The sequence below is a fragment of the Octopus sinensis genome, linkage group LG25 (genome assembly GCF_006345805.1).
Source record: "Octopus sinensis linkage group LG25, ASM634580v1, whole genome shotgun sequence".
NCBI lineage: Eukaryota > Metazoa > Mollusca > Cephalopoda > Octopoda > Octopodidae > Octopus > Octopus sinensis.
Genome location: NC_043021.1, coordinates 12,965,978 through 13,037,897, shown reverse-complemented (window position 1 = coordinate 13,037,897; position 71,920 = coordinate 12,965,978). Strand labels below are relative to the sequence as shown.

General features: G+C 38.9%; 6 protein-coding genes and 1 non-coding gene across 15 annotated transcripts in view; 3 read left to right on the top strand and 4 right to left on the bottom strand.

Annotated features, from left to right (window-relative positions):
• LOC118767863 overlaps positions 1-7,438 on the top strand; it is a 13,469-nt gene extending 6,031 nt beyond the window's left edge. Inside the window, exons 4-5 of the mRNA XM_036513194.1 lie at positions 3,546-3,642; positions 6,184-7,438. Coding sequence (XP_036369087.1) covers positions 3,546-3,642; positions 6,184-7,367 — 1,281 coding nt within the window. The 3' untranslated portion in view covers positions 7,368-7,438. The remainder of the gene's footprint in view (positions 1-3,545; positions 3,643-6,183) is intronic.
• Positions 7,439-10,362: 2,924 nt separating this feature from the next.
• LOC115224335 (60S ribosomal protein L6) lies at positions 10,363-17,140 on the bottom strand. Its single transcript, XM_029795205.2, has 5 exons — positions 16,739-17,140; positions 15,206-15,346; positions 13,284-13,332; positions 11,915-12,099; positions 10,363-10,569 (listed from the first exon to the last, which is right to left on the bottom strand). Exons 1-5 carry the CDS (start codon positions 17,123-17,125, stop codon positions 10,408-10,410), a joined length of 924 nt encoding a protein of 307 aa, XP_029651065.2. The 5' UTR covers positions 17,126-17,140; the 3' UTR covers positions 10,363-10,407.
• A 3,276-nt stretch (positions 17,141-20,416) lies between these two features.
• LOC115224580 lies at positions 20,417-20,499 on the bottom strand. Its single transcript, XR_003882866.1, has one exon. It is a non-coding gene; the product is annotated as a small nucleolar RNA snoR14 (small nucleolar RNA).
• Positions 20,500-23,393: 2,894 nt separating this feature from the next.
• Positions 23,394-41,908, top strand: LOC115224334 (INO80 complex subunit E). The gene is made up of 8 exons (XM_029795204.2): positions 23,394-23,550; positions 26,360-26,436; positions 27,610-27,680; positions 28,462-28,581; positions 31,939-32,095; positions 36,878-36,950; positions 37,744-37,909; positions 41,767-41,908. The coding sequence occupies exons 1-8, from the start codon at positions 23,505-23,507 to the stop codon at positions 41,843-41,845; spliced, it is 789 nt and encodes a 262-aa protein (XP_029651064.1). The 5' UTR covers positions 23,394-23,504; the 3' UTR covers positions 41,846-41,908.
• A 1,494-nt stretch (positions 41,909-43,402) lies between these two features.
• On the bottom strand, positions 43,403-60,122 carry LOC115224435. Of its 4 annotated transcripts, none has more exons than XM_036513195.1 (9): positions 59,799-60,094; positions 55,885-55,969; positions 53,512-53,568; positions 51,728-51,920; positions 49,598-49,788; positions 48,354-48,489; positions 47,445-47,626; positions 46,311-46,445; positions 43,403-44,949 (listed from the first exon to the last, which is right to left on the bottom strand). In XM_036513195.1, the coding sequence occupies exons 2-9, from the start codon at positions 55,951-55,953 to the stop codon at positions 44,131-44,133; spliced, it is 1,782 nt and encodes a 593-aa protein (XP_036369088.1). In that variant the 5' UTR covers positions 55,954-55,969; positions 59,799-60,094; the 3' UTR covers positions 43,403-44,130. The 4 variants fall into 4 exon arrangements, with proteins under 4 accessions (XP_036369088.1, XP_029651197.1, XP_029651198.1 ...); XM_029795337.2 differs by having other exon boundaries at positions 59,932-60,090; XM_029795338.2 differs by lacking the exon at positions 55,885-55,969 and having other exon boundaries at positions 59,932-60,122.
• Positions 60,123-65,731: 5,609 nt separating this feature from the next.
• Positions 65,732-70,518, bottom strand: LOC115224566 (tRNA-specific adenosine deaminase 2-like). 4 transcript variants are annotated; one of them, XM_036513363.1, is made up of 2 exons: positions 70,459-70,518; positions 65,732-66,263 (listed from the first exon to the last, which is right to left on the bottom strand). In XM_036513363.1, exon 2 carries the CDS (start codon positions 66,260-66,262, stop codon positions 65,738-65,740), a length of 525 nt encoding a protein of 174 aa, XP_036369256.1. In that variant the 5' UTR covers position 66,263; positions 70,459-70,518; the 3' UTR covers positions 65,732-65,737. The 4 variants fall into 4 exon arrangements, with proteins under 4 accessions (XP_036369256.1, XP_036369254.1, XP_029651350.1 ...); XM_036513361.1 differs by having other exon boundaries at positions 70,385-70,517; XM_029795490.2 differs by lacking the exon at positions 70,459-70,518 and adding an exon at positions 67,675-68,467.
• Positions 68,640-71,920, top strand: part of LOC115224517 (cilia- and flagella-associated protein 251-like) — a 42,898-nt gene continuing 39,617 nt past the window's right edge. The window contains exon 1 of one of the 3 annotated variants that reach the window (XM_036513359.1): positions 68,640-68,727. The gene's annotated coding sequence lies outside the window, so the exon portion shown is untranslated. Of the gene's footprint in view, positions 68,728-71,892 lie in introns of those variants that run through there. The other 2 variants (XM_036513358.1, XM_036513357.1) reach the window with 2 other exon arrangements.

Sequence of the window (71,920 nt, the reverse complement as noted above, 5' to 3'; positions counted from 1 at the left end):
CACAACAGAAACAGGAAGTAAGAGTGAGAGAAAGTTGTGGTGAAAGAGTACAGCAGGGATCACCACCATCCCTGCCGGAGCCTCGTGGAGCTTTAGGTGTTTTCGCTCAATAAACACTCACAACACCCGGTCTGGGAATCGAAACCGCGATCCTACGACCGCGAGTCCGCTGCCCTAACCACTGGGCCATTGTGTTCAATATTAGGGAACTGAAAAGCAACAACAAGCTGGTAGAACCATTAGAACACTGGACCAAATTCATAGTGGCATTTTGTCTATCTTGTGTTCTGAGTTCAGATTCTGTTATGGTCAACTTTGCCTGTGATCCTTTCAAGATCATTAAAATAAGTACCAGCTGAGCACTGGGGTCAATGTAATCAACTTACCCCCTCCTCTGGAATTGCTGGCTTTGTGCCAAATTTGAAACTAATACTAGAAAACCAATGTAAAAAGAACTCAGAAAGTTGAGCCCCCAACCAGGCCTTTTGTGATCCCTTAAAGTCAGGAACTTTTCAGCACCCTCTCATATAGTATATATGCTATTTCCAGGGCACTAAATATGCATAAAGGCTGCTGTAGAGTAAATCTATTGGTTTCGGGGCATTAAATATTTTTAAAGGGTAAAAGAAAATACAGGAGGATCAGTTAATTATGATTTTATTAAACATATTCCCCTCTCAGATTCACACTTATTGCAGAAGTCCTTCAGTTTTTCTAAGCCCTGCAAAAGAACTTAGAATGTTGGGCCTCCAACCAGGCCTTTTATGATACCCTTAAAGACAAACTTTTTAGCACCCTCTTGTAAATACATACACAAGAGATTTTCACTGGGCTTCTGCCTACAAAATTCACTTACAAAGCATTGGTTGGTGAAGGGCTCTAGTAAAAGACACTTGCCCTAGGTACCATGCAGTGGGGTCTTAGTTTAGTGAGATAACAGGTAACCCCAATAGTACTGATGTCGCAATAAAATTTATTCAGTACACTGTGTAAAATGGTCACTATTAACTCTTTTGCATTTAAACTGGCCCGTATAGCAGGAGGTGCAGGAGTGGCTGTGTGGTAAGTAGCTTGCTAACCAACCACATGGTTGCGGGTTCAGTCCCACTGCGTGGCATCTTGGGCAAGTGTCTTCTGCTATAGCCCCGGGCCGACCAATGCCTTGTGAGTGGATTTGGTAGACGGAAACTGAAAGAAGCCTGTCGTATATATGTATGTATATATATGTGTGTTTGTGTGTCTGTGTTTGTCCCCCTAGCATTGCTTGACAACCGATGCTGGTGTGTCTACGTCCCCGCCACTTAGCGGTTCGGCAAAAGAGACCGATAGAATAAGTACTGGGCTTACAAAGAATAAGTTCCGGGGTCGATTTGATCGACTAAAGGCGGTGCTCCAGCATGGCCGCAGTCAAATGACTGAAACAAGTAAAAGAGTAAAGAGTATATTCTACCTGCTTTATGTTCTAACCAGCAAGATCTTGGCTCTCATACTTAACCTGATTCATAGTGATATATTAAGTCCTTGAACGAAACACTTTATGTCATGTTGCTTGAGTCCACTTAGATGAGTTGTACCTGTAATTCAAAAGGCCAGCCTTGTCACAGTCTGTGTCACTCTGAATCTCTTGTATAACTACATTAAGGGTACATGTGTTTGTGGAGTGCTCAACCATTCACAAGTTAATTTCATGAGCAGGCTGTTCTGTTGATCAGATCAACTGCAATACTCACCATTGTAACTGATGGAATACCATCATCATCATCATCGTTTAACGTCTGTTTTCCATGCTGGCATGGGTTGGATGGTTCGACTGGGGTCTGGAAAGCCAGGAGGTTGCACCAGGCTCCAGTCTGATCTGGCAGTCTTTCTACAGCTTTCTGCCCTTCCTAACGCCAACCACTCTGAGAGGGTAGTGGGTGCCCTTTTACGTGCCATTGGCACAGGGGCCTGGCATTGACCACGATCGGATGGTACTTTTTACATGTCACCGGCATTGGAGCCAGTCAATGCAGCACTAGCATCGATCACGTTCAGATGGTGCTTTCAATGTACCACCAGCATGGGGACCACAACAACAAGTGTGTGGACCCCTCAGCTTATCAAAAGTATCAGAGAAAAGATACGGTGAAACCCTCATTGTTCTGTTAGAAAACTGACTGCCACAGCAAAAATAAGCTGAACATCAATGTATCGAGCGCTGAAAGAGGATCTCAGGACCCACCCCTACAAGGGGATTTGCTGTCATGGGCTCAAGTTTATAAGGCCATGAGACTGGAGAGCAGTCGTCTTGTCCTGCTTCAGATTGCCAAAGGCATGCTGCCCAACCTGGTGTTCACTGGTGAAAAGAAATTTGACATTGAACATGAGGTAAACCACCAGAATGACTGACTTTGGAATGTATCCGGCTCCATTGAGGATTTGACACCAAAAACCAGTCATTTATGGTTTGGGTGGCTGTAACAGTCACAGAAAGGTTTCCACACATTTTTGTGCCCTCAGGTATTAAAATTATCCCTCAATTGGAAGCTGAACTACTTCTATGAGCAAATGAGCACTTTCAAAGTGTACTTTGGAGTCTCCAACAGGACTCGACACCATCCTACAGCCCCAAATGAATACAACACTAGATTCAGAAAAACATTCCGTCATTCATAGGCAATGATGTATGGCCCTCAAAAAGCCCCAATCTCAACCTTTTGGATTTTTCTGTTTGGTCCATTTTGGAGATGGGGTTCTTGAGTACTCCTCATGCTTCATTCTCTAATGGCAAAACTGCACCAGGAATGGGTTTCGATTCAGCATGAAAAGCAGTGTGCCATATGTGAAGCATTCGCACTTAGATTTAAGGCTGTGATTTGAAACAGATGATCATATCCAGTAAATGTGGTAATGTCATAATTGTGTTTCCTTTACCATCACGTTGCAATGCTTGAACCTGAAATATAACAATATTTTGCTTTGGCAAAATTGAGTTCAACCAGTACTTATTTTATTGACCCCAAAAGGATGAAAGGCAAATTCGACCCTGGCGGCCTTTGAACTCAGAACATAAAGATGGAGAAATGACACTTAGTAGTTTGTCCGGCACAGTAACAATTCTTCCAGCTTGCTGCCTTATGTAGCGAAACCGATAACTTGTATCAATGACTGTAGTATAATTGTTAATGTATCACTATGCCAACTAAGAGAATTAATGGTTCAATTCCTACCAGTTGCATACCATATATGCCAGTATATAACAAAAACTTGTCTTACATCAAACGCAACTGTATTACAGATGGAAAACCAAGTATATGTTTGTACGATGAAGCATAAGTTTTTTTTCTCACAAGAAAGTAGAGGTTTGCCTTAATCAAGAGTGCATCTTATGCACTGTCAAATATTTCTAATCTTATATATATGTTCCTTTGTGTGTAAGATGTATATTTAATTGAAAACAAACAAAAGAAAAAATTCTGTCAGTTAATCGTTAATTAGTTACTACATTAATTCTTTCCTCTCATCAACTTTTTTTCATATAATTTTGCTAATAAATTTCTTTCAAGAAACCAAAGACAGCGAGAGCCAGTATGACGGGGGTTAAAAAACTTCACAAGACTATACAGCAGCAACTGTCAACTAAATTCTATTCTAACCTGACAAGTAAGTGAAAGACCAATTCTTTTAAAAGGGGAAGTATTTCCAGCCAATTTAATTATTACAAATCGAATTGAACCAGCCAGGATCCCTGGTCTGGTGGTACGTAAAAAGCACTATCCGACTCGTGGCCAATGCCAGCGCCGCCTCCACTGGCTTCCATGCCGGTGGCACGTAAAATACACCAATCCGACCGTACGACAGGCACCCATGCCAACCCCCTTTGCTTGCGAAGACATGTTGGGGCTAGCGAAATCGAAATTGAATTGAACCAGCCAGGATCCCTGGTCCGGTGGTACGTAAAAAGCACTATCCGACTCGTGGCCGATGCCAGCGCCGCCTCGACTGGCTTCCGTGCCGGTGGCAGCCTCGCCTGGCACCTGTGCAGGTAGCACATAAAAAGCACCCACTACACTCACGGAGTGGTTGGCGTTAGGAAGGGCATCCAGCTGTAGAAACATTGCCAGATAAGACTGGAGCCTGGTGCAGCCTTCTGGCTTCCCAGATCCCCGGTGGAACCGTCCAACCCATGCTAGCATGGAGAACGGTCGTTAAACGATGATGATGATGTTGATTATTAGATATGGTGTTATCGAGGAAACTTCTGTAGATTAACCCACCTGAGACTGTCGTTGGTCCTGTGATCTAAGTTAAAGCCTTCTATCAAAATTTTGTGTGAATTTATAATGCAAACAGCAGCTGCTAAATAATCATCATCATCATCATTTAGCGTCCGCTTTCCATGCTAGCATGGGTTGGACGGTTCAACTGGGGTCTGTGAAGCTGGAAGGCTTCGTCAGGCCCAGTCAGATCTGGCAGTGTTTCTACGGCTGGATGCCCTTCCTAACGCCAACCACTCCGTGAGTGTAGTGGGTGCTTTTTACGTGCCACCCACACAGGTGCCAGACAGAGCTGGCAAACGGCCACGAACGGACGGCGCTTTTACGTGTCACCAGCACGGGGCCAGACAGAGCTGGCAAACGGCCACGAATGGATGGTGCTTTTACGTGTCACCGGCACGGGGCCAGGCGATGCTGGCAACGGACACGAACGGATGGTGCTTTTACATGCCACCGACACGGGGGCCAGACAGAGCTGGCAAACGGCCACGAACGGATGGTGCTTTTACGTGTCACCGGCACGGGGGCCAGGCGAGGCTGGCAACGGACACTGAATTCTTGGCTATTTTCAAAATTAAATGAGACAATATAGGCATGGCTGTGTGGTAAGAAGCTTGCTTCCCAACCACATGGTACCAGGTTGTGACACCATGGGCAAGTACCTTCTACTATAGTCTCGGGTTGACTAGAGCTTTGTAAGTGGATTTGGCAGATGGAAATTGAAAGAAGCCCATCGAATGTGTGAGTCTTTGTGTGTTTACATCCCCATAACTTAGTGGTTCAGCAAAAGTGATTGATAGAATAAGTACTGGAGTTGATTCATTTAATTAATTCTTCAAGGTGGTGCCCCAGCATGGCTGTTGTCTAATGATTAAGATAAATTATTGATGCAAATTTCTTACCACACATGCGCCTGTGAGTTGAAAATCATCTTGGGTGGGAGTAGGCTAAACAAATCCCCCCAGTTTAATACTAGCCCCACCACCACTACCTGCTCTTAGCTACTTTTAGTAGAATCCACTTCAGCTGGATTCTATCAATAACATACCACTGGTTATCTCCCTTGTGTAACTCTACGGTCACCTGACAATTTGGGTGCCTTTTAGTAGATTCCATTCTATTCCAAGCATTTGGATCAGACTTTTAGTTCCCTCACATGTGTGGTAGATCCAGCACCATCCCCTTGTCCCTAGTTCTCTTTACAATACCTTAAAAAGATACGATAAAGAAGGCTCATTTGTTGTTACTATCTGAATCTGACTACTCCATACCTACCATTTTTCTTCTTTGGACAATGACCAAATGTTCAGAATAGTCATTAGTCACATCATACTTTGAAGGCTTGCAAAGGTCATCAGTATTGCCCTCCTTTCCAAGCCAACTTGATCCTTACTCTATAGTAGGGGACCCCAACTAGGCTTCCATTCTAGATTTTGTTGTTAATTCATTACTTCTACAATGCACAAATTATTTTTGAAAATTTTGAGACACTTCCTAATAAAATGTAAGACGACTTAACCCTTTCGCTACCACATTTTTATTGAACTGCACTCCCTTTTATTAAATGAATTTTCAAAAGCTTGAAAGAATTTAGTAAAATAACTGGCATTATTTAGCTGGTCTTTGAAACATAAATGATCTAAATATCAAAATTTCATTTTAATTTAACCCTTTCTTTACCATTTTACCATGTTTCTGTTGAAAAACACTTTGTTAAAGGCTTAAAGCCTGGTGCAGTCTTCTGCCTAGCTAGCTCCTGTCAAACCGTCCAACCCATGCTTGCATGGAAAGCAGATGTTAAATGATTATAATCATGTCCCTTGGCAAGTTCACATCTTGGAGATTTAATATTAGGAATAGAATTTGTATTTTCAGTCTTTTAAAAAATTTTCTCTATGTTTATATTCTTCATTTTGTCTTTCTCTAGACCTTCTACTAGAATCACAAGAGAAATTGTCAGTTATTAAAAGAACAAATTCAATCACTTGTGAATTGTTGAAACAACAGGGCTTGCAAATGAACCACACTGCACAATCAAAAGCCATTCTCCTTAGCAAAATCCACACACTTAAAATTCGGCAGAGAACATTGAAGTCCCTCTTTGACTCACACAATGTATTTTGTCGAATTGCTAAGGAAAAACTGAATCTTCCTTTATCACAGCGGCCAAAAACTGCTGAAACAGTGTCTTCTAAAACTATAGAGCCTCCAGCAAATGACACACTTGTAGATGTTGATGACAACCAGTCTGATAAAGCCAGTACAGTTTATTCTATGAGTATAACTTCGAAACATGTTAAGATTACAACAGAAAACAGAGATGAAATTAAAGACAATAAACTGCCAATAGAGAATGTTAACAGAAATGTTATGAATCAGCATTCCATAGAAGGGCAGCATTTGCAGCTAAATCTCCAAGATAAGGCGCCAAACCAAGTTGCCAAAGTCTTTAAGAATATTGTTAATCTACCAATGAATCAATTGAACAAGTCAAATCCAAACAAACATAATTCTTCATTTATAGCTCCAAATTCAAAGAACTCTTTGCCACCTTTGTCTGTAGCTTCCAGTGAAGACTTCCCTCAAATGACAATTCCACCGTTCTTGGCACGGCAACAGACTTCAGTCCCAGGTAAGAGCAATCTTAGCAGTCAACAGAATAAAAGTACCGCAAAGAAACTCGTGTCAGAGGAGAATCAGAAAAACAATCCTTTAACAAGTTCCTCAGCACCAAAAGAATTTAGCCAACCCCAGAATACAATATTTACTCAAACACCAATAGTTGAGACTCTACATGATGACAGCAACATAGAGATGTCCAACAACTGGAAGATCACTGCTAACTACAGCAATACACTGCGGCATAAGAACTGCTCCAGGATTAATTCGACCCTCCTGAGCATTGGCCAAGAGCATTCTTATTCTTCCAGAGAAAACAGCAAAAGCCATAATGTTATTTACCAAAAAGAAGTTGTTAAAGTTTTATTGATAGAAGACAGTGAATTGACTCCAATATCAGACGTATTTCCTTCTTTGCAATGGTCCAATCTCAATGACTGCTCATTGCCTTCTTTTTTATTTGAAGACATCAATGAATGGCCAGCAAAGTAACTGTTATCTTTTACTTGATTCAGTCATTAGACTACAGCCATGCTGGGGCACCACTTTGAACAATTTACTTTAAGTCAAATGAATCAACCCCGGTATAACGAACTTTTTGCAGTTTCCATTTACAGGGCTCTGGTCAGTCCAAGGCTATAGCAAAAAAAAAAAAAAAAAAGTTGCCCAAGGTGCCATGCAGTGGAACTGAACCCAAAACCATGTGGTTGGGAAGCAAACTTCTTACAACATAGCCTCATCTGGGATTGATTTAATATTCCTGTAAAACATCCCAGATGTAAATGGAACTATAATAGAAGACTAAGACTACTTAGAGGCTCCCTCATTGGTTTGTATGAAAAACAGTTAAGTACTGGGATTTTCTAATATTTCTATAAACCATCAAACTTCATAACTGAGCCCATCACTAATCACTGATCAATGCACCTTCACTGATACATAGGATAATGTAAAAGGGTAAAGATCATGAACGATCAAAGGATTGCACCTAGACTGGTGACTGCACAGACAGCTGATGATCAGCTAATTCCGTTTGCCAGCATATAATATATTTACCACAGAAATTTATAGATTTAGCGAAATACTAATGCATATACTAAAAATTAATATAAACAGCCAGGTATATACATGTGTGTGTATATATATATATATATATACGAATAGAAAAATGGATAAAAAATGCAATAGAGGCATTAAAACGTTCGGACAGATAGACAACACTTAAGGCAGACGAGAGAAACAACAATTAGGACAGGTCATTCTTGGCTTTCTTTCTACAGTTAAGTACTAGAAGTCATGACCATTTCAAACAATTACACTTGAGATGGTTCAATCTGTTTGCCCCCAAAGATGTCTAAGCTAAGAGCATTAGACTCCTTTGTAAGAAAGCTAGCGGATGTGTATAGCAACAAACACAAGAAAAAGGAACGGAAAACATGGTACAGAATTACGAGGGGTCTTACAAAGATATATATATATACGTGCACACATACATATGAGGGTGTGCTGAAAAATTCTTGGGTTTTGTTTAAAAGAAAATACAGGAGGATCAGTTAATTATGATTTTGTTCCACATCTAAAAGTTTATTTCTCATGCCAAATTAAATTTTCTGATTAACTATAACTGACTACTTTGGTGTTAGAACATAGATTTCAAAAATCAAATCTGTTTTTTGATGACTCACCATCCTGGAGCCTTTCAGTGATTTGTTTACACATATACTCTCATTTATGAGGGTCTTTCTGATGCCTGATCAAGAATGGTGACCAGGGAAGCCACAGGCACAAACTTGCATGAAGCTGACTGGAGGTACAGATCTCAGTATTAGTGTTGTCTTGTATGTACCTTCACATGCAATATTACAGATCCTGAGCAAGATTCAATCCTTCACAGGTGTTCCATTCAGTGCCTTGATAAAAATCTGAAGTTTTTTTTATTCCCTATGGAGATAGGTAAAAATAAAGAAAATTAAAATATCTAACTCCCTTCGACTGCAAACCCTCCCTCTGTGCATTAGATCCCTACGTCCACTGACTACCCTTATTCCACAAAGGCATCCAAACAGGTCTGTTGATTTGATTATTTATCTTCAGCTGATATAGATTTAAATATCTCATTTTTAACTAATACTATTGGGGGGTCCCAGTGGACTCGTGGGTAGAAGCCTATGCAGACAACATTGAACATCCTGGTCAGGGTTCAATCTCAAGGAAGTCCTGCAAGAAAGATTTTTTTTTTTTGTTTTATCAAAAGATTTAAAAGAAAAAAAAAAAAAAGTTCCTTGGCAGAGATTTGAAACTTCCACTCCTGTATTACATTACTACTTCTAAACACCCTTACCTACTGGGCCACTGAAGCAGTAACAATCTTAATGAGAAAATTAAGATATTTAAATTTACTTTTTTGGTTACTCCGTTAAGGTTGCCTTGCAACCCTTTTTCACAATCTTTTTTGAGGGAAATTTGGCTGCTACTTTTAGACACTCCAGTTGTGACCATCTCTAGCCACTTGTCCACAATTATAAACAACTTTAGTTAATAAAAAAATGTTTAAACTTTGGTAGGAATTGAAACCCAAAACCACCATTTAACTTCAACAAACCTTCCTACCAATCTAGCCAACGAAGTAGCAACTGCTTTACTGTGGAAATTTAGTTTATTCTTTTACTTGTTTGTCATGTAACTGTGGTCATACTGGAGCGCTGCCTTTAGTCAAGCAAATCGACCCCAGGACTTATTCTTTGTAAGTCTAGTACTTGGTACAGGGATGTAAACACCAGCACCAGTTGTCAAGGGAAGACAGGGACTGACACATACATATATTATGGGCTTTTCAGTTGCCACCTACTACCAAATCCACTCACAAGGCTTTGGTCAGCCCAAGGAATTATTGGTTATTGATGTAAGATTTGAGGGTGATTTGGTTGCTATTTCAAGAATGCCTCGGGACCCCTTCTTCACAACAGTCCCTTTGTTGAGAGTGTGTGCGTGTATATATATATATATATATATATATATGTGTGTGTGTGTAATAAACATGCTCCAGCTCTAGCACGGCCACAGTGCAATGACTGAAACAAGTAAAAGATATAATATACATTATATATGCGCACGTGTGTATGTATATATATATGTGAGTGTGTGTATACTTGTCCCCAACTACTGCTTACAAACCAGATTCGGTGTGTTTACATCCCCATAACGTGTGCTTGGGTTGATTAGTTCGACTAAAAATCTAAAGCGGTGCCCCAGCATGGCCTGTCTAATGACTGAAACAAGTTAAACATAAAAAGATAAGATTTAATAGATGAATAGCTAAACCAGCAAGACGACAGAAGGACATCAAATAAAAAGATCAATTCTTACCATTTCCACTCCCACAACTAATTGCTGCTTCAGGACCACGTCTAAGAGTCACAAGACTCAAACTGACAAAACCTCACACTTCTTCAAACAAATAATAAAAAAAAAACAGCCAAAGACCCCGTATGACCTGTACAGATTTATTCCCAAAGAACAACTTGTACACTGTTTAGAATAACATCTTGTGGGGGTACATCTTATTTTTCAAAGCAAACATTGACTGTAAGTATCCCTTCAGTTGTTTCCTCTCCTTATGCCTCTTGATAGAATCAATAACCTGCTTATCCACCTCCAACTGGTCCTCTTTACGTTCTTTTGTCAGGGTATACTCCTGAAATCAAAACAATAAAACATTTAGAAGAACGTCCACCGTTGCCACACTTTTGTACAATGACAATCTGTGAGATAGACAGACAGACAGACAGACACACAACATGCAAAATAACTCCTTACTTGATAATGGAAACATGAAATAGACTGGTCTCTGCAGAAATTAAAATTAATACCTACACTATACCACAAACCATTAATAGGAGTTTTAGGGGGAAAAAAAAAGTTGTACCTCCTTACACTATGACTGTTACTACAATGTGGATGGTCACCTAATATCCTTTACATCTCCACTGTCATCAAAGAAACATATAACATTAAGCTGTCCTCAAGGTTTAGCATAGTAAAAATGTTAACCCTTTCGTTACTGTATTTATTTTGAGATGTGCTGTGTTTCTTTCCATTATTTTAAATATAACAAAGAATTTAGTAAAATAACTTAGTTATCATTCAGCCAGTTTTAGGAACATAAATTGTGACTAAGGTTTGGTGGAAGATTTTAATTCAAAACCTATGAAAACAAGACATTTGTACACAGAAACCAGAGGTGGTTTCAGCCGGGTTGGTAACGGAAGGCTTAAGTCAGCATTTTATGGCAATCCAGCTTACACTTCAGCTGAGCAGAAGCACCTAACACTTACTGTTAAGAAATGTCTTCACATTTATTGGTTATAATATTACCACAGCAAAGTAGGTAACCAGCTTGATATTACAAACACCACCTCATGAAGCCTTTTCTCAAGCAAGTACACTGACATTAAAAATCTCATTTTGAATAGTAAATAGAAAACAAATAATTGTTTCTGTTCCCAACCACTTATGCTAATTATTGAAATGAATTTGATGAAGCAGTCTAGTTGTGTCTGAGTGAAATCAATAGATGGAAACCGAGTGGAAGCCTATCATATACATGTGTGCATATGTGTCTCCAATAACATAGCAGTCCAAGAAAAGAGACTGATAAAATAAGTAGCATTAAAAAAAAAAAAAAAAAAAAACGGGATTGAATTTTTTAAGGCAATATACATTGCACTGTGACATGACTGAAACAGGCAAAAAGGATAAAAAAATATACTCAAGACCACCCATGGTTTAGTAAATTGTCTTCACCCATTAGCATTCAAAGCACCCATCTCCAGCCAAAACATTTGACCTGTTTTATGTTGAAACTGGCCAGATCTGGGCTCCCACCTGAACCCTAAAATGTCATTCTAACACTAAACAATCACGGTAGCAAAATCACTTAACAAGATAATCTAAAGATTAATTCAAAATATAAACTAACATTACACTTGACAGATTACTCTGAACACTAAAGGGTTAACAAGATCCAAAAGTGAATTTACCTTCTTCTCTGTTTCAAACAATTCCACTTCTTTGTGTTTGTTAGTCTTCTTGGCCTTCCTCTTGAAATAGTTATCATTTATCCTGGGTGGTATCTTGACCTTGCTCACGTTAGCTCTAGCTGTGGTGGCAATGGCATAGATCTGGTTGACACGACGCAGCGGGCAGCCGTTCATTGCAAATGGACCTGAAACAATCGCATCGGCAAAGATTAAGTACACAAAAAAAAACACAGAGAGACATGTATACACAAGGACTGGGGAAAATAAATTGATAATGAGGTTTCACTTGCTAAGAATTTATAGACATGAGAGTTCAGAGGATTGACAGATCAAAGAATTATATTTGTTAACGGGAGCTCAACTTAAGAGAAGGAAATTGAACATTTACATTATCAGGTCATTCTGAATGAAATGTCAGACTTTATGCCCCTATCCTGGCAATTCTTTCCTTTACAGCATTGAAGAGTTACATCACTTTACGCTATAAAATTCATGGTATTTGATTACATTGTGAGTTTTCTTTTGTAAATCAATTTTTGTGATTCCATGGATAGATCAAAAATTCGTATTGTTTATAAATAGTTCTGTCATGGAACCAATGCATCCCAAACAGCAATGAGGTATTTGACGAAGATGTGGCAAATGAGCTCACTGTACGTTAATGGTCTGAGAAGTTCCGGCCTGGTGACTTTACTCTTGAAAATCAGCCCCGTGGTAGACCCGAGACCAAGGTGGATAATGATGAGTTGGAAACTGTAGTGGAAGTGGACACATCTCAAACTACATGTGAGTTAGCAGCAAGGTTTGATGTTTCAATCCCTTATAGACAGGCCAATTCTCTTGCAAGACAACATTCAACTACATGTTGCACAAAGAACGCCTCTCAACAAACATATGGCATTCTGATTGCAAACAAGGGAGGGATGCTAATGGATATGGGCACAAATACAATTCCCTGTGTGTGTGTATATATACACAATGTATCCTTAGAATGCACCTTATCTTTGATATAACATGAGAAAATTCTGTTGCTATCCTTCACTAGGATATCTTTCCCAAACTCCAATAATATTTCGTGCTCTCTTGTTGCCTCTTTGCACACACATGCAGTTTTATACGCACACAACTGTCGACTATTATTATTTATCCCAAATATTGAAAATGGTATTTTAAAGGATGGCAAATTGTATATTTTACTTAATTCATGTAATTAGAGTAACTCTAAAATGAAAATTTTGTAAATTTATTTGAGTAACCTCCTTGCTGTGCTCTGAACACTACCCTAATATAGAAATAAACAGGAGACAACAGCAGGAATATCATGGTAAAAGAAAGGCCAAAATGGTAGAAATACTATAAAAGCCCTTACCTGTCACAAGGAGCAGACCACTGCTAAGCTGCTTCAGGAATACAACACGCTAGAGGAAAGAAAGAATTATCATAGAGTTTTCACAATTCTTGTTATCATCAGTACTGAAGAAACAATACATTTAAATGAAAACAAAAATAAGGGACGTTTCCTAACAAACCCATTCTGTCTTCAATAATATAAGTAAATAGAATACTCCCTTTTTATTTCAATTTTTGAAAGAAATTGAAGTGGAGTAATGCACCTTTTGGAGTCCAATACATTTCCAGCATCAAGACAGGATTTGTAAAACTATTTACGTGTGAGACACTAGTAGTACCCCAGTACAAGGAGAACCAAACTTAGCTCCCTTTTTTTAAAATAAGACCCTTCAATAACTGCATTTGCATATAAAACACTTTACAACCCTGGTATATACCTTTATCCATTGATGAGAACATAGTGAGGTATAAAGGCAGACTACATTTCCGACAATACATGCCAGGAAAACCCACAAAGTGGGGGATCAAAGTTTGGAAGATTTGCAAAGCAAATACAGGGTACTGTTGTGGTTTTAGTTTTTATAGAGGGAAAAGGGACAACTAGGTAAGTCAGCATGGCCTCTGGTACGATGTGGTCTGGAATTTATCGCTTCCATACTGTAACCACAGCCATATATTATTTTTTGATAAATTTTTTTTTAGTTTGGTTAAACTTGCAGTGGATTTAGAAGCTGTGATAACATATACGTGTGCTACAGTTATTGCTAGTAGAAAAGGGCTGCCATTGGATATAGAAAAAACAAAATTAAAACTGCTTTCCAATGTTCATTCTGCAAGGTTGCATTATGTAGAGTGGGATGTTTTACAAGTTACCAGCACAGAAATAGTGGGAATAGTGTATATATGTATGATTTGATCTTATAAATATTTTTCAAATTTACTTCGTTTTCACTTTTTATTTACCTGTCAGGTGAGTGACAAGTTTTGATTTAATTTCTTTTGTAAATCTTTATTACATATCATCATTTAATGTCTGTTGTCCATGCTGGCATGGGCTGGATGGTTTGACTAGGGCTGTGTATTCATGTATGCATGTGAGTTTATTTCACTTTTATTTTACCTGTTCTTATGTGCCTTAAATGCAATTAATAATCTAGTGATATGCACAGTTCTATATTAAAATTGAATATTAGCTGACATTTTCTATGGTGATGCTTAAACAAAATTTATTTTTATATTTTGTTGAATTTACTTGTAATTAGGGTCACTTTGAGACAAAAGTTATGCAACAGAATTGATTATGGGCCCTTTCTTTGTGCTCCAAACATCACAATATGTTGGTTAGTAAAAATTAATCTTTAATATTCAACATGTATCCATCCACAAGCTTCTTCCACTATTAACCATTTTAAATTCTGTACAGAAAGTAATTCCTCACCAAGAGAAAAAAAAACTGTTAGGGCATAGCGTTTCACCAAGAGAAAAAAAAACTGTTAGGGCATATCGTTAAAGAGATCACTCAGTCCTATATAATTTTTCAATTCATGACAATCTTAAACCTTTGGCACAAAAATTAACAGCAACAAATGTGCTAAATGCAAATCCCGGCACAAGACCAGGAAGATTTAAGTTAGTTTCTTAGCATTAACAATCCCAAGCCAACCGATTATATTGAACGACTCCCGTTTTACTCAAGGAGGTGGGACCCTCGTGGTCATTTGATGTTTAAAAATTCCTATTATACATTTTTCATGATTAAACATTAAATATTATTAGGATTGTATATTTAAAAAATGTTAAAATATTCTGTGTATTTGAAATATAACCAGTTTATTGCACATAAATTTAAACAGCAACTAATTAGGAAAGAGTGAGAGAGAGAGAAAAGAAAAGACAGATGGACATTAGTTAACATCCACAAAACTGAAGAAATACACATACCTTTCCCTTATGCCTTCCTGCTAACAGAATAAGCACTGTTCCAGGAACAATAGATTTGCGCAGATTACGCTTATGCTTAGAGAATGGCTTCCTGTGTTTCGACTGTCTTTTTCTACCTTCTTGTGTTGGAATATGGCGAGGCTGGAAGAAAAAATTTCATACTGTATAAAGGTCAATGTTACTTCTACAGCACCTACCATTTATTTATTCTTTAAAATTTTACAGAAAGGTTGACAACCAAGCAACTAATCAAAACTACGATCAAGGTACCGTAATTTTAGTTCCATTACCACAAGTTGAGTAAAATGTCAGCTAAATTGCTGTAACTTGCCAATCTACCAATGTTACTGACAAAAGGATGGAGCATAAATTTAAACCCTGAAGTTGTGGGTCAATATTTCTACATATGACAAAGTGGAGAAGATTACGATCCAGCTCCCACTACACAAAATATATCTCGTTTCAGTTCTGAGACACTGAAATCAAGTCAGTAGTCAGGGAAACAGACTGTCCAAAGAAACAAAGAACAGCAGAATGGAAATTTGCTACTGACCACACAGGTACAAGAAACAGATTTCTTTTCCCATGTTAGGAACATTTTGTAAACATTGTGCTGATCCACAAACAAACAAAAAGGAATGCAGTGTGAATAACGGACAAAGTCAAGACTATTGAAAAGGTTGCAAGACGCAACGAAAATTTTAGGAAAATAAATAAGGAATAAGTGGAAATTTTACCAGTGAGTGTGTTAAATTATAAGGCACAAAAAGAAAATGACTCTCCCCAGACACAGAATAATTTAGTGGTTCTTCCAATAAAGAATTTAAAGCCTTTAGCATTCAGATTATTGTCAAAAGCAATTATTTATTCCCATTGCTTTGAATTAATCATGCATCATCTTGTAACTGAGAATTTGACAGGTAACTGTTCATTTTTAGAATGATATTATAGGGTAGGTGTGAGGCCAGATCTGGTCAGTTTGGACATAAAACAGAATATTTTGGCCAAATCAAATGCTAAAGGGTTAAATACCTTAGCATCTCACAGACACTGCTTGCAAGAAGTCTTTTTGTCAGGGGTCAATGAAAAAAAACAAAACAGAATTATGTAAGAACCTTTAAAGTTCCCATGCTACCGATGTTACCCAAAGGCCAATACAGCTTGGCACCTGTGACATTGCAACTCATTTCTACAGCTGAGTGAACTGGAGGAAAGTGAAATAAAGTGTCTTGCTCAAGAACACAACACAGTCCAGCCTGGAAATCAAACTTACTACCTCACGATTGCAAACCCGGCACTCTAACCACTGAGCCAGGCGCCTTCACAGCTTGAACAGAAAATTGAGCTGGATATGGCCAGTTTAAATGCTAAAAGGTTAAACATACTAACATGACTAATAAACTATACCAAAGCCAACGTGACCTAAAATAGCAACATAATTTGCCAAGAGACAAAGAAAGTAATGTCATGTTAGTTTGAAGCAACCCAGTAGTCACTCAATCTCACAGGAAACAGAAAAATACAATGACTCACCAATCGCTTAACACGGACTTTCCTCGTTTCACCATTTTTCTCACCACCAATAGGCTTCACGACATACTTTGCAGGTTTGACCTTCTTAGCTGCTTTTGTCTTAGGTTGTTCCTTCTTGATGAAGATCCTCCTCCTCTTGTACACCCGAGATCGAGAAAACCTCCTCAAACCACTTGAAGATATGACTGGATTACGAGGCCGGCGCTTGGTTGATGCCTTCTTTGCTACTGCTGCTTTAGTCTCAGGCTTCTTTTTCTCTGTTCCTTCCATAATGAATGAACTGTTGGAGAATATGAAAAGCATCGTAATAACAGTTTCTAACACCAGAACATCAACGAATACTGCAAAACAAGTCATTACATTCCCTGTTGTTCTACCGATCACCATTCTTAACCCTTTAGCATTCTGATTTTTTTGTCAAATATATTGCTTATTTATTCATAAAATTTTGAATTAATCACACATTTTGTAGCTTTCAGATTTCAAAGGTGTGTTTGTATATTTTAGAATGAAAATTGTATGGTAGGTGTGAGAGGTTGGATCCGGTTGGTTTGAACATTAACCCTTTAGTGTTTAAACCGGCCCAAATAATCTACCTGTTTTCTCTTAAAACTGCCCAGATTTGGTATCTCACACCAACCTAAAATGTCAATCTAAAAAACAGGTGATAACATCATCGAAATCTTAAAGCTACAAAATGATTAAGCATGATTAGCTTAAAACAATATGGATGAATAAATATCATATTTGACAGAATAATCTGAATGCTAAAGGGTTAAACAGGAAGAATATTTGGGTTGGATTAAATGCTGAAGGGCTAAAATAAACAGTTTCTGGAGGAGTGAATATTTACATATCCTTATTATAGACTAGTTCAGTGAATCAGTCAACAATGAAGTAGGTTATTGTATGTGTAGTGAACTACAAAATTCTTATGCTCTCTTGATTCAGACCACCCCCTGGTCCCAGCAGAGAAAACGGAAGAGGTATTGTGCCAGTGAATGGCAAGGGAGATTTGGTGGAAAGCCACTCTGACTCACACTTGCAGATAGCCATCTTCACCCCAATAGCAGTGAGCATGAATTGGGTTTAACCCTTTAGTATTTAAACCGGCCAAATATATTCTACATGTTTTATATTCAAACAGGCGATATCTAGCTTTTCACACCTACCCTACAATGCCATTCTAAAAATAAACAATCACATCATTGAAACCTCAAAGATATAAGATAATGCAGGATTAATTCAAAACAATTTGAGTGAAAAAGTATTATATTTAACAGAGTATTCTGAACACTAAAGGGTTAATGGTAGTAACAACGGAAATATCTCACAACAAAAGTTCCAGCCTCTGCCTCACAGACATGCAGTCTCCTCATATTTTTCTATCCCTACTACAATACCACAAGCTGCCCCCACCTCACCACCTTCAGTCCCTCCACCCTGCACTAACAATCTTCTCTCTGTCTTTCCTGCAGATGTTGACATGCATGTGTAAGCAGATTATCAGTCGCACCAAAGCCCCTGCTAAGGTTATGGATATTGCTCCGTATTCTAAACAAGTTGTTCTTCATTCTTTTTTCATCTATGGATCCCATTAATTTTTTATTTTACTCAAGGGCTAGAACTCTCACAACCATTCGCTACCTAAAAACAATTATATTTTTGCATTAAATATTTTGTGTATTGTAGAAATATAAACCAAACATAAACTTTAACAACAAAATCTTATGTGGACCCTCAAGGGTCATATGGACCTAGACCAAACAGAGAACCCAGCTAAATCAGAACCAGGTTTTCAAGGCCAAAAATAGTGTGAACTCAGTGTCATATGGGTTTATCAATCAAGTTGATTTAATCAGTGGATTGACAGATCTTGACAGTGCATCATGGTTACACACCAATTATGTGGCCACCACCAAGAATAAAGGAACACAAATGAAATCATAGAAACCAGGCTTGGCAGTTTTTTTCTGATTAACTTGCATCACACCACTCTACAGAATGGTTGGTGTTAGGAAGGGCATCCAGCTGTAAAAAAACCCTGTCGAGTCTCCAGTCAAACCATCCAACCCATGTCTGCATGAAAGGTGCATATTAAACAACAATGATGCAAAAGAAATAGTCACTAGAACCAATACACTGTTTCAGAGCAGTAAATTGAAATTGGACAAAATAATTACATTATCGTACATATATCCATTTGAATTTGTTTTGTCATTTTCGAATAAGGAATGTGAAACAATGTAGGAAGACAAACCTAATACTTTACTCTGAATCTAATCCATCATTCTAACTGAATATAAATTATAATCTAAAATTATTCTCACAGTGCCAAAAGACAGATTTTGATGTCTAATTCCTTAGCATTCAGATTATTGTCAAATGTAATGCTTATTTATCCATTGCTTTCAGCCAACCTTTTAGCATTATCTCGTAGCTTTGAGATTTTTATGCTGTTTTCTAAACACAAGAATGTGAAAATTGATTTTGCACCCCACAAAATTTTTAGAAAGTACGTTCACACATCAAATTCCCAAGCCCAGGCAACAGACAGGTCATAGTCCTTTTCCAAAAGTGTGTGCTCAGAGTCAAAATGGTTTATCGTCAAACTGATTTATTCAGTGGATTGACAGATTTCGAGTACATCATGGCTACACACCAGTCCCAACCAGAGAGCACCTATGTAGATGCTTGACCATCACAAACAGCAACCAATTCCCTTTCAAATCACACAGTCTAAGACAAATATAAACCAAGTATTCTTTGAAAAAGACAAAAAAAAAAAGACTTGATCTTATGTTTCACATTTATACTTTAACTTTTAATTCTAACGATGAGACTGTCACATTTTCTGTCGGTGAAGGTATGTGTATGAGCGTGTATATGTCTTACGGTGTGTGTGTGTCTTTCTGTGTTATGCACGTTAAACACACTGTATGCATGCAAGGGCTGGTCAATGTCAATACGAAATTTTATTTTCATTTCGATTAAAACAATATATTTCATAGAGATAATTTTTTTATTTACAACGATGTACTTGCACAGCAAGTGACTTGATCTGAGACCATGTGCTCAGAACAAATGTGTGTGTGTGTATATATACACACAACCATCGACGGAATAACAGTTATACATACAACTTGAACGCATACATTTACATACACGTCTATATACTTACATACATTTGTGTATATGCATGCATGCACATTTACACATATATCATGAACTAACTCTCTCAGATGCAGCATGAAGTTTTGTCAGTGAACAGGTCATGGTTTCAAAGCGCCGAAAAATATTTTGTCACAAATGAAGTTTAAATGTTGAAGTGAAACTAAGTTTTTGTGTGTTCTGCAATGGCTTACAAACATCTTCCACACTGCAATCTTTCTATTATCAACAGGACATTTTATACCACAACGACGTCACATTTTGTATATGACTGAGTGAATGTGTCTCATAGTGTCTTTCTGCGTTAGGTACCCTACAATGTAATTCTAAAAACATAAATACATACAACCACATCATCAAAATCTCAAAGCTATGATATAAACCTTGATTAATTTGAAACAACGTCAAGAAATAAGCATTACATTTGACAGCGTAATCTAAATACTAAAGTGTTAAAAACTCGTAAAGGGCAGAAAAATTGCCAAGTTTACTAAAATATTAATGTGTGTGCTCAGCGTCAAAATAAATTCTCATCAAACTTGATAAAATCAGTGGATTGACAGATCATGACATTTCCATCATAGCCACACACCTAGTGTTGTTAACCCTTTTCATAGCAACCCTCCTGAAACTGCCCTTGGTATTATGGTACAAAGTTTCTGTTTTCAAGTCATCGAAATTAAAACCCGTGAAACTTAATCTATGTTCCAAACACCACTTTAATAATGAAAGCTATCTTCACAAAGATTTTTTTGTATTGTTTTCAGGACAATTATAATTGTAAGAAAGAAAGTATATTATTAGCGATCCCTTACTTCAAAACACGGGTATGGGTTAATGGCAGGAAGCACATCCGCTTATAAAACAGGGTCTCGATGACATATTCGTTTGATTTATTCCAGCAAGTAAAACTGAATGAACGAACATTTGTGTTGGTTTAAATTCAACGCACGTGTGACTAGTGTGTCTCCACAGGATTTCGTAAAACGAGGCAAAACAGTTTACTATGCATTAATGTGGATTCCTTGTTAATGGTTAACCAGATCAGGTACCTGAACCAAGGCCCACAGAATAGAGCTTTCAACAGAATACAACTGCTTCTATCCACAAAGATAATCTTCAGTACATAAACTACAATTGTCGTCCTTGTTTTAACAACCACTTCCCATTCTTACATGTCATGGTAAATTTTCTACAGGCAGATGCCCTTCATGTCACCAAACCTCACCTGTCTTTGAGCAAGAGAACATTTCTTCCAGGTTTTCATGGAAGACTGCATGAATGATGGTGACACTTGATAGTAATACATACACGATGGGCTTCTTTCGATTTCCGCCTACCAAATCCATTCAAAGCTTTGGTCAAACCAGGGATATAGAAGACGACACTTGAACAAAATGCCACATCTGCATATTACAGCGTTCACATCTTGCTCATTATTTAATAACAATCTCAAACATTGGTAAAAAGTCATAGAAAAGAGCCATGTCTTCTAGTTAGATTTGAACTACAAATCGCCACCATCCTAAGACAGGATTCCATGAACTAAAACAAGGAATCCACATTAATGCATAGTAAACTGTTTTGCCTCGTTTCACGAAATCCTGTGGAGACACACTAGTCACACGTGCGTTGAATTTAAACCAACACAAATGTTCGTTCATTCAGTTTTACTTGCTGGAATAAATTAAACGACCCTGTTTTATAAGCGGATGTGCTTCCTGCCATTAACCCATACCCGTGTTTTGAAGTAAGGGATCGCTAATTTCAAGGCCCCCAAGCAAACTTGTTGACCACAACGGCACTGTTTGTAGCTTATCGGTTTTGGGAGAAGCACAAAATGTAAACACAATGATGCGTTTAAGCGACTGATCCCGAAACCATGCGATTATGAAGTTCTTAACCACACGATGAGTTAATACTTTACCATGGCTTCGTTTTGAAATTACTACAACAAACCAACGAGAGGCCTCAACGTACTCACCTTATCGGCGAGAAATAGTAGCCAATGTCCTTGAAATATCACCGTATTCTCTTGAAAACATTAGATATATATAAATATATAAAGACACTGCTTCAAGGAAAAAAAAACCGGGAGTGATCGCGTCTGGATGCTTTATTTTTTTGGTCATGGGTCAGCTTATTGATGGTTGACCATGTGTTAAACAGCTATTACATAGAAAATGCCCGTGGTTAAAAACAAAAAGCAATATTTCTGAACACATAAATAGTATACGTTCAAATTATTAAAAACTGGACGAACTGAAAATCGTAAATGAGCGACGCTCCAACCATGACCAACTAATCTTGTTTATTTTTATAGACCACACATTTGTATTATTCATTGCCTTACTCGTCTTTAAATTTTGAAGACGATGTCGAGCACCTGAGGCTCCTCGCGTTGGTTCGAATTCCACTCAGTCTTTAAGGAGCCCTAACAGGAGACAGTGATGAATGTATACGATATTCGTACCTTAGGGCCTAAAAAGCTTAACATTAACCCCTAAAAATAATTAGAGGCAACACGAGCGGAGTATATCTGTGTAAGTATATGGTTCTACACATGTATAATAGCTGGAATATGCAGATGAGAACACAATTTGGATTATAGTCCTATATATATATATATATGTATATATGTATGTATATATATATGTATATAAATATATATATGTATATAAATATATATATGTATGTATATATATGTATATAAATATATATATGTATATAAATATATATGTATGTATGTATATATATATATATATATATTATATATATATATATATGTATGTATATATACCTATGTCCACATTCGGTTGGTTAATATAGCTTATATTGCTCGAGGCCAGTTTCAGTTTGTCGATATTACAATAATAAAATGAATAGCTCTCTCCCTCCATTGGAAAATTATAAACTTACAAAATGTTTCTGTCCGCATTTTAACAATATGTATGAGAGGCATCAAGCTCTGAACGGTGAAAAATGACACGACGGGAAAGGAGAAGGGAGAAAATATATTTAACGAGGACAGACACACATACACGTGAATGTAACCCATGTGGAAATAGGTTCATTACATGGGAATTATGTGGAAAGTGTTATGTTCCAAAGAACAAAGTTACTAAATAGTAAATGAATGTAGACACGATTCTTGAAAAAAAAAAAAACTCATGTGCTTCTAACAAATGAATCTATCGCCATTTATGAAAATTTGAGTTAGAGGAGAAAAACATGTAATAATATCAATTTTGCATGAGTAATCTAAATAATAAAGCATAGAAACGGAAATAAACATCTTTCATGTTACTTTTCTCTTGATGATGAAAATAAATTTAAGGCTAAAAGCCACGATTAAAGTGGATTTATAAGGAGACATATATAACAACCATTTTACTTACATTCCAGGTAGTGGCTAAAAAGAAAGACACAAACTGATGACGTTTTAATCAAATTAGTTTCAGCGGTGCCTACTGTCGGAAACGGAAGTTAACTGTAATGTTGCCGTGACGTAGTTCGCAACCGCTCTGTTTGCATTTTTGGTTGATTTTTCTGTTATCACATTTAGATTGTTAAAAAGTTCACTTTTCAACCAATAATGATGCCTGTTTCCGCTTCCAGTGCGGCAACAGTGACAAACACAGGTATATAATGCATTTGTTTCTTCATTTCTTATTCTCTGCATTATTGACTGCTTTTGACTCTCTTGACATTTGCCGTTATTGACAATAGTGATCGTGCACTCGCTAAGGAACGTGACTTATCTTTTTTTTTTCTTTACCCCTTATATAACACTGTTTCATTCTTCTAAGTTCAGCCCTCACCAGTGCCAAATTGGTCTCTTTATTTTTTCCCTACCAATAAACGGAATGCCAGTGTATATATATATATATACACATACACGCGCGCGCACAAGATCAAATCCTACCCCGACAAGATAACCCATGATAATAGTAATGAGCTTTATTCGTTATTTTCTGGTACCCGACGTTTAATGTGCCTCTGCCCTAAATTCGAATCCCGCTGATTTCGACTTTTAAATCTTATCTCCGGGTTCAGTAAACTTCATAATATACTAGATTTATTTATAGTTTAACCAAATCACCCATGTATCTCGACGAAATGTGCTTGCAATTAGATTTCAAGCTACATACGTTGCTAATAATATCCCTTGCAGCGAGGCATACCCGATTCTGCTTTCTATTTTCTGTTCGGTAATGCTGGTGATGGTGGTGGGATTCTTCGTGTGCAAAAAGAAAGCTGTTAATATGTCCCTTATAAAGGGTTGTGAATTTCCAAAATCGGTAGAGCGGTAAGTAAAAGTGTGTTGCGATTATTTTAGTTCGGTTCTGAGTCTGCGTTTTAACCCTGCCAATATTTGACCTAGCTTTTCATCGTAACGGATTCGATAAAAGTTAAGCCCCTGTCAAATAGTATATTCTCTCGCATCATCTACAATTTATGCCCTTGAATCACAGTTTAGAAATCAATATTCTTTATTTCGAACCAACAGACATCATTGGAAGAAGTCCAGCAATAAAAACAAAATCAAATAATTAGCGACTTACAAGACGCACCCCAGTTTTAGCAAACCCGTCTCATGAACCTTCAATTAAAAATAATAATAATAATGAAATTATTGTATACAGTGCTCAGGTGCACCACAACTTGTCAGACAGTGCATATAAAGCACATGCAGTAGTGTACAAATGTCTGGAAAGCGAACAATGCATGAGTCCCTAAACCCTTTCCTTGTGTATGTAAAACGCAGCTTGATGTTGAGTGGGAGAGGGGACACATTTTAAGAAGATAAGAAAATAGAGATAATAATTATTTATTAATTTAAAAATTAGACATCATATCTTACAGCTGTTTCGATTCCAGACCTTTATAAATTAATTACCATAATTAAAACCATTTAGAAGTTGAATCTCATCAGAGTTGGCTAAAGATATACAATTAGGTGTTCACATTCCTGCTTGTTGAGTATACACACATACACACAAATATGATTTTAAAATTTATTCTGTGTGGCCCTGCACCAAATGATCCATGACCTGATGAACCCCAGTGTTTGACTGGTACTTATTTCAATGAGCCTGAAAGGAGAAAAGACAAAGTCAACTACGATGGAACGTAAAGACGGGGGAAATATTGCAAGGCATTTTGTCTGGCATACTATCAATTCTGCCAGATTGCCACCTTATATCCACCCTAAATAATACCATGTATTAGATGCACCCAGTCTTTTGATCTATGAAAAAATAAATAAATAAAAACAACTGTATCATCCAACCCATGCTAGCATGGAAAGCGGACGTTAAACGATGATGAGGGGGAGGAGGAGGACCTGTGTTACTGCAACCTACAGTTGTTGAACCCAGGGTGTACCCTGATTGAACAGACCTATGATCAAAACCATTCCAGTTATGACCATCCCATGTTTTAACAAGTGTCAAGGACTACAGTCAATGTGTTCTGCCTTGTTTTAAGATAGGGTTTGATTTGAAAGCTATTTAGATGTGATTTCTAGCAGGTAGAGTGATCTCTGGCTGGTTTCTATGACACAAAACTGTCCAGCTTAAAATTTCGTTTCTAAAATTAAACCCCTTTCCATCATAACATTTTATCTATCTTTTGCTATGTTGCAAACAATTTCTATCCTAAATATTGAGTGAGTTATTGTAGAAAATTCCATAAAATTCTTGATTATTTTCCAAATTAAACAGAACACACACACACGCCGAGGTTGATTTTGCCTTTCATCTTTTCGGGGGTTGATAAGCTAAATACCAGTTGTGTACTGGGGTCAAACTAATTGACTGGTCCCCTCCCCCAAAATTTTCAGGCCTTGTGCCTTGAGTAGAAAAGAATTTGGCATGCTTGGGAAGAAGACCCATCAAGCCAAGTGAAATTGTACTGGTGTCATGCAACTGACATGTAAAAGCACCCATTATACTCTTGGAGTGTTTGGCGTAAGGAAGGCCATCCAGTTCTAGAAACCATGCCAAATCAGACTGGTGTCTGGTGCAGCCCCTCAGCCCTAGTGAAATCATCCAACCCACACCAGCATGCACAGCGGACGTTAAATGATGATCATGATGCATTACCTTGTAGCTTTGAGATTGCAAAGATTGTTTATTTTTTAGAATATTACTTGATGGTGGTGGGGTAATATTACTTACAGAATGATAGAACATCTGACATGTCTACAAGAGATGTGGGTTCAAATCTCATGGGAAGCTTTTGATTTTTTTTTTTCACTGGGAGTGCCCCAGCATAGCCACAGCTGTAGGGCTGAAACGTGTAAAAGAATAAAAGATTAATATTGTAGGATACGTGTGGGAGACTGGATCTGGCCAGTTTGAGGATAAAACAGGTAAGTTATTTTGATGGAATATGGCCATTTTACATGCTAAAGAGTTAAAGATGAACGCTTCTCATTTTTTACAGATAATGCAATTGATCACCAGGTTGATTACAAACGAAAATACAAGAATTTGAAAAGCAAGTTAAAGTTCTTGGTTTACGTAAGTGTTTCACTTATTATTATGGTTTTGAGATTTCTTCACTTTTGTATGTTTTTGATCAACAATTTCTAGTTCCAGGTAGTGAAGGGGTTGGAGTTTTTTTTAGGTGTTGTTTGTTTTTTTTTTTGTCATCTTTTACCTTTTATTTGGTTCAGTCATTAGACTGTGGCTATCCTGGGGCACTGCCTTGAAAAAAATGTTTACAGTCGAATGAATCAACCCCAGTAGTTATTTTTTTAAAAACCTGGTACTTATTCTATCAGTCTTTTTTGCCAAACTGCTAAGTTACGGTGACATAAACACACTAACACCATTTGTCAAGTGATGCTGGGGTGCAGACACCAAGATACACACACACACATTACATCGGGCTTTGTTCAGTTTCCATTTACCAAATCTATTCAAGGCTCTGGTTAGCCCAAGGCTATAGTAGAAGATACTTGCCTGAGGTGCCACACAGTGGGACTGAACCCACTGCTGTATCGAGGACAAAACTACTTTGCTCTTGCTGGCCCTGTCCGTCTATCTCAGTGGTTCTCAACCCTTTTTCATCAGTTGACCCCTTTGATAACTATTTTACCTGGGTGGACCCTCATAACATTTGATGTTTTAAAAAATTCATACTGTATTTTTAAAATTAGATATTAATTGGAACTGTGTTGTAGAAGTGTAACTGGTTTATTGTACATTAACCCTTTAGTATTTGAACCAGCCATATCCAGCCTGAATATTTTTTTTTTGTTTTATGTTTAAACCAGCCAGATCAGGCCTCTTAACCCTTCCTTACAATATCATTCTAAGAATAAACAATCACATTTTTGAAATCTCAGGGCCACGAGATAATGCATGGTTAATTCAAAAGAATGTGAATCAATAAGAATTACATCTGACTGTAATCTGAATGCTAAAGGCTTAAATTTTAATGATAAAATCTGTGGACCTTCAAGGGTCATATGGACCCCAGTTTAGAACCACTTATCTAATTGGATATTGCTACATCTGGTTGGGGTACACTTGCATTAATTGACAAGAGTTAGGGGAGCTCTTGTTGTTACAGGCTTGGTGAAACTGACAGGAAGACACTTGGAAGGAGAATGTGTGTAAGACATAATGTTTGTGTGTGTAAACTAATTGCATAAAATCTGATCTTCACTTATCATTTTCTATCAACAGGAACAAGAATGTTTCCTTGAAGAATTGCGAAGGGCCCAAAGAAAACTTCTGAAAGTTTCCAGGGACAAAAAGTAATCATCTTGTTCACATTTTATTTTGAAACTTATGTTATAAATGTATATGCATGGCTCTGTACTGTAATGTTTATCAGAAGCACACCCTGTCTGGGTTTCTGTGACTGAAGAGCAGATAACCACTCCAAAATGCTTGCATCTCACACTCAGGGAATGTAATGCTGCAAGCTGATTCTGGTGTATTTACACCATTTGTCTACACTGAGAAATTTTCTCCACGAGAAAACACTGTGAATGACTTTCTTATGGGTTAGAATAATCAGGTCGGGCAGAACACCATAGAAAAGGAATAAAATAACATAATCACTAAAAACATGATAAAAAAATAAATGCCTTATTTACATCAATAGAGAAGATTTATAGAAAATGTATAATAATTTAAGTATACTAAACTAAAAATACATACATACACACACACATATATATATATATATCATCATCGTTTAACGTCCGCTTTCCATGCTAGCATGGGTTGGACGGTTCAACTGGGGTCTGGGGAGCCCGAAGGCTGCACCAGGCCAGTCAGATCTGGCAGTGTTTCTACAGCTGGATGCCCTTCCTAACGCCAAATATATATATATATATATATATATATATATTTATATATCATCATCATCATTTAATGTCCGTTTTCCATGCTGGCATGGGTTGGATATATGTATGTATGTATGTATACATATATGGACACACATTTGTGCCTTTGATTGTCTTTCTGCTTATAATGCTGAATGTTGATCATTTCGTCAAGGTTTGCAATGTTGATGTTTGTTTGTTTCAGTTTCCTGTTGGATCGTCTATTATCATATGAAAATATCAACGACTCATCGGGCGACTCCGACGCGACAGCATCGAGTGAGAGCGACATAGAAATAAACAGAGAAAGCATTGTGACGAAAAAGTAAATGAAATTCTTTCTTCTATTCGAGTGTGGGAAGCTCTTGTATTAGTCGTTGGAAACCGCACAAACACTGTTGACTTCACTTTGATATCTATTATTTGGTGTTGGTAATTTTTGTTCTTCAAATACTGCAATCTGGTTGCAGATGTGGTTTCACTTCATCTCAAAAGACATGCATGCAGTGAGATTCAGTGAAATCGCGTCAGTGACAACTCACAACTGTTGCAACGAAATTTTGGCACCAAGTGATAAATGTTTAAAGCAGGAGTTCTCAACCATCTTTTTGTCTATGGACCCCTTTGATTGCTGTTTTATTCTGGTGAACTACCCATAGTTATCCGGTGTTTAAAAATTAAAATTTATTGATAAGTCTTTCAGAATTACTATTTTGGATATAAAACGTTAAAGAAAGAAATTTAGCTGTTTTTTTTTTGCCATAAATACAAAGGGGTACTCAAAAGAAACCAGAAATTTTGCAATATTATTTTATTCACTTAGTTTTCCATGTTTACATGTATATAACATTCAGAGTATTCTCGATTTGAAGCAATTTATCGGTCCAGATGCGTTTTCCACTGTTCAAAGCAGTCCTGGAACTCTTGCAAAGTGATGCCTTTTAAGGCCTCTGTCAATTTTGTTTTCACCTCTTCCACATTCGCAAAACATTTTCCTCTAAGGACTTTTTATATTGAGAGGGACAAAATGGGTGTGAATCAACTTTCAACTGTTTTTTTTTTCAGTTCACAAAACGCATTCAGTCGTGACTGCTTTTGATCTTCCATAACCAAGCAAGCACAAATGTTGCTGCAACCCTCTTCATTCACAATTCTTCACTCAAAATTCTTTGGCAGGAGCTCCAGGACACACAGGTTATATCAGCAAGGTCATCAATTGTTTGGCAATGGTCCTACAAGATCAGTTTATAAATTTTCATAATTTTTTCATTCATTTGGGAGGTTGACAATCACTCTGCGTGAGGTTCGTCATCAAGAGACAAGTGACCATTGCTAAAGCGTGAAAACCACACATGAACTTGTGTTTTGCTCATGGTAGCTTCCTTGTAAGCTGTTTAAAGCATGACAGCTGTTTCGGCCACTGTTTTCCTCAGCAGAAAACAGAATTTCACAGAAGCATACTGTTTCTTCATTTCAGCCATTGCAAAGATCAACAAACAAGGGAGAAACACTGCAAAGCAAAGACGCACCATGTGGCAGTACGACCCAAGACACGGGTCGTACTGCCGGTCGGCAGGCTGATGCTTGAGGGTCACATCAAGTGGCTTCTAGTGGCAGAGGCCTGAACTACAATAGGCTTGTCCCTCAGAGAACATTTCCAGTTCCTTTTTGGTACCTCCTTGTACATCATCATCATCATCATTGTTTAACGTCCATATTCCATGCTGGTATGGGTCGGACAATTAGACAGGAGCTCGGCAGCTGGAGAGCTGCCCAAGCTCTACTTGTCTGTTTTGACATGGTTTCTATGGCTGGACGCCAACCATTTTACAGGGTATACTGGGTGCTTCTGACATGTCACTGGCTCTGGTGCATTTACATAGCACCAGCACAAGTGCATTACATGCGACACCGGCACTGACACCTGCAAGAAAAAGACTTCTCCGCTGGGAGCGGGAGTGGGGACATTGCTACGAAAGACTTGCTGACATGTATGGATGGCCCTAATTTTACTTAGCTTGACGTGTCTTCTCAAGTACTGCAGATCGCCATCTAAAGCACAGGTGCATTACACGTGACACTGACACCTGCAAGAAAAAGATTTCTCAGCAGGGAGAGGGAGTGGGGACATTGCCATAACGGACATGCTTATATGTACAGATGGATGGCTCCGATTCTACTTAGCTTGACGTGTCTTCTCAAGTACTGCAGAATACCATCTAAAGCAAAATTATTCTATGGACCCTTAAAATACTATGGTGGGTCCCCAATTTACTATTTTCTTTGCGTGGACCTTGGTTGAGGACCACTGGTTGAAACAGTACTTGTGTGCTTTTCAATGGTTAACACATGTCCCTGCTGTACTTGTTTTAGCTTCAACATACAGTTGAGGGTCTGATGGGTACATCTCTGTGATTTAGTCTTTTACTTGTTTCAGTCAGTTGACTGAGGCCATGCTGGAGCGCCCCCTGTGGAGGGTTTTAGTCGAAAGAATCGACTCCAGGACTCTTTTTTATTTTTAAGCCTAGAACTCATTCTGTCACTTTCTTTTGCCAAACCACTAAGTTACTGTGACTTAAACCCACCAACACCAATTGTAAAGCAGTGGAGGTGGGGCACAAAGATTCATACACATGCGCACACACGTGCACATATATGATTGGCTTCTTTCAGTTTCCATCTCCCAAATCTACTCACAAGGCTTTGGTCAACCGAAGGCTATAACCCGGGACCATGTGGTTAGCAAGCAAGCTTCTTACCACACAACCAAGCCGGCACCTATTTTTTTCAATTCATTTCAATTAAATTTTCAGTTTTTTTTTCCTACTTTGAGGAGAAACTGTAGGGTATAAAGCCTATTTGCGGGTACCTCATCCAAATGTGGTTACAGGAAAATGAAAAAAAAAAGAACAAAAGCGTTATTCATGGGTTGTTGTTGTATTTGGGAGCTGTCCATTTGTATGGCAAATTGGCTATCTCCAGACCAAAGACTAGCTTAAAAGTTCAGATTCTTGTACCAAAAGTGACCAAAGGCCAGATATTCATTTGTCTTCTCCATATGCTATTGCTGGGAAGGTCATGGTCCTCAATAGGGTCCTGTCAGACTTTCCATCTGGATTACCAAGCATGACCAACTGAGATTATGGATGTTATCCAACCATGTTGTTCTTGGTTTCCTACTGGTTTGGTTCAGCTTGAAGAATCCATCTTGCGATTCCAAGCAGTAGTGTTGAAAGGCAGGACAGATTAGATCTTACAGTCCATCTGAAGAGCTTCTTTATAGTTTCCATCTGCCCATTTTCACTTACAAGGATTAGATCAACCTGGTTGTAGGAAATAGTATATATACTATACTAGGGGTTGCTAAAGTTCCTGGCTTTAAGAGTATTGCAAAAGGCCTGGTTGGAGGGTCAACCTTCCAAGTTCTTTACAGGGTTTAGAAAAAAATGAAAGACTGCTGCAATAAGTGTGTGAATGTGAGAGGGGAATGTGTCGAATAAAATCATAATTAACTGATCCTCTTGTATTTTCTTTTACCCAAAGCCAGGAACTTTCCAGCACCCGTTTTCACAATCTGTTTCCTGAGTTCCTCTCCTGCAGTTGGCGCTGGAAGCGAAACGTGTAACCTTACTTGATTTCATGCTCTAGCTAAGAAATCATTACTTGCTCTGTTCAATTTCAGGAAAAAGACCATTAGCAGCAGCAGCAGTAGTGTTGGCTCCAGTGCAGCACCTGTGGTCACATCTCCACCATCATCATCGAATTTGTTAGGGACAGACACATCAACACTGTTTGTGAACCCTTCCTTTACAAACTTGCTGTCACAAAACCCTGTTCTGGCAAGTACCAACTTTCTCGTCTGTCGCATCATAATCATCACCTTCATTTTCATCACCCAATTAAATGTTGTATCATCATTATCGTCATCATCATCATTGTCATTTTAACATCTGTTTTTCTTCCCCTACAAGTATCAGTTGCACAAGTCTGCAATACCACAATCTTCTGCAAGTTCTCATCCTCTCACATCATTTCCATCTCGTTTGTGAGGTCCTACATTCTCATATCTGTCCTGACTGATTCTTTGTAAATCTTCTTTGGCCAATCCCATTACAGCACATAATTACCTCCACCCAATTCATAGTATTTTTGCAATAATTCCATGCCCTCCATTCACATTATGTGTGTCTACAGGCAATGCTGATTCATGATTTTCATGAAGCCATCCACCACTGCTTTCTAAATTCACCCAATTTCAGGAATTCTTGTTGTGTTCCTATTAGTATGGCACCACCAACAGATCTTACTCAACTCCATCTCTTTCTCCAGTCATTCTAATTCCACTGCATTCTTTGCCAGTCTTTCTATGCAACACACACTCATACTTCTCACACTTGGTCCCTGTAACCCTTAAACAGCAAGTAAGGGTTCTATCAATGCGTATAACAAACAGGCAAAAAACAAAGCCTATCTCTTTTTATGCTTATTCTCACTTTCGCCCTTTAGCATTCAGATTTCTCTGTCAAAAGCAATGCTTATTTATTCACATTGTTTGGAATTAATCATGCATTATCTCGTAGCCTTGAGATTTCTATAATGTGATTGTTTATTTTTAGAATAACATTGTAGGGTAGGTGTAAGAGGCTGGATCTGGCCTGTTTGATCATAAATCAGGTAGAATATTTTGGCTGTAATATGGCCAGTGTAACTCCTTAGCATTCAGATTACTCTGTCAAATATAATGCTTTTCTTCATTCACATTCATCATCATCATTTAACGTCCGTTCTCCATGCTAGAATGGGTTGGACGGTTCGACCGGGGATCTGGGAAGCCAGAAGGCTGCACCAGGCTCCAGTCTTATCTGGCAATGTTTCTACAGCTGGATGCCCTTCCTAACGCCAACCACTCCATGAGTGTAGTGGGTGCTTTTTACGTGCCACCTGCACAGGTGCCAGGCGAGGCTGGCAACGGCCACGGTCGGATTGGTGTATTTTACGTGCCACCGGCACGGAAGCCAGTCGAATTAATCATGCATTATCTTGTAGCTTTGAGATTTCAATAATGTGATCGTTAACTCTTTCGTTACTAACCTGGTTGAAACCAGCCCTGGCTCTGAGTACAAATGTCTTGTTTTCATAAGTTTTTAATTAAAATCTTCCACCGAACCTTAGTCACAATTTATGTTCCTAACACTAGCTGAATGATAACTAAGTTATCCAGACGACTTCAGAATCTTCTGCAACTCTTCTGGGCAGTCTCCTTGTTTAAGTTGGTGAATGCTGCCATAATCTTTGTCTTCAGTTCATCTTTGATGTTACAAGGAGTTTTGCTGGTTTCTTCCAACACCCAACTCATCACACTCCAACTCGTGTTTATCACTGTTCACCCTTCCACTCTAATTCACTGTTCACTACATTCATCCACGCCCTCACTCCCTTCTCTGACCATCTCTCACTCTCCACATGCACTCTTGCATCCCCTACCTGTCCATCCTTCTCTTTCATCTTCTGTCCACACTCTCTCTCCTATTCGCCTTCTTGTTCCTTTAAGTTATGCTCTCATATCTCTTCATTTTCTCTCTTATCAGCTTCACTCTAATTATTCCAACCTACTTTTATATAATCCAAGGTAGCCATGTACCTCTGCAAAAAACCTGTTCTTGGCAACCTCTGTCGTTCTTCAGTTTCTCAGCCCCTTCCATAAAACTGCCTCCTCTTTTACGCTTCCATTCAGTTTAAGGAGGACCTTTAGTCGTACAAGTTATATAGTGACTTCTTCACCTTACTGGTGCCAGTACTATACCATGAAAAAGCATCCAGTACATTCTGTAAAATGGTTGGCTTTAGAAATCATGCCAAGCAGTTATTGAAACACGACACAGTCTTCTGGTACATCAGTTCCTGTTGAACCATCTAACCCATGCCAGCAGGAAAGATGGACGTTAAATGACAATGATATATGATGATTGTTTTTGTTTGTTTTCTGATTCAAAATACGTGAAAATGGTCACTGTACCATTGTGGTAGAAGTGTGTAGAGTCTGATGTATATGTTTATTATATGTGAAGGAAAATGCTTGTTTGTCTTATATGTATATATTAGGTCTGATCAATAAGTATCCGGTCTGTTGCCATAGTAACGAAGCTAAAGCATGCAGAGTGAAGCCACTTGGCATGGATTGACCTTAAACTCTGTTGTGTCTGTGTACTAGGTTTTAATGTTCTAGCTCACTTCCGCTGTTTACATCAGTGCTTGGAAGGAGGGTGTGTAGTGTGGGATCGTCACATTGACCTTGACAGAGAAAGATGTCATGGTGATACCTGCTTAGAAGCCTATGCAAAGTTGCAGAAAATGTATGGAGAAGAGTGTGTGAGTGGTTCAGACGTTTCCAAGATTACCGAAAAAATGTCGATATTGACAAACATTCTGGAAGACCCACAACCAGCAGAACTGGGGAAAACATCACAGATGAGCATGCAGCTGTGAGGGGAAAGTCATTTAATCACCATCTGTAAGTTATCAGATGATGTGTAGATTAGTTATGGTTCAGTTCAGTCCATTATCACTGAAGATTTGGGAATGAGTCGCATGTCTGCCAAGTTTGTGCCAAGACTGCTTTCAGCTGACCAAAAAGACACTCGGGTTTGAGTTGCACAAATGACACAAATGTGTCAAGAATGATGAAAACTTTGTGTCAGCGTCTGAGCAGGTATCACCATGCTTTTGACAAAATTTGATGCAGATTCTCTGCTCAACTTTCTCTGTCATGGTCAGTGCAACAATCACATGCTACTCACCTTCCTTCCAAGCACTGCTGTAAACAGCAGAAGTGAGCTAGTACATTAAACTTTACTCTTTTACTTGTTTCACTCATTTGATTGCAACCATGCTGGAGCAACACCTTTAGTCGAGCAAGTTGACCCCAAGACTTATTCTTTGTAAGCCTAGTACTTATTCTATCGGTCACTTTTGCTGAACCGCTAAGTTATGGGGACGTAAATACACCACCATCGGTTGTCAAGCGATGTTGGGGGGACAAACACAGACACATATATACATACATACATATATACGACGGGCTTCTTTCAGTTTCCGTCTACCAAAACCACTAACAAGGCTTTGGTTGGTCCGAGGCTATAGCAGAAGAAACTTGCTCAAGGTGCCATGCAGTGGGACTGAACCTGTGGTTGGTAAGCAAGCTACTTACCACACAGCCACTCCTATGCCTAAAGAGTTGAGAATTCTGATAAATAAAATAATTATTCTTTCCTTGTAACCAAGTAAAATGGTGTCGTTACTGTGCCCAATAAACCATTGAGTGTGTTTGAATATTGTTGTTCTCGGATTGATGTGGATGTAGCAGCAGTCGAAATGTTCGCTGGTTCTTGTGTTCCTGTTGTTGTTCATTCATTGTGCTAGCTGCTGGTGATGCTACTGTCTTCTGTCTCTAGTTCACCGTCTGTTCATTGTTTTTGTATTGTCAGCTTGGATAAGCTGCTGTCCATCGTCCATTCATTGCTTTAGCTGCTGTCAGCTTGGGTCAGCTGCTGTCAACCATCTCTTGACTGTCTGTCTGCTGTCTCGTCTCTTCAGAGTAACTAAGGTGCAGTGAATATATGGTGAAGGTTTAGACTCAGGAAGAAATGAACCGAAAGATGAAATCATTCCTGGAGCCACTTCCAGACCAAGTCTTCATTGGTCAGATCTTTTCGATGACATGGGTAATATTCTTGTGAATCACGTCATCAGATATAGTGATCTGATTGCTAAATATTCTTGTTACATATGTGTGTATATGTATATATATATATATATATATATATATATATATATAATGCACACACGCACATACATACATGTATACAAGGGGGTACTAAAAGGTTCCTGGCTTTAAGGCTATCAAGAAAGGCTTAGTTGGAGGCCCAGCCTTCTGAGTTCTTTTACAAGGCTTAGAAAAATCTGAAGGACTTCTGCAATAAGTGTGCAAATGCGAGAGGGAAGCATGTTGAATAAAATTGTAATTAACCGATCCTCTTGTATTTGCTTTTACCCAGAGCCAGGAACTTTGTAGCACCTCCTTGTATATATATATATATACATACATATAGCCTTCGAAATGTGTAGTAGTTGAAACAGGGACAGCTGTAGAAGGGGAATATTCTTTATGTTGTATGTCTCGTTTCTCTGTTTGTTTTTTCCGTTGTCCGAAAAAAAAGTTCGTTTCTATGTTTTTGTTTTTATGTTTTCGTTTCTCATTGTGTTCAACGTCTTTTTTGATGTCCTGTGCCCATATATGCATGTATATATACATATATATGTAGGTATATACATATATGTATGTATATATGCATATATTTATATCATATATATATATATAATTTATATATATATATAAGTACCAAAAGATGAAGTTGTTTTTGGAGCCGGTTCCAGGCAAAGTCTTGGTTGGTCAGATCTTTTCACTGATGTAGGTAATTTCTAGTGAATCGCAACATCAGATAGAGTGGTCTGATTGCTAAATATTCTTACTGCACATTCATGCAGTTCGCATTATTCATGGGTTGTTTTTGTTTTCCTTTTTTTTCTTCCATTCCTCCACACCTGATCCTTGCATTTGGCAGCCATCTCCCTTAGTCACACCAGAAAATAAAAAGAAAACCAAAACCACAATTAAAAAATCAACCACAAAATCAAGTAAGTCTTTTGGTTTATTTTCCTTTTGTTTTACAAGGTCATATGACCTCCCAGAAACTGCAGCTAAATGTTCCTCAAATCGTATAGTTTGACATCATATTTCTATTGAAATATATTGTTTTTATTTCAATTAATTTTGAAAATCAAGAATTTTTAAAAATTACTTCATCAATATTAAACTGATATTTGGAGAATAAATTTACGTGAGATTTTAAAATGTGAAGCAGGAGTGGTCCCAAGGAGGTTGGCATTGGACAATGTAGATGTACATATACCAATAGATAGAATGGCCATGGTTGGAATGCTTTTGTGCATGATTCAGCACTGTAAGAACTAACTTGGGACTTAGTTTTGGGCCTCCGAGATCTTTGGCATTATGTTGTGCTTGAGAAGAAGACCCATCAAGCCAAGTAAGATCACATTTGTAGCAGATACTGGTATCATGTATATTGCACCCAAAAGCCCGCATTACTCACAGAGTGGTTGGTGTTAGGAAGGGCATCTAGCCATAGAAACTATGCTTTGGTGCAGCCTTCCAGCCCTGGTCAAACCATCCAACCCATGCCAGCATGGTCAATGGATGCTAAATGATATTGATGATGATGAAAAATACAATAGGATTTTTTTCAAACGTGGAATGGTTATGAGGGTCCACCTGAGTAAAATAGGAATCGAAGAGGTCCATAGGCGAAAAAATGGTTGGGAACCACTTATCTAATTGATTCTCTTTTACCTATCAACTGTCTTCAGTGCCGTGTCTTACTGAACCATTATATCTTTGGATTATGTCCAGGTACACCCAAAGCCCCTGAACCACAGCCTGAAAGAATCGCTGGCCAGATGACCCGGGAAGAACTAGAAAGACATTTGGAGTCTCGACAGCATTCTTTCGGAATTGAGAAAGCACCTGCCAAGTTACCAATGGAAATATTTAGCAATGAAAACTCTGATCCTGACAGGTGAGTGACAATCAAACATCACTGTATTTATTGCCACTTAAACATGGATGTTCTTTTAGAACAAGACCACTCTATCATTGGTGAAAAGGAGAAGATGGGATAAATTTCAATGATTTTGTGTTTTGTTGTTAAATAATGATTTCTTGCATAAGCATGTAGAATGTTTCTGTTTGGTTTAATATACCTACTCTTGAAGCCCATTGTGAAAGTGAAAGTAAGTCGCTCAAGGTAGTTGAAAATTTTAAATACTTTGGTGCGTGGACACAAAGTACTGAAAAAGACATCAGAGCAAGGAAAGCTTTGGCCTGGAGCGCATGCCATAAATTGAGAAAGGTAAGGAGTTCAATTTTGGCAAGGAAATTGAAAGTGAGGTTGTTTCTGGTAACAGTGGTGTGGAGTCTGTTCTATATGGGGCTGAAACATGGATGCTCACTATAGCATTGAAGAAGCAGTTGGACGGTTGTTATACGAGGATTCTTAGAATGGTATTTAATGTCTCCTGGAAGAGTCATACAACAAATACCGACACTTATACCAGGGACTACCAAAAGTAACATTGAAGATGCAGCATAGAAGGATGAGGCCGGCTGGACACTGCATCAGACCGATGAAATTGCTAACAAGCTTGTGCTCTGGCAACCAACGGAAGGAAGAACCAGGAGAGGAAGGAGGAAGACGACTTATATCGACAACTCGCTGGAGGATTCTGGTGTGGAAGAGGCACAGGAGCTGAGGACCATTATGGAAGATCGAGATGAATGGGGAAAACGTGTGGAAACAGTTTTGGGGCATCCTGGGGACGACCTAGATTGATAACATCTTAAGTTGTTATGGTGGAGTTAACATTAGATGGCAAGTAAGTTTATATATAACTCACCATCACTAAAAAATGATGGAGGGTGCAGGGAGCACCGGCCTTGCTAGAAATAAAACTCAAAGAACTCTAGCCACAGAAGCACGTTTTCTTTTTTCTCACTCGCTTGTAGTGGGTAGGTTATCTCCCCTGTCAGTAAATAGAAAGTGCTTCTGTTTTTTGACTCCTATTTCTAGCAATGCTTGTGTTTGTTTAGTGTTGTGGTTCTTAACTGAGGTCCGTGTAAGATTTTTGGGTGTCTGGAAATTGGGTGACACACAGTAGTATTTTGAGAGTCCATGAAAGAATGTTACTTTGGTTGTATTTCTTGCAAAAAAGACAACAGCTAGGTTTCTTTCTCTAACGTTCTACATAGTTCAACCTACACAATTCAATGTGTGAAAAAGCGAAATACGAACTTTGAAAGAAGGATCTATAAAATTAGTTTTTGATCTTTGAGTGGTGATGGTGTCTGCCAAAATAAAATAGAAATCAAAGGGGTCTATAGACAAAAAATGGTTGAGATCCACTGGCTTAATATTGGGTCATCACAAATAATGCAGTTTTTTTTATACTTTTATATTTCAAAATTAAGATAAAGTTCTTTTTTAATCTAAAATATACTCTCCTTCATTTCCTACAATGCTCTTCCATCTATCTGGTAGACTTGCAAGGCTCCGCTTCCAAAATTCACTTATCTGTGATGAAAAATACTCCTCTAGTACTGTTCTGACCTCATCTACAGAATTCATATTTTTTCCATCCGAATGATTTTGAAGAGTGCAGAATAAGCGATAGTCAGATGGGGCAATGTTCAGCAAATATGGTGGGTGGGGCATCATTTCCCATTCAAACTGCTCCAGTCTTTGGAATGTCATCCTCACTGTATGTGGTCAAGCATTATCCTGATGGAAGAACACCTTTCGTCTTGAGACCAAAGACAGTCGTTTTTCTTCTAGCACTGACTTGAGCTGCTTGCAGTAGATCTCCTTTGTTATCATTTGGTTTGGGTTTGAAGGTTCAAAGTGGACTAAACCTTTCATATCCTACCAGATAACAATACCTTATATGGGTGAAGACTTTCTTTAGCTTGGGGTGCTAGTGTTTTTCCTTTCCCTACCCACTGTCTTTGGCGCTTGACATTTTTATAGAGAGCCTGTTTCTTGTCACCATTCACTATTCGGTCCAAAATAGGTTCATTCATGAAACGTGACAGCAGAGAAGAGCACACATTTACTCTCTGCACACGATTAGACTCGGAAAGTTTGTGAAGAACCCATTGACCCAATTTGCTGACTTTTCTGATGGTACGCAGGTGTTGATGAATGGTTGAATAACCAAATCCAAGCTTCTCTGCTAATTCCTCAACAGTTACAATGGGATTTGTTCCACCTGGGTTTGCAGGACATCCTCATTGAGCTCTACAAATCTTCCAGGACAAGGCTCATCTTCTAGGCTGTAGGTAGTGGCTGAGAATTTCTATTGACACTGGCTTATGCTTATTGTCCGATCCCCATATACTGCATTAATATTCCTCGCACTTTCCTTTGCCTTTCTTGAACTCATGAAGCAAAATATGCTGACTATGCTCTTTTGTCACTTTCATTATAGCTTTGAAAAGTAACTGTTAAAATAAAATTGTGCTCTTCAAAACTTGCACTAAGAATAAATACAAAGGTAAAATTACTACCTGCTTTCATAGCAAGTTGATGCTGGTAGTTTATCCCATTGCCCCTCCGACTTTTAGTTCATGCAATTGAAAAGAATGCATATGTTGAAAAGAAATGCTTCTTCAAAATCCCATATTATTAAAGAGAAGCAAATTTCCTTCAGTCTGTCCATCAAATCTACTGGGAGAAGGGGAGGAGAAAAATTTGAAAGAAAGACAGATAGGTAGTGTTGTCACCATTGTAATGAAAAATGCGGGAATTTTAAGTACAATTCTGTCAAAACACAGCTTTAAAAAAAAAAAACAAGTCTTTCATTATATAACAATATAATTATGTTTTTGGTTGTTACTGTTGACAGAAATACAGGTGAGAGATAGACAGGCAAGTAGAGTATTCTCACCAACAGTTTACTGTTAAAAGTATCCTTTTCCTTGTTTCAGTTGACTGTGGCCATGCTGTGACTACCTTAGAATTTTTAGCTGAAAAAAAAAGTCACCACCAGGACTTACTTTTTAAGCCTAGGACTTGTTCTCTCAGCATCTTTTGCTGAAACACTAAGTTACGAGGAACTAAATATACCAGCACCTGTTTTCAAGCAGTGACGGGGACAGGCACATAGATACACACACACATATATCTCTTTTATTATTTTACTTGTTTCAGTCATTTCACTGTAACCATGCTGGAGCACCGCCTTTAGTCGAGCAAATCGACCCCAGGACTTATTCTTTGTAAGCCTAGTACTTATTCTATCGGTCACTTTTGCCAAACCACTAAGTTACGGGGACGTAAACACACCACCATCGGTTGTTAAGCAATGTTGGGGAACAAACACAAACATATACACACTCATACATATATACATGACAGGCTTCTTTCAGTTTTCATCCACCAAATCCACTCACAAGGCTTTGGTTGGCCCGAGGCTATAGTAGAAGACACTGGCCCAAGGTGCTACACTGTGGTACTGAACCCGGAACCATGTGGTCCGTAAACAAGCTTACCACACAGCCACTCCTACACCTATAATATATATATATATATATTTATATACACACACACAATGAGTTTCTTTCAGTTTGCACCTACCAAATCCACTCACAAAGCTTTGGTCAGCCCAAGGTGCCACACGGTGGGACTGAACTCAGAACCATGTGGTTGGGAAGCAAGCTTCTTACCACACAGCCATGCCTGCAAATGTGTGCATGATTAACAATTTTTTTTTTACCCACAGCATAGCAATGGGTAAAGACTGAGTATAAATTTATAATTCCTTCATTTCTAATTCTCTCTACAAAAATAAATGTGTTTCTCTTTCCATTTTCTTCTGGCAGTGAAACAGCCCAGGACGCCTCAGGATTGTTGGGTGATGTCGACGATGATGCTGAACTTGTGATAGATGCCCCTCAATGACTTCAACTTTTATACAGTTTTTTTAAATATATCTTTTACAATAAAAATTACCTTTTTTCTAAATTTGGTCTTGTTTTGACTTCAACAATACACTAAATAGCTAATGTGTGTGTGTGTGTATTTATATATGCGGGGCATGAACAGATGAATGAATACGTGTGTGTGAAGTATGATTTAGGTAATTATTTTTAGCCCCCTTTAGCATTCAGATTGCTCCATCAAATAGTATTTACTCCTTGATTTGAATTAATCATGGATTATCTCACAGCTTTGAGATTTCAATAATCATCATCATTTAACGTCCATTTTCCATTGCTGGCATGGTTGGACGGTTCGACTGGGGTCTGGGGAGCTAAAAGGCTGCACCAGGCCCCAATCTGATCTGGCAGCGTTTCTACAGCTTGATGCCCTTCCTAACGCCAACCACTTCGAGAGTGTAGCGGGTGCTTTTTAAGTGCCCCCCAGCACAAGGGGCCAGAGCAAGCTGGCATCAACCATTATCGGAGAATGCTTATGTGCCACCGGCACAGAAGCCAATCAAGGCGGCACTGGCATCAGCCACGTTCGGATGGTGCTTTTTACGTGCTACTGGCACGGGGCTCACAACTACAATTTGATGTTATTTTTAAACTAACATTGTAGAGTAGATGTGAAGAGGCAAATCTGGCCAGTTTGAACATATGACTGGTAGAATACTTGGGCTACATATGGCTGGTTTAACCCTTTAGAATTTAAACCAGCCCAAGTATACAACCTGTTTTATGTTCAAACTGATCAGATCCAACCTCTTATACCTGTTCTACAATATCGTTCTGAAAATACACGATCACATCATTGAAATCTTAATGCTATGAGATAATACTCAGTTATTTGAAAAGAAACACCTATATCCTCTCAATGATTAGCCAGAGATGATTTTTAAAATGAGAATATCTGAAATAAACTAGTGTTCTCACAAGCGAGAATACTAAAAATGGACCCGACCACTCTCAAAAATTAAGTAAGAAAAAAAAAAACCAGGAAAAATAATCTAGAATCCTTGTCTGGTACTGGATTTATCCCCAAATCTAATCAGTTCGTACCAGTCACGAGACCACACATCCCTGGAAGTTTCATCCATATCCATCCAGCGGTTCTTGAGATATCTTGTCCACGGACAAACAAACACAACTGAAAACAATGCCTTTGCTAAGGCGGAGGTAATAAATAAGCATTGGATTTGACAGAATAATCTGAGTGCTAAATGTTGGGGGACATTTACGAGGAACTAAATATACCAGCACCTGTTTTCAAGCAGTGATGGGGACAAGCACATAGATACACACACACATCTCTTTTATTCTTTTACTTGTTTCAGTCATTTCACTGTAACCATGCTGGAGCACCGCCTTTAGTTGAGCAAATCAACCCCAGGACTTATTCTTTGTAAGCCTAGTACTTATTCTATCAGTCTCTTTTGCCGAGCTGCTAAGTTACGGGGACGTAAACACACCACCATCTAGCTAAAATGTTTAACATCTCATTCTCGTCGGAAATCTCAGAGTAAAACAAGTCAAAGAAAATAAATATTCTTTATTTACACTGTTTCAATGTGCACGGATCTTATTTTGTTATTTTAGGACTTCTCTTTTCTACATGAACCAGACAGGACAAAAGGGAAGAAGAAGATTAAACCTTAATTGAAGGAAGGTTTTTTTTGTTTTTTTTTTTAACTGTCAGGACTGGGAGTGAAGAAGTGATGCTGAGAGTTAGTTCCCTCCCCCACTCTTTTACATTTGTTTTGGTTTGACTTTTTCTGTTATTCCAAGTGTACATACAAATATTTCTGTCAGATACACAGAAAACAAAACATACATACATACACAACACATGTACAAACACACAATGTTTTAACACATGAGGTAAAGAAGAAATTTCAATATGAACCAGAGAGAATCTTTCTATAGAATTACTTGTCTGATAACTCCGAAATCTTCCCCTTCAATTAAATTCTGAACTGTTGAACATTTATACCAGCTTGCCTGTACACCTTGCCCACCTCAACACATTTGGGACTCTCACAAGGTTAACCTATTTGTTTTGTGAGTCAACTTGATAAGAAATTCCCATTTGTTGATTAAAAAATTCATTATTTTTTTTAAAGCTCATTAAATGCAAGACTGTGTAGAAAGCTTCAAACTGTACTGATCGTTAACAATCTTCAGTGAAACGTTACAAGCACGAACCCCAACTCCTCTCCATTTGGAACATTTTTTTGTCTTTTCTTTTTGTTTTAGTGTTGTTATTCACGTTTCAGTGCGCAGCCGTTTGTTTGGTGGTTCAAAGGGGGGTTTCGGTTGATTAACAGGTATGTCGTTTTTGCTCGGGGCGTGAATTATACTGACCACTTGAACCTCTGTCGCTGTATCAGCTTTAGAACCACTTTTCTCCTCTTCCGTACTTAGCTGCTCCTGTTGCGGATCAATCACTGTAGCCTCGTTGTTCTCGGCTTCGTTGTTAGTGCTGCAACTGACAGCCTCGTCCATTGTCGAAGCACATATGATTAAAGGCTCACTCTCCATACCACCACTTTCGTTCGGTTCGTTCTGATCTGTTGGATCTTCAGACGAAGTTATGATTACAATGTCGTCGTGGACCTGGCCACTATGAGAGTGAGCCGTCTGTATACGGGCCACAACATTGTCTGTTAAATAAGCTATATGTTCCTGTTGATGTTGCTCTAGGCTCTCTGCACTGTCTACCTCGACTGCGACATGGGACTGATGATGCTGTCGCAAAGAGGATGCTGTCTCGTATTCTTCGCTCTCTACCTGCTGCTCCTGCTCGCATCCATCGTCGGCAACAGCAGACGAAGTCAGCAGAGTGTCCGATTGAGAAGATGTAGTCGACGTGGTCACTATAGTAGTGTCGGTCAAGTGAGACGGTAGATTCGATAGGTAGGTACTGCGTAGCTGAGCTAAGTGTTGGTTCAGTAAGTTCCGATGCTGCACCTCCATTTGTTCAATTAATTCAGCAACTGTTTTCTCTGCCGGTGGACAAAGTTGATTTATCAACTCCTGTTCTCTCTTCTGGTAATTAGAAAGTTCTTTATTGAGTAATTCAATCTGAAAACATACAAAAATAAAATTGATTTTAAACCGAATTATAATGTTTTGCTATGCGTATAGTATTACAAAGGAAACAACCTGGCACATACGATAAAATGCTTAGTGGCATTTTCTCCAGGTTTATGTTCAAATTCCATAGCTGACATTGCCTTTCATCTTTGGGGGTCAATAAATTAAGTACACTGGGGTTGCTAAAATTAAGGACCAGTTGAGCACTGAAGTTAATGTAATCAATAGTAGGAACTTTGAAAGAAGGATCTATAAAATTAGTTTTGATCTATAAAGAAGGATTTAGAAAATTAGTTTTGATCTTCCAGCTAAAACATTTACAAACACCAAAGTCCAACCCATGCCAGCATGGAAAGCAGATGCTGATGATGCATGAGCACATGGATATATATATATATATACACATCTACATACAGAGGATGACAGCTGTTTGAGGGCACTTTATTATCAGTTACATTTCTCTCTTCAAAACAAATTAGTTTTCTGCGAGTATTTGGTAACCAGTGCTGAATTTCACAATTTGTAAATAATATTCTAATAAGCGGTCACCAAGTATTGACTAAGTTAAATAGTCTAATATTGGGGCTTATAAACTCTCAATGGAAAAAAGTAGGGTTTATCATATGCATGGGACTCAAACCCACACCTCTAAGTATTTGCAACATAGGAGTACGTTAATGTAAATGGTAGCACACTTGTTGCTAATACATAAGATGTGGGTTCAAATCCCATGCGTACGGCACAGCCTTAATATGAAACTTACTTAGTCAATGCATGGTAGTTGATTATAAAAAATATTATTAATTAAATGGCTCAGTGTGAGGGCACATGGCTCTGTGGTTAGAGCATCGAGCATACAATCGTGAGGTTGAGTTTGATTCCTGGGCCGGGCTGCGTGTTGTATTCTTGAGCAAGACACTTTATTTCACATTGCTCCAGTTCACTCAGCTGTAGAAATGAGTTGTGACGTCACAGGGGCCAAGCTGTATCGGCCCCTTTGCCTTTCCCTTGGATAACACTGGTGGCATGGAGAAGGGAGACCGGTATGCATGGGTGACTGCTGGTCTTCCATAAACAACCTTACCCGGACTTGTGACTGGGAGGGTAGCTTTTTAGGTGCAATCCCATGGTCAGTATCGTGACCAAAGGGGATCTCAGATTTCTTTCCCATACCCCATGCTAGATAAACTGCTGACACAAGAAATGAAAAGACAGTGAAGTCATATTTACAGAACTTCCTAAATGCTGTAAAGATCTTTTATATGGAATGGGATACAAAAACCAACATAGCACTCCAGTGATTCTCCATTCACGCAGAGATATATATGGAAGTCTGTAACATCGCTTACCTGTAGCTTGAGTTGCTCAATTTCTGCCTTGAAATCTTGTTCCTGTTGAGCTTTGTCGAGTGCCAATTGATCGTATTTGTCTTGAAGCAATGCATACTCTTTTTCTGAGAGTTTATTATTAAATATTGTTACGTCCTAGGATCAAAAATATGAAAACCAAAGCATATGGTGTAACAAAAGCCAACAAGAATTACAATTTGAAAGAAAAAGAATAGGAATATACCAAGAAGATCCATCCACACAGCAGAACAAAAGGAAACACTGTGCTTTTGAACAAACTAAAGCATCCCCTCCAACCAAATATGCTTTGGTTTTTCTCAGACGAGAAAAATTTCTGCCAGAATCAGATGGTGAACACACAGAACAACCGTTGGCTTACTGTGTCCCCAAAACATGTACCGAGAGTGATAAAAATCAAACATACAGTCAACATTATGCTGCCATTCATCTTCCCACATAACTTCAGACTCAACATGGAGGCCTACATCAAGTGCCTGGAGGAGGTAGTGCTGCCTGAGTCAAGAGGGTGGCTGCTGGAAGACCCTATGTCAAGCAACAGGACTCTGCATCATGCCACACAAGCAGGAGAACCCAATCATGGCTGTCAGACAATTTCTGTAACCACATCATCCCCAACACCTGTGCAACCCCCTTGATTATTATGTGTGGAGCGCAGTTGAGCAAGAGACCAACAGAACTCCTTGTAACACCAAAGATGAACTGAAGGCAAGGATTATGGCAGCATTCACCAACTTCAACAAGGAGATCATCCAGAAGAATTGCAGGAGATTCCGAAGTTGTCTGGAGACCATGGTTGAAGCCAATGGTGATTTTACTGAATAAATTTACTCTTTAGTATTTCAAAATATTTTTATGTAATTTTGGTAAATATATCTATTAAAATGAGATGTCAGTGTTATTTTCATTTTTGCATAATTTAGACAATATTTTATTGACCACACCCTGTAAAAATAATGTGTATGTGTGTATGTATCTATGTATGTATGTTCATATATTCATTTGTTTTATGTCTGTTTTACCATGCTAGCATGAGTTAGATGAAAAAGTGTATGTTAAAAGTAGCTAATGCTATTAGAATACTGACAAAAGGTTCGTAAGATCTCTCCAACTTACATCATTCGAGACAATTTGGGTGGTGAAGGAGTTGTTGATGTCTGTAATGTCTTCTTTGATGATCATGATAGTTTGGCTGTCTGTCGTGTCTACTGTCTCATTTGCAGCCACAGATACGTGCACAGCTCTGTCGGGGGACTTGCCGTTGCTCAAAATATTATTTGATGTCCGACTTACGTAGGCTGCAAGAGAAAAAAAAAAAGCAAAAGATTAGACTGAAAAAGGAAAATAAATATCAAGAAACATAGAAACATATGGATGAGGACAGTTGCATAAAACAGTTCCAAGCTGTAATTGTGGAGGGAACCTGTGTAGAATGAAGAGGTGAGAAAGGATCTTCAGGCACTGGGCCTCTCTTAGGAAATGACAGGGAACCAGGAGCTGTGATGATCTGCTGTATTTAAGGAGACACATCAAGCTAAGTAAAGTTGCTGTTCTCTATACATACAGGCTTGTCCTTTACAGGTGCCATGCTGCGGAAACGCACCCATGCCGATGACATATAAAAAGCAACCAGCACACTCTGTAAAGTGGCTGGCATTAGGAAGGGCATCCAACCAACAATGCACTCTCTATGTGGGCTCTCAGCCAGCCAAAAATAACAGTCAAATTTCTATTAAATCATAACCTATTTTAAATAGGAAAATGATGATATCATGGACTGCAATAAGTAATTTAGTATTAGAAACAATAGACGTGATGGTCATGGCTGGGAGGCTTTTTTTTTTAACATAGGTCTGCTCTGTCAGGGCTGTACTTCAAGTTGTATAACTCCTGCAGTCACCTGCTACTGGTGGGTGTTTTGTGATGTACAGTTGCTCTCCCAACCTCAACCCACACGAGCTACATATACTCATAGGGCTTTGCCCTCACCTGTACAGACAAATGAAACTATTTACGACAACTTACTGTTCTGTTCATCTGTGTTAGGACTTGACAATATGGCTGCTTCTGTAAGAACTGGATGGATGGATACTTCTTCTTGACTGATTGTGTGAGTGGCGGCTTGGTCTTCAGCCCCTGCGTTCGATGCTTGAGTGACTTCCTGGGATGAAAGAGAAAAAATGGGAGGGATACAGACTGGACATGCAAAAGCATGACAACAATTGGAAGCAAAGAGTCTGGGGTGACCAAGGAAGGTCAAAATCTCATGATCTGGTGGTCCTGGTGCTGGAGTTAGTGGGGGTTTATCTCCTCACCATCGATATAAACAAGCATGCATTTTGCACCAAAAGCCTATTTCTCTTTTCTCTTTTACTTGTTTCAGTCATTTGACTGCGGCCATGCTGGAGCACCGCCTTTTTTTTAGTCGAGCAAATCGACCCCGGGACTTATTCTTTGTAAGCCCAGTACTTATTCTATTGGTCTCTATTGCCGAACCGCTAAGTGACGGGGACGTAAACACACCAGCATCGGTTGTCAAGCAATGCTAGGGGGACAAACCAGACATACAAACACACACACACATACATATATATATATATACATATATACGACGGGCTTCTTTCAGTTTCCGTCTACCAAATCCACTCACAAGGCATTGGTCGGCCCGGGGCTATAGCAGAAGACACTTGCCCAAGATGCCACGCAGTAGGACTGAACCCGGAACCATGTGGTTGGTTAGCAAGCTACTTACCACACAGCCACTCCTGCGCCTATATGGGAGTTTTACTCACAGCATCTACCACAGTAAAGTTTAAGCTGGCCATCGTGCCGATGGCACATTAAAAACACCATTCAAACGTGATCGTTACCTGCATCGCCCTACAAGCACTTGTGCTGGTGGCATGTGAAAAAAAACATTCGAGCGAGGTCGTTGCCAGTGCTGCTGGACTGGCTCCTGTGCAGGTGGCACATAAAAAGCACCATTTGAGCGTGGCCAGTGCCAGTACCACCTAACTGGCCCTCGTGCCGGTGGAACGTAAAAGCACCCACTACACTCTCGGAGTGGTTGGCGTTAGGAAGGGCATCCAGCTGTAGAAACTCTGCCAGATCAGATTGGAGTCCGGTGCAGCCATCTGGTTCGCCAGACCTCAGTCAAATCGTCCAACCCATGCTAGCATGGAAAGCAGACGTTAAACGATGATGATGATAATCTCAGTTCAAATGGGAATAAATAAAGAAAGAAGATACAGATGTTTCATTCGACTCACCTGAGCAATCTGTATTTGGAATGTTGTCTGTGGATTTCTAAAATGTGTTTTATAATGTTTTATCGCCTCATCACGTCTGTTGAAACCATTTCGGCATTTGTAACAGTGCCAGTGGGCCCTCTTGAACTTCTTCTCACCTTTGATAATTCCTACTATGTCGCAGTGGTCACAGCAGCGTAAAATCTTTAAACCTGTCACAGCAACAACATTATTAAAACACAAAACATTAATTAATTAATTAAAACACATGGTGGTCAATAAAACATAGTTTGATCATTAAATACTGTAGTTTTTAAACCTTCTCAGACCCGGGTCCCTATGTCTAACTTTACCCTTCATCTGGGCTCCTGAGCAAAAAAAAATAAATAGTTGCATATTCAGCTCAAGCGTAATAATTACTGGCAAATGAACAGAATCACAAAAAAAAAAAAAACATTCAGAAAAATAACAACAACAGGCCTGTCTCTCAATTCCCATATTTGTTCATTGCAGGCAAATGAATGGACAGAATCACAAAAAAAAGATTCAGGTGCAGGAGTGGTTGTGTGGTAAGTAGCTTGCTTACCAACCACATGGTTCCGGGTTCATTCCCATTGCATGGCACCTTGGGCAAGTGTCTTCTACTATAGCCTTGGGTCGACCAAAGCCTCGAGAGTGGATTTGGTAGACGGAAACTGAAAGAAGCCCGTCATATATATGTATATGCATATGTATATGAGTGTATATGTTTGTCTCCCCAACATCACTTGACAACTGATGGTGGTGTGTTTACATCCCCGTAACTTAGTGGTTCAGCAAAAGAGACTGATAGAATAAGTACTAGGCTTCTAAAGAATGGTACTCCTACCAGTCTCCTATTCATTAGTGTACCTCATGTACGAAGTGCATTCACCCAACGTAAGATTGTGTTATGGGTGGCAACAGCCTGAGTTCGGTGAACGTTGAAGTGGCGCCGAAACTCATGCTGAACTTCTGTGACAGAGTCGTTATTCTTCACGTAACTGTCGTAGGCAAGCACGCAATACTCTACCGTTCAGTGTCATGGCTTCACCTGAAAAGAAAAAAAATACTAAGACATCACAGACCAAATGGTACCTGTGAGACATATGTCCCTCCTCCTGGGGCTGAACAATAGCCATTTCAAAAACATCCGTCCTCTCTGCCCCACCTTATGTGTGTGTGTGTATCATCATCATCAACATAGGTTGGACAGCTTGACAGAAATTGGCAAAGCCAGGGGCTGCACCAGCTTCCATAATCTGTTTTGGTTTGGTTTCTATGGCTGGATGTCTTTCCTAGTGCCAACCACTTTACAGAGCAAACTGGGTGCTTTTTACATGGCACCATCGCCAATACCAACGCTTTTTACATGGCACCTTGGTTTTAAAATTTAAATTCTGTTGTGGGCAGGATATATATATACATATATATGTTATGTGTTTGTCTTGGTGTCCATGTTTGATATCTTCTCCCAACATACGTAAACAAACAACCAGTGTTGGTTTATTTACATCCTTCTGGTTTAGCAGTTCAGCAAAAGAGACAGATAGAATAAGTACCAGAAGTTATTAAAAAATAACATTAAATGCTGGAGTCAATTTGTTCAACTAAACCCTTTTAAGGTAGTGCCCCAGCATGGCCACCTTCCAGTGACTGAAACAAGTAAAAGATAGATAACAGCTCTAAATTTTTAAGAAATATTTGCAAATTTTTTAACGGAAAAAATCAGAGCAGGAGTGGCTGCGTGGTAAGTAGCTTGTTTACCAACCACATGGTTCCAGGTTCAGTCCCAGTGCGTGGCACTTTGGGCAAGTGTCTTCTACTATAGCCTCGGGCCAACCAAAGCCTTGTGAGTGGATTTGGTAGACGGAAACTGAAAAGAAGCCCGTCGTATATATGTATATATATATATATGTGTGTGTGTGTTTGTCCCCCTAGCATTGCTTGACAATCGATGCTGGTGTGTTATGTCCCCGTTACTTAGCAGTTTGGCAAAAGAGACCGATAGATTATGTACTGGACTTACAAAAGAATACGTCCCGGGGTTGAGTTGCTTGATTAAGTCGGTGCTCCAGCATGGCCACAGTCAAATGACTGAAACAAGTAAAAGAGAGAGAGAGAGCAACATACCAGCAAATTCTATCCCCTTGTCTACATGTTTCACTCGGTAGTGGACTTTGAGAATGACAGGATCTTGATAAGATTCAGACTTCACACAAAATGGACAATGCATATGAGGATTTTGATTCGAACACGATAAATCCAAACACATGACTGGGTTGAAATTGGTTTCAGTTCCTTTGATCCTCACACTTGGGTGAGTCTGAAATGAAAAAAGAAAGAAAAAAAAAGAGATAAGTTAAGTTAAGTTAAGTTAATTTTTTGGCTCAAAAAGCAAAAAGCAAGGCCATGTAGGGGGACATAGAGTTATGTACAGGGAGGATGTTCATGCAAAGAGTTCAGGCCATTTCTGGTCAAGAGAGACTTTGAACTGAGCGGTCGCCGGCAGCTTATTCCACGGATCCGCAACCCGGACGGAGAAAGCCCCTCTCCTTCGATTGAGATGAAATCGTCGCAGATAGAGCTTTTCGGAGTGACCCCGCAGCCCATGTTCTGGAGCAGGAGTGGAGAACAGCTCTTTCGAGAGGTTACACTTTCCGCTTATGATGTTGTGAGCAAGAATGAGATCACCACAGCGTCGTCGTTTTTCTAGAGAATAAAGGTCGAGCGTCTTCATCCTTTCTTCATAAGACAAATGCTTGATAATGATGATTTTGGTGACGATGTTGATGTTGGTGATGATGATGATGATGATGATCCTTTCTACTAATAGGCACAGGACCTGTAATTTTGGGAGAGGAGGATAGTCGATAACATCAACCCCAGTGTTTCGCTGGTACTGAATTTACTGACCGCGAAATAATAAAAGGCAAAGTTGGTCAAAAGCAATAATAATAATAATAATAATGCTTTCTACCAGGGAAACAAAGTCAATTACATCAACCACAATACTTAACTGGTACTTATTTGATCAACCCTGAAAGGATGAAAGGCAAAGCTGACCTTGATGGAATTTGAACTCAGAACATAAAGCTGGACAAAATGCTGCTAAAAATTTTGCTTGTCATGCTAACAGTTCTGCCAGCAAGCCACCTCAATAATAACAAAAATAATAATAATTACAGAAATGTACTTGCATAGCAAGTAGTTTGATCTGTGATTGTGTGATGAAACAAAAACAATTGCAGCATGGAAGGTGTTTATAAATCATTTAAAAACACAAAAACCATTAGATTCACTTCAACATTTAAATTTTATTTGTGTCAAAATATTTTTGTCACTTTGAAACTGTGACCTGTTCACTGATAAAATTTCGTGCAGCGTCATGAAATTTTGTCAGTGAACAAGTCGTGGTTCCAAGGCGGCGAAAATATTTTGACACAAATTAAATTTAAATGTTGAAGTGAATCTAATGGTTTTTGTGTGTTTTTAAATGGTCATCTAACAGCTATTCTCCATGCTTGTATAGGCCAGATGGTTCAACTGGAGATGAAAAGTCAAAAGGCTGCACCCAAACTCCAATGTCTATTTTGGCAGGGTTCATAGGGCTGGATGCCCACTACTATGCAGAATATACTGGGTGTTTTTTCTGGGGCAACAGCACTAAAGAGATCACCGTGTAAATTGCATGTCAAGTCCCACTTGATCCTCTCACTCAACTGAGTGGAGTAGAACTGAGGGAGGTGGCTTTGTGCCAGGTGAGGAGTAACTTAGAGTATGATGGGAGGAGCAGACAGAAATAGGTGTCAAGAAGGTTGTTTTGAAAATAAGGCAGATATTTAATTAAAAAATAGATAGATAGACAAACAGACAAAACAATAACAAATCAATCAATAAATCATAATTAAACAAACCTTGATGTTGTTATTCTTGGGAATTTGTGTCATTATATTGGTTGAAGGAAGGTGCCCCTGGAAGCATAGATACACAGTATAAATATTTTATTTATATATATATAAAAACATATAAAATATATATATATACAATATATACATACATATATTATATATATATATATACACACACAATATATACATTATATATATATATATACACACACACAATATATATATATATATATTATATATATACACACACACAATATATATATATGTATATATATATACACAATATATGCATTATATATATACACAATATATGCATTATATATATATATACATATACACACAATATATATATATACACACACAATATATACATATATATATATATATATATATATACACACACACACAATATATACATATATATATACACACACAATATATACATATATATATATACACACACAATATATACATATATATATATACACACACACACAATATATACATTACATATATATATATACATACATACATACACAATATATTTCTAGTAAAATTACTGTTAACATGTATTGATCTTCAACAGTTAAATCCTAGTAGCTAAAGGTTTATACCATACAAATTTCGAACCTTTGAAGTTCAGAAGTTCTTGGAAAGACAAACAAAAATATAAATATATATAACAAATGAGCAGAGATGTGTCAGGAAATCCAAATGGAACAAAAAAAGGCGACTCAATGAAAGTAGAACTGCACATATTTCACACTCCTTTTATGCAACCAGTTATTCCTCTACTTGGAGCCTTTTCCTTTTTGTCACCCCCACCACCACCTGTATTCCCAATATCATCCTTAATCTCATTTTCCACTGAATGCCCTTTCCCCACTAAACATTCAATGCTCCCCAACACCACCACCTCTACCTTCATTCATCACACATTTTGTCTCGGAAATTGTAGTTAAGATACCTGCGCCGGTGACACATAAAAAGCACCGTCCGAACATGGCAGATGCCAGTGCCACCTGACTGGCATCCATATCAGTGACACATAAAAGCACCAACCGATCGTGGCCGTTTGCCAGCCTCCTCTGGCCCCTGTGCCGGTAGCATGTAAAAAGCACCCACTATACTCACGGAGTGGTTGGCATTAGGAAGAGCATCCAGCTGTAGAGACACTGCCAGACCAGATTGGAGCCTGGTGCAGCCTCCTGGCTTCCCAGACCCCGGTTGAACCATCCAACCCATGCTAGCATGGAAAACGGACATTAAACGATGATGATGACATCCTCTGTAAATTCTGTTTGTTTGCACTCTCAATCAACCATCTTTTTTTTTGTAGTCATCCACCTACCACCTCCTCCTCTCTCAGCCACTCCCATTTCCGTCACCTGCCCCACTCCCCCACCCCAACTGATGTTCACCATTAAACACACCTCCACTTGTGTTCACCATCCACATCTCTAACTATCTGTCGCTCTCCTTACGACTGTTTCCCATCTTCTGTCCCCTATTCTCTCTCTTTTCGTCTCTATTCATCTCTTTTACCTCAAGGGTACACTTTGACGCTTCATCAACATCATCATCATCTCTCGCCAGCTGGGGACATGCCATATATTCCCTCTATAGCAACACATCTGTTTCTTTCTCCTTATCATAAATCAGCCACCCAACACCCAACATAAAGCCATCTTTCTAAGAGTCATATGTTGTGAGTCTGCATGGTGACGTCTCAAGCGCTGGTCTCATAAACAAAGCACTCAATACATTTTTGTAGTGGTTGGCATTAGGAAGAGCATCCAAACATAGAAAACAAGCCAAAGCAGATACTGGATCCAGACAAACCTCTGCCTGCCAAACCATTCAACTCGGTCCCGTCAAACCATTCAACCAGGGTCCTGTCAAACCATTCAACTCATGCCAAAATGGTAGGTGATTATCTCATTCTAAGGATGTATTGAGATGATTTTGCAGAACTGCTAAGTCACGGGGACACACACATACACACACGACAGGCTTCCTTCAGTTTCCATCTACCACATCCACTCACAAGGCTTTGGTCGGCCCAAGGCTAGAAGACACTTGCCCAAGGTGCCACGCTGTGAGACTGAACCTGGAAACATGTGGTTGGGAAGCAAGCTTCTTACCACACAGCTACACCTCAGCTAATCCTAAAAAGAACATTATGGGAAGAAAATGATATTAACTCTAACGAAAGCAGACAAACAATGATGATGACGATGATGTGTGAGTGTGCATGTACTTGCATGTACGTGTTTACATATGCACTTCTCTGAAAATCACCGAGTCACAAGCAGTGATGTTGCCATTTCTCCTGTCGACACATCATCTGCTGGCAAAAGTGACAAACAGAATAAGTACCAGACTAAAAGAATAAGTTTTGGGATCGATCTGTTCAACTAAAAACCCTTCAAGGCAGTGCTCCAGCATGACCACAGTCCATTAACTGAAACGAAGAAAAGAAGGTAAAAGAACACTTGCAGAGGTGGGGGAGACGGGTGTCAACATGGGATTATGAAAGAAGACTCTTCCTCAGGATGTGGATGAATGTAAATGAATTCTATATTGATTGTGGGGCAAACGTTTTTTTTTTTTGCTTTTTTAGGGGGTGGTTTAAATTGGGTTGATTACAGAGTGTTTGCTCTTCACCAAACATCTCCACAAATCATTAATTGTTGTAACTATTGTCTCGTTTATCTTTTACCGGTTACAGTCATTGGATTGCAGTCGTGGTGGGGCAGTCTTGAAGGGTTTTTTAATACTGTTAGGAAAAATTAGAAGTGATCTGAGGTTGAGTCTATACTAAGTCAGTATTAACCTAGTCAAAGGCAGTGAGCTGGCAGAACCATTAGCATACTGGACAAAATGCTTAGCAGCATTTCGTCCTTCTTTATGTTCTGAGTTCAAATTCCACTAAGGTTGACTTAGCCTTTCAGTGTCAATAAAATAGGTACTAGCTTAGCATTGGGATCGATGTAATCAACTTAGTCCCACCCACCCCAAATTGCTGGCCTTGTGCCAAAATTTGAAACCAATATTAACCCTCACAGACCTGGACCCCTGAGCAAAAAAATAAACAGCTGCATAAGTGGGGCTGTGTGGTAAGAAGATTGCTTCCCAACTACATGGTTCTGGGTTCAGTCCCACTGCGTGGCACCTTGGGCAAGTGTCTTCAGGCCGACCAAAGCCTTGTGAGTGGACTTGGTAGACGGAAACTGAAAGAAGCCCATCATATGTGTGTGTATGTGTTTGTCTCCCACCTCAGTCCCACTGCGTGGCACCTTGGGCAAGTGTCTTCGGGCCGACCAAAGCCTTGTGAGTGGACTTGGTAAACGGAAACTGAAAGAAGCCCGTTGTATGTGTGTGTGTATGTTTGTGTGTCTGTGTTTGTCTCCCACTGATGTCAGTGTGTTTACGTCCCCGTAACTTAACGGTTCGGCAAAAGAGACTGATGGAATAAGTACTAGGCTTACAAAGAATAAGTCCTGGCGTTGATTTGCTCAACTAAATGCGGTGCTCCAGCATGGCCGCAGTCAAATGACTCAAACCAATAAAAGAATAAAAAGAAAAATACAGCTCAAGGGTGATGCCTGCAGGCATCCTAGTGGACAGAATCAGCCACATCTTCCTTTTATATGTGTGTGGCTCAATACTGCTTTACCAGGAATCCAGCAGAGATGATATTTAACCTTTTCCCGCTATAGCAGGAATACAGTGTGTCACAGTTAATTAAATTGGTTGATTATGGAGATTTTATTCTTTACCAAACATCTTCACAAATCATTGTTATAATTATTGGCTTTTTTATCTTTCACCGGTTCAACCCCTACGACTTTGCCTTACATCCTTACAGGGGTCAATAAAATAAGAACCAGTTACACATTAGAGTCAATGTAATTGACCAGACCGCTTCCCCAAAATTTCAGGCCTTTGGCCTATCTATAGTAAAAGGGATTGTCATTTTTTAATCATCATCATCTAGGTTTATGATTAATCATATCAGTTTTTATTTTTCTTAGATTTTTTTATATTTTATTTTCTTGTCAATGAAATCATTCCTTTTGTGTGTTTTAAGTGCTAGACAAACCTTTTTTAAGAGCACCACTTCCTTTCTTTATAGTCATCACACACACAATATTATTATCTAAAACAATAGCGTAGCAAGTTTATTTATAAGCATAATGTTACATAATACAGAACAGATGTTTTTAATAATAATAATAATGGCTTCAAATTTTGGCACAAGGCCAGCAATTTCAGAGAAGGGGATAAGTTGATTACATCGACCCCAGTGCTCAACTGGTATTTATTTTATTGACCCTGAAAGGATGAAAGGCAAAGTCAACTTCAGTGGAGTTTGAACTCTGAATGTAAAGACAGACAAAATGCTGCTAAGCATTTTGCCTGGTATGTTGATGATTCTACCAGTTCACTGCTATAAGAAGAAGAATTCTCTCTACTATAGGCACAAGGCCTGAAATTTTGTGTGTGTGGGTGGGGGTCTCATCAGTTTCATCGACTCCAGTACTTGACTGGTACTTATTTTATTGGTTTTGAAAGGATGAAATGCAGAATCAACCTCAGTGGAATTTGAAATCAGAACATAAAGACAGACAAAAATACTTCTGAGCACTTTGTGCAGCATGCTAACAGAGTGGGTAAATTGATTACATTGATCCCCAGTTCTCAACTGGTACTTATTTTATCGAGTCCAAAAGGATGAAAGGTGAAATCATACATAATTTGAACCCAGAACGTAACAAGAGACGAAATGCCGCTAAGTATTTTGCCCGGCGTGCTAACAATTCTGCCAGCTCGCCGCCTTAATAATAATAATAAGCAATTTCGAGGGGGGGGGGGATAAATTGATTACAGTGACCCCCCAATACTCAACTGGTACTTATTTTATCGACCCGGAAACGATGAAGGACCAAGGCGGCCTCGACGGAATTAGAACTCGAAACGTGAAGTCGGACGAAGTAATAATAAAGCATCGAAATGTTAAAACACGGAGGAAGGGAATTTCTTCTTCCCTATCTCTCTTTCGTTTAAGATTTTTCTTCTTCTTCTTTCTGTTTATAGCAGATTACTCAAGACTTCTTTAAACTTGGCTTCAAAACTAATAATTAAACAGCAAGTTCATGGCTTGTCAAGACGCAACCTGGCTCGGCCACTAACCAACTGACTAATAATAAATTAACCAAGCAGATTGTTGACTACCTCAAGAAGAGGAAGACGTTTATACCATTATCAACATTGCTGTTTGTTAGTTATTAACAGAAGTTCGCAACTGAACGATTATCAAGAGATTATTTTTAAAGATCCGACCGACTCACCCAGCTTTAAATACATATTTATGACTTGTGTTACCCTCTGGTTTAAAACCTAGTGTTCTCTGAAAGCGTTTTGTCCACGGGAATAAAATAACATAACAAGTACTGTTATTGGGCGACTAACAAAAACTTCCATTTCGAGTTTGTGACGTTTTGTCCCGGGTCAAACCTGATCGTACACACGCATGACCAAAAGCATTCATGTTTCGACCTACCGTTGTTTAATTTTATTTACCTATTTATTATTTTAGATTCATAATCGAAAGCCGCCTTTTTTTTTTTCTTCAAACAAGGTTGTGATATAAGGGAGAGTTGGCTGCTATTTCTAGCAGATCGAAAGAAAAACAGAAGCCTTTCTAGTTAGCTCATCCGTTCCGTGTAGATTAGGATAGAAACTAAAATAGCAAGCCAATAAGAAAACACACAAACACGAAAAGCCCGATACCATCAGCGAATTCTAACACAAGGTAAAAATCTACATTACTGATAGTGTTCGCATACATTTATTAAAATAGCCATACTTTTAGAGAACAATGCTTATTTTATATACATATATATATATATATTATCACGTTAATAGAACTGGGAAAGAAAAGATAGAATTTTTAAGACCCCAAACCATTTAATTGATGAGGGGAATATTTTTAAGCAGGGAAATATTTACGGCTATTATTGTCTAGATACCGTCGAAACAACGAAATATCACTGCATTCTTGTCTCGACTCGTCTCTCGTCTCTCGGTGTTATCTATTTCACTATAATTGTTTTAACTTTTTATAAAAATTTGTTCACGATGTTCTCTGTTATTCAGAGAAAGACAGATCAGCGATTAAAAAAAAAAAATAGTTCTACAGATCGTCAAACAGACCGATATATCTGTTAGTCTGTCACATGTTGACTAAATAAATGTCATGGATTTTTTTTTTTTTTTTCAAAACGTACCAAAGAATTTGTCACATTCGTCAACCGACTGCACCGTACAAGAAGAGTTGAGAAGAAAAAGCAGATATATATCACAGGACATTTAACCGGGCTTGGAAAGCGAAACCCTTTAAGGTCGTCTAGGGCAACTCACCACAAAGGCATTCATTTTATGTGCTTGGAAGTTTGGTCTGGGCGGCATACATCGGAGTGGTTAGTGTGTTTGTTTAGGTCAAATGAGAGAGTTTAGCTTTTCGTTGTTTTAGTTTCAGATGTCCGTTGTGTTTCACGTCATACACAAATCTGTGACGTCACTGTGCGGTAGCGCCGCCGTTCTTGTTTCCTTTCGCCAATTCCCGGAGAGTTACACTCAATACGCTCTTTTGTCTTTCACATTTTACCTCTTTTTCTTTCTTTTTTTTTTTATCTATTTTCCTTATTTCTTTCTTTCTTTCTTTCTCCACTGAAAGATCCTTATAGACTCGCAAACAATTCTGCAGATAAAAACAATTTTAATATTCATTTACAGAATTAAGGCTGCGAGCTTGCAACATCGTTACCTATTTCTTTACTACCCACAAGGGGCTAAACACAGAAAGGACAAGCAAGGACAGACAAAGGGATTAAGTCGATTACATCGATTCCATTGCGTAACTGGTACTTAATTTATCGACCCCGAAAGGATTAAAGGCAAAGTCGACCACGGCGGAATTTGAACTCAAAACGTAACGGCAGACGAAATACGGCAAAGCATTTCGCCCGGCGTGCTAACGTTTCTGCCAGCTCGCCGCTTTTAACTTGCAACATCGTTACCGCACCGGACAAACTACTTAGCGGCATTTCGTCGAGCTTTACATTCTGAGTTCAAATTCCGCCGAAGCCGGGCTTTCGTCCTTTCGGAGTCGATGCAATCGACTTACTTATTCCCTCGAAATTGCTGGCCTTGGGCCAAAATTTGAAATCAGTATTTATCTACAGAATTAAGGCGGCGAGTTGGCGGAATCGTTAGTGCGTCGAAAAAAAATGCTTAGGGGCATTTCGCCTGTTTTTATGGTCTAAGTTCAAATCCCGCTGCGGTCTGCTTCGCCTTTCACCCTTTCGAGGTCGATAAAATAAGTACCAGTTTAGTACTGGTGTCAGTGTAATCGACTAACCCACTCCTCCGAAATTGTTGGCCTTGTACCAAAATTTGAAATAAATATTTATCTAGAGCAGTGCTTTTCAAACTTTTTGCTGGAGCGGAACCCCAAGGAAACATTCCACTGGCTTGAGGAACCCCTGTGCAATAATTTAATAGTCTTATGCACACATATCTGCACAGGAGAATTAAAAATTACTGCCAATTTTAGCAGTTTTATAACTTCTTGTGGAACCCCTGGACAGTACTGGCGGAACCCTGGTTGAAAACCACTGATCTAGAGAATTGTTTTAATGGTTTAAACCTTTAGCATTTCGTCGACATAATCAGCTTTATCTCATATCCGAAAATTTAAACTAGTCATATCACGTTCAATTAGTCTACCTGTTTTATATCAAAACTAACCTGATCTGACTTTCACACCTCCCCAACTATGTCATTCTAGAAATATGCTGCCACATCAGCAAAATCTTGAAGCTACAAGATAATTCATGATTAATTCAAAACAATGTGAATATAAAAAATATTACATTTGACTGAGTGATCTGAATGCTAATGAGTCAAATTAAAATTAAAGTGTTCTGTTGTTCTTTTTTATAACTTGAAAACATTTTTAAGGTACAAACCTTAAAACTTCATATTTTTGCTTGAATATTTTTCATATGTATATAGGTGCAGGCATGGCTGTGTGATAAGACGTTTGCTTTTCAACCACATGGGTTTTCAAGCACCTTGGGCAAATGTTTTCTATTATAAGCTTGAGGCCGACCAAAAACTTGTATATGGAAACTGAAAGAAGACTATAGTGTGTGTGTGTGTATGTATAGAAAGATAGATATAGATATGTATTTGTCCCTTGAGAACCGATGTTGGTGCATTTACATCCTCATGATATAACAGTTCAGCAAAAGACACCGATGGACCAAGTACCAGGCTTAGAAAAGAATAAATACTAGATTGATTCATTCGACAAAAAGTCTTGAAGGCAGTGTCCCAGCATGGCCACAGTCTAATTAATGAAACAAGGGAAAGATATGAAAGTGGAAAGAGAGAAAGAGTTAATTCTTGATGAGATGGTTCTGTTCTCAAATGAGTTTTGCAATCTGTTCCTTGTATGTAAGTGCACTTTCATACCTGGTGGTAATTGATTTTCACCTTTCATCCTCTCGTGATTGATAAAAGAAAAACAGTATTCCTGGAAGTCGTCATCGTCGTTTACTGTCCGTTTTCCATGCTGGCATGGGTTGGACATTTTGACAGGAACTGGTCAGCCAGGGAGGTGTCCAGACTCCTGTTGTCTGTTTTGATATGGTTCCTACACCAGCCACTTAACAGAATGTGCTGAGCCCTTTGGGGGCACTTACGCAGCATCAGCACAAGTGCATTGATGCAGAACCAGCACAAGTGCATTCTATATGGCACCGGTGCAAGTGCATTTTAGTTGGCACCAGCGCCTGCAAAGGACATGCCTGAATGTATGAATGACTGCAATTTTACTCAGCAGCATGCACAATCCAGTAATTTGTGCAATTATTATTTCTTCCTTTCTTAAAGAAGCTGACAGAATCATAACCATGCTTAGCAGCATCTCATCTGGATTTATGTTCTGAGTTCAAATTCTACCAAGGTCCACCGTGCCTCACATCTTTTGGGGGGTTGATAAAATAAGTACCAGTTGAGCACTGGGGTTTGATGATATCAACTTACTCCTTCACCTAAAATTGCTGGCCCTGTACCAAAATTTCAAACTATTATTTATTTGTTAAGGGTGCAAGGAGAGGCTGTGCGGTAAGTAGCTTGCTTACCAGCCACATGATTCCAGGTTCAGTCCCACTGCGTGGCACCTTGGGCAAGTGTCTTCTACAATAGCCTCGGGCTGACCAAAACCTTGTGAGTGGATTTGGTAGACGGAAACTGAAAGAGGCTTGTCATATATATATATATATATACACACACATATTTATATATCGCTTGACAACTGATGCTGGTGTGTTTACATCCCCGTCATTTAGCTGTTTCTGGGGGTTTGGTGATCACAGACAGACAGGCAGACACACATTCTCATCTTCATCGGTGGCACGTAAAAAGCACCATCCATTCGTGGCCGTTGCCAGCCTCGCCTGGCCCCCGTGCCGGTGGCACATAAAAAGCACCATCCGTCCGTGGCCGTTTGCCAGCTCCCTCTGGCACCTGTGCGGATGGCACGTAAAAAGCACCCACTACACTCACGGAGTGGTTGGCGTTAGGAAGGGCATCCAGCTGTAGAAATACTGCCAGATCAGACTGGGCCTGATGCAGCCTTCTGGCTTCACAGACCCCAGTTGAACCGTCCAACCCATGCTAGCATGGAAAGCGTACGCTAAACGATGATGATGATGATGATGATATATAATTCTTATACAGGGCAAAAGATATCCTGAAACTAGAGACCTGTCCTGAATGCTTATGACTCAGTGAGTATGTTTGCGGTTTCAAAAAACCAGATCTGATTTTCAAAAGCAATTTCTACACAGCTGAACATTCTCTTGCTAATTCTGAAAACTGAAAAGATGCCTGGATGGACTCCAAGTTGTCAGGTAATGGTATAAAAACAGAGACAGGGATAAAATCTACCACTTAAAATCATAATCACAAACGGATATAGTGGCAAATGTATGGATTTTCTGCTTGTCTGCTGAAATAATTGGAAAGGAGTGTCTGTGACTTGGTACAGAATAATCATCCTGGAGAACTTGATTCGCTGAGCACCAATTTATTTTATTTCGTCACCATTGCTTTACATCCTTCTCTGATAGTCAGTGTGTGTGTGTGTCTATGTATATATATATATGTATGTATGTATGTAAACACACACATACATAAATTGTTGGATTAGGTGATGAAAGTCACATAGGGAGAGATTAATTAGGGAGAGAGTTAGTTTAGACAGGATCTAGTTTTTGTGTATATATATATATAAATATATACATATATATAAAATATAAATTAGAGATAAAAACCACTATTATGCAATTCAAACAGTGATAGACATAAACCAAAACATAAAAAACAAATAAAATATATTTTTATAAAACATATAACTAGATCTCAAAAAGTATAAAAATGAATGATCAATATACACACACACACACACACATACACATATATATATATATATATATATATAATATATATATATATATATATATATATAGACACACACATGAAGGTGCATGGCCTAGTGGTTAGGCTGTTGCACTCATGATCGCAGGATCATGGGTTCAGTTCTCTGACTAGGTGGTGTGTTGTATTTTTGAGCAAAACACTTCATTTCACATTGCTCCCGTCCCCCTTCAATCAGAGGGGAATGTTGGCCTGCTCACCAAGCCAGTGGGATGATGTCATTTGAAGGCTAAAATAATGCAAAAGTGGATTGTAACGAGTGATGTGTAACATCTGATAGTCTGGTTAATCATGTAATCATGTGCGATATATATAAGTAGCTTGCTTACCAACCACATGATTCCGGGTTCAGTTCCACTACATGGTGCCTTGGGCTAGTGTCTTCTACTATAGCCTTGGGCTGACCAAAGCCTTGTGAGTGGATTTGGTAGACAGAAACTGAAAGAAGCTCGTTGTATATATATATATATGTATGTATATATGCATGTGTATGTGTGTGTGTGTGCATTTGTACCCCCCTCAACATCGCTTGACAACCGATGGTGGTGTGTTTACGTCCCCATAACTTAGTTGTTCGGCAAAAAGAGACTGATACAATAAGTACTAGGCTTCCAAAGAATAAGTCCTGGGGTTGATTTGCTCGACTAAAGGTGGTGCTCCAGCATGGCTGCAGTCAAATGACTGAAACAAATAAAAGAATATGTATATATATCACCATCATCATCAGCATTGTCACCATCATTTAACATCCATCTTCCTTGCTGGCATAGACGCTTTGACAGGAGCTGGCCAGGTAGAAACCTGCACCAGACTTCTGAGACTGTTTTGGCAGGATTATTACAGTTGAATGCCCTTCTTAACACCAACCACCTAGCAGAGGGGACTTAGTGCTTTTTACATGGCACAACCACAGGTGAGGTCAGTTTTGGCAAGGTTTTTATAGCTGGATGCCCTTCCAAATGCCACCCACTTTACAGTGTGGACTGGATGCTTTTTAAGTGGCACCTGCACTGGCAGGGTCACCAAGTAACCTGCAAGACAAAAATCTTTTTAGAGAGGAGGGGGCATCGGAGGAGGTGATCTTGTGTCAGATGATGAAAGGTTATAGTGAGACAGGTAGACAGAAACAGGTGCCTTGCTGTAGAGGAGGTACAAGGTTACCTGGAAAGAAAGAAAGAAAAATCAGGAACGAAGGCAGAAAAAAGTGTGCTGGTGCAAAGGAGACACATAGTTATCCATAGAGGGAAGTGCAGGAGAAGGGGAGAGAGAGAGTGGGTGAGATGGTGGCAAAGTGCTGGGCATACTCACAGGGTACAGGGATCAGAATATAAATGGGATGGTCGAGAAAAGGCAGAGAGAGAGACACAGATGGTGGCAAGTGCCAGGGCATACCCTTGAGGTTCAAAGGTCATAATTTTTAAGTGGAAATATAAATATTGCCAAAGAAGCGTGTCTAGAGTGGGGAGGGGGTGAGTGGTGAAAACCTGAGTATATATAGCGTGGAAGTGTGGGAAGGGGGGCACTGGATAGAAATAATACAGTGACACAGGGCCAAGAGGACAGGATTGGGGAGTGTGAAGTAGGCATAGTGCATGAAGGAGGAAGTGTGAGGAAAATGTAAAAGTTAAAAGGAAGAATATTTGTATAGAATACTTTATTTTTATTTTTTAATTTCGTTTTTTATTTTTCGTTTCTCTTCAGGAGCATTCAAGTTTTCTCCTTTGTAGAAATCTTTTAGAAGCGAAATGGCTTTTTCTGCCATGAGTCCAGATATACAGTAAAGGCGCCTTCCCAATGATGGAATCTCATCTGTTGCAATGTTCATCACCGAGCCGCAGCCACCAAATCGGTCGTTTCTGCAACCATAAATAACAAGAGGAATGTTTAAAGTCCTAATTGCGGCCATACACATTATGCAAGGTTCCACAGTGACCACAACAGTGATGGCAGCGAACACGTCTGCTGCGTTTTTATCATGTTCTTCACACCATGCATAAACTCTTTCAATCGCAACTATTTCTGCATGCTGGGTAGCATTTTTGGTCTCAGTTACCATATTCCTTCCATTTACAAGTTCTTTGTTTTCATAGATGAAAATGCATCCAACTGGAACTTCTCCTGCCTTGAAAGCTTCTTCGGCTAAGTCTATGGCACGCTGCATCCATTGAAGGTTTTCGTCTTCCATTCTGAAAAGTAAAAAAAATAAATAAATAACTATGATTTCAAATTTTGACACAAGGCCAAAAATTTCGGGGAAGAAGCTTAGTTGATTAGATTGACCCCTGTGCTCAACTGGCATTTATTTTATCGACCCCAAAATGATGAAAGCAACTTTTCAGTGTTAGCATAGGTAAAATTTGTTGAGGAAAGCAACTTTTCGATGTTAGCATAGGTAAAATTTGTTGAGGTAAATTTTCTATGACTGGACGTCTTTCCTGTTCTAACCCTCACCTATTTCTATGCAAGGTAATATTTCTCCACGGCAGGACATTCTTTTATTCTTTTACTTGTTTCAGTCATTTTGCTGGGGCCATGCACGAGCACCGCCTTAAGGACTTATTTCTTAAGTCTAGTATTCATTCTATCAGCTTCTTTTACGGAACAGTGAATGTTACGGGGGAGTAAACACACCATCAGCACGACATCTACGTTGAAAAAATTTTCACGGTCACCAATTACCTGAGACCAACAAACTCGTGTGAGAGAAGGAACGTGGTACGCTATAATCAAAGATCACCTGGAACTTCTACATTCTTGTCATAAAACATTATTGCGCTTTATCATCCCATGTAATTGATTTGTATTGAAGATGGGAAATAATATCAAATCAGCATCATCATGGATCGACTGATTTGAATCAAAGATGAAAATCTTTTTTTTTTTTTGCTATAATACAGTTCAATGATTTCGAAATCCAAATCACTTTTGTCCTATTCTTAGAAACACACTTAACTCAGTTACGTATTCAAAGCATTAATTACCGACAGGCATTTCTATATCCGTCGTGATATTTAAAGGTTTTAGCGCGATATAAATCTCGATTTCTACAAATTTTAGGACAACTAATACGATCAGATTAGATTTAGAACTTAGCTAAATGATATAAAATTATCGAATATGTAGCAACGATCTTCTTTACAAAACAGGACCACATTGAAACTGCGTGCTAGAATTCCCTATGGTCTGCAAAACTTCTAAACCTTTGTGTTTTAATGCTTATAAAATATAGTGTAAAACGGTAATTTAGTCTTCGTAATCACAGGTTCCCTTATTGGTTCATAAAGTATTATTTACACTATAAGCGTGGAATCACTGAATGCTTACAAAAATACTAATGTATGCTGTTCTATGCCCATAAAATATACCATAAAACGATAATTAACTCAGTTTAATTAAGCTTAGCAGTCACTTAGGCAAAATGATTTATTTGCAAATTAGGTAAAGGTAACTTGTCGTTCCTATGTGGTTCCTTCTGCCTTATTTACGTACACATTCGATTATTTTAACTATATTGAATCGACTCCCAAAATTTTAAATGCAACGTCTATACCGGTAGAGTTTCATTGTTTCACTTAACAAATATCGGGGAAAGCTCACCATGTATGAGGATCTTGCAACTGTTTCTCTTTTAGTTGCTGATTCGTAGCTTTGGTTTCGTATAAAATGGGCAAAGTCCTTTGTTGATTAATTATTATATTGATAATGGTTTGCGGGATGAATATTGTAAAGGGAGTGATGAGTGATAAATTTACAACGATGTACTAAACATGAAACATACGTGGAGTGCGTACGATAGTTTCTGGTCAATTCATTAATGATCGATGTAATTGGCGGGCTTTATAATTGTTATGTATGTATGTATTCGGTTAGTTATCCTTAATCAAGCAAAAAAAAAAAAAAACAGAAAGTGGTTATATGTAAACGGTGGTGCCCCAGCATGGCACTACCGTTTACTTTGCTACACTTTCACAAAACGTCCTCTGATATGTGACATTTAGTGGATGAGAGAGTTTGATTTTGCTGCCCTCATCTGTGTCTCTTGCCTAGAGGTAGGTTCATCCAGAACTCTTGACAGAAGGAAATATACTTTTGTTTTGAAAAATCCTACATCCACTACATGCAGGTCTCTCAGGCCTTGTGGGAGGATATTGAAGAGTTGTGAACCTTTGAAGGCGAAGCTAAACAGTACCTCGTCCTACATCCTGATGGCAATGTTGCAGCACCCTGTCCTACTGTTTGTGATGGTATCAATGACAAAGTTTGGAACAAATTTTTCTAGGATTTTTCAGATGTATTTTATTGCATATCTTTCCCACCTTCGCTCCAGGGAGCAGAAAGTCTTAACTCTTTCAGTGTCTCCCAGTAGCTGATATGTCGCATCGTATCGATCTTCCTTATGTAGCTCCACCGGATCACCTCCAGTTCCGTCGTTAGACTGTTTGGTGACCGCAAGTGGAAGCAGTAATCCAGACGGCTGAGAACGAAAGTCCTCCAGAGGAGCATCATGGTTTTCCTTTGTCTTGTTTTGAAAGTTGAAAGGATCCACCCGTCTAGACGTCTGCATTTTATTAACAACTTAGTAACGTGCACCTGTAAAGATGCATCAATACTCATGTCGATAATCAGGTCACGCAGTGATTTTGATTCAGGGACTGGAATCTCTCCTGGGTCAGTGTATCTTATCTGCTTTTCATTGAGCTTCATGTGTTGGTAGCACAGGGTTTTAGCACCCGGTCGTAATGCTGCAAGAGCTGTATCAAGCAGCTTCTACCTGGTCGAAAATCATGCTGGGTGTCAGTCAGCAAGTCATTCTCTTCAAGGAAAGCACTTAATTTCCTTCGGACGATCCTTTCCTTGACTTTGCTGATGTATGAAGTCAGAGCAGTCTATAGTTTTTAGAATCTGCTCTGCTTCCCTTCCTCCTTTATAGATAGGGCATATTATTCCCTCCTTTATATTGTCCAGAAGCTTAACATTTGCAAAGAAACTCCGAGAAAGTAGCTGCAATGATTCTGCGTGACTTGAGGAGGAATGCTGGGAATCGATCAGGACCAGCAGCTGAGTTTGCGTGTATGTCATCTATTGCTAGCATTACATAATTTTCTTCAGTGTTGATGTAATCAATTCTTACCACCTCCCGTTCAGCTTCTGTAGCAGTAAACAATTCAACAGGTTTGTGCATACAAACATCTGGTGTATGATCTCTGCTATTTCAGTCTTTAAAGGAAGCAAATATCATACATAATTTGGCTTATGTCTAGTACAAGATAACTAAATGTAAGTTCGGGGAAAACTTACAAATATATGTACTATGATTTATTGAACTGAAGTATTACAAACAAAAATACAAGTAGCTTTTCTTAGAGGAATATAATGTGACATTGACAATATCAATTAAAAGTTATTATTCCTTCTGCAAATTTTAGTTTGTTTATCCCATGCTACAAAACTTCCTTATGACAAAGTTTTGGGTTTTACCAGTAAGAGCGAAAACGAAAAGATTGTCCTTGCTCCCCACTCTGGAACCCAACATATAACTAGCTGAGTGAAAAATCAGTTCTCCGCTAATTGCAAAGCAGTAAATTTCAAAGTCTGATCTTGGGACTTATTAATGGACATCGCAAAAGACATATGTATTGGAAATTGAAGTCATTTGAATTGGAAGGTATTAAAAGTAAACGAGGAATAAAAACATCTTTGCCTTTTCCACAGACAGAAATTATTGTGGTCTCTATGACATTTCTCGTTAATTTCTTCATAACAAGTCTTGTGTCATTGAGAAAAATTCTGCAGAGGCATGATTGGAGCGCCTATTTTCAATCGAAGGCAATGTGCGGGGAGCTCCTTGTGGTTCCAAGAGAGTTTGAGAACACAACCGGATAATTGAAAATTTTCGAGTCAGCAACAACAGAGTTTATAGATTTGTATACTCTTTTATTTGTTTCAGTCATTTGACTGCGGCCATGCTGGAGCACCGCCTTTAATCGAGCAACTCGACCCCGGGACTTATTCTTTTGTAAGCCCAGTACTTATTCTATCGGTCTCCTTTGCCGAACTGCTAAGTTACGGGGACGTAAACATACCAGCATCTGTTGTCAAGCAATGCCAGGGGGACAAACACAGACACACAAACACACACACGCATACATATATATACATATATACGACGGGCTTCTTTCAGTTTCCGTCTACCAAATTCACTCACAAGGCTTTGGTCGGTCCGAGGCTATAGTAGAAGACACTTGCCCATGATGCCACGCAGTGGGACTGAACCTAGAACCATGTGGTTGGTAAACAAGCTATTTACCACACAGCCACTCCTGCGCCTGTATGTTCATTTCCTAGCAAAACTTTTTCGAGTCTTTCATTGAAATTACTCACAGTAATGTTCTTTGGAGCCATAATTGCTCTTTTGCACAACCGTTGCCAATGTCATACTACATTCGTGTAAGAGAAGCGATTTGTATTGATTTTGTAATACTGAGGGCCAATAAATTATAGTATCTTTGGTTATCTCCCTTAGACCGATCAGGTATAATATATACCGTGGCACTCAGTCAGTTACGACGACGAGGGTTCCAGTTGATCCAATCAACGGAACAACCTGCTCGTGAAATTAACGTGCAAGTGGCTGAATACTTCACAGACACGTGTACCCTTAACGTAGTTCTCGGGGAGATTCAGCGTGACACAGAGTGTGACAAGGCTGGCCCTTTGAAATACAGGTACAACAGAAACAGAAAGAGTGAGAGAAAGTTGTGGTGAAAGAGTACAGCAGAGTTCGCCACCACCCCCTGATGGGGGCCTAGTGGAGCTTTAGGTGTTTTCGCCCAATAAACACTCACAACGCCGGTCTGGGAATCGAAACCGCGAGTCCGCTACCCTAACCACTGGGCCATTGCCCCTTGGGTATTATCTGGTAGTGATAATTGATTTAGATGTATTTCTCCATTTTCTTATTTTGTATATATATATATATATATATAATATATATATATATATATATATATATATATATATGTTTTATTTTGACACATTCTACCAGTATACGAAGTTTAAAAGTGTTTAGTTAACTAGAAATTGTGTTGAAAACTGCCGTTCAAAAGGAACAGATCCTAGGTACTTCCTAAATAAATAAATCTAGAGAGTCTCCAACCTTTGACCATTCACAGTTATAAAAGAAACCACATACATCTTCTTGGAGGGAGCAGGCTGGTACATTATAAGTTTTGTTAATCCAAATGTATTGTTAGAGCGAATGCTGAAGAAATCGCGCGCGCGCACACACACGCACATACGAAAAAGAGAGAGTTGAGCAATTGAAATAAATAGCGCGTAAACAATTTTGGAATAAATTTTCTTGGCCATTGGTGGGAGGGATGCGACCTCGAAGTATTTTATTTCTTCGAAAGGCGGCGAAGCTGGCAGAAATGTTAGCACGCCGGGCGAAATGCGTAGCCGTATTTCGTCTGCCGCTACGTTCTGAGTTCAAATTCCGCCGAGATCGACTTTGCCTCTCCTCCTTTCGGGGTCGATTAAATAAGTACCAGTTACGCACTGGGGTCGAAATAATCGACTTAATCCGTTTGTCTGTCCTTGTTTGTCCCCTCTGTGTTTAGCCCCTTGTGGGTAGTAAAGAAATAAGTATTTTATCTCTTCGATCTCCCTACTGGAAAGCTGAAAGGTAAAAGCAATTTCAGAGAGATTTGTACTCATAACATACAAAATCATAAGAAAGGAGTACAGGACGGTTTTTTTTTTTGTCAGACATTTCTAGTGGCACAATCATATTTAGCGCCCTTATCTATACAATGTAAAAGGAATCGATATCGAATAATAAAAT

Bases quoted from the DNA above. Each gene is read 5' to 3' on its own strand.
- LOC115224335 (XM_029795205.2), bottom strand. From the start codon at position 17,125: ATGGTGATCGGTAGAACAACAGGGAATGTAATGACTTGTTTTGCAGTA. The intron at 12,100-13,283 runs GTAAGGGCTTTT...CGATTGTTTCAG, and splicing joins TGGTCTGCTCCTTGTGACAG to GTCCATTTGCAATGAACGGC. The intron at 10,570-11,914 runs GTAAATTCACTT...TTTTGATTTCAG, and splicing joins TGTTTGAAACAGAGAAGAAG to GAGTATACCCTGACAAAAGA.
- LOC115224334 (XM_029795204.2), top strand. From the start codon at position 23,505: ATGATGCCTGTTTCCGCTTCCAGTGCGGCAACAGTGACAAACACAG. The intron at 26,437-27,609 runs GTAAGTGTTTCA...TTCTATCAACAG, and splicing joins AGTTAAAGTTCTTGGTTTAC to GAACAAGAATGTTTCCTTGA. The intron at 28,582-31,938 runs GTAAATGAAATT...GTTCAATTTCAG, and splicing joins GAAAGCATTGTGACGAAAAA to GAAAAAGACCATTAGCAGCA.
- LOC115224435 (XM_036513195.1), bottom strand. From the start codon at position 55,953: ATGCTGGAGCACTGCCTTGAAGGGTTTTTAGTTGAACAGATCGATCCC. The intron at 53,569-55,884 runs GTACTTATTCTG...CTATGCTTCCAG, and splicing joins AAACTTATTCTTTTAGTCTG to GGGCACCTTCCTTCAACCAA. The intron at 48,490-49,597 runs GTGAGTCGAATG...CTTTCATCCCAG, and splicing joins TCCAAATACAGATTGCTCAG to GAAGTCACTCAAGCATCGAA.
- LOC115224566 (XM_036513363.1), bottom strand. From the start codon at position 66,262: ATGGAAGACGAAAACCTTCAATGGATGCAGCGTGCCATAGACTTAGCC.